General features: G+C 42.9%; 2 protein-coding genes across 2 annotated transcripts; both read left to right on the forward strand.

Annotated features, from left to right (window-relative positions):
• Nucleotides 1–3959: 3959 nt before the first annotated feature.
• LOC311071031 (uncharacterized protein) lies at nucleotides 3960–7804 on the forward strand (the record flags this gene model as incomplete). Its single annotated transcript, XM_084095243.1, has 6 exons — nucleotides 3960–4095; nucleotides 4346–4447; nucleotides 4529–4582; nucleotides 4815–4931; nucleotides 5006–5110; nucleotides 5992–7804. The coding sequence occupies 6 exons, from the start codon at nucleotides 3960–3962 to the stop codon at nucleotides 6183–6185; spliced, it is 708 nt and encodes a 235-aa protein (XP_083951369.1). The 3' UTR covers nucleotides 6186–7804.
• Nucleotides 7805–21728: 13924 nt separating this feature from the next.
• Nucleotides 21729–36663, forward strand: LOC311071121 (uncharacterized protein). The gene is made up of 4 exons (XM_084095349.1): nucleotides 21729–21833; nucleotides 21974–22035; nucleotides 33824–33869; nucleotides 35239–36663. The coding sequence occupies exons 3-4, from the start codon at nucleotides 33829–33831 to the stop codon at nucleotides 36068–36070; spliced, it is 873 nt and encodes a 290-aa protein (XP_083951475.1). The 5' UTR covers nucleotides 21729–21833; nucleotides 21974–22035; nucleotides 33824–33828; the 3' UTR covers nucleotides 36071–36663.
• Nucleotides 36664–72089: the final 35426 nt, after the last annotated feature.

Consider the following 72089-nt stretch of genomic DNA (forward strand, 5'->3'; position numbering starts at 1 on the left):
GAATGAAAGTATTCAAACATTCAAATGTATTTGATATTGAAGACTCAAATTTCATCATTTAATGTTTTTAGTATTATTATTACTTTTTATTAATATTCATAATCAGTAGTATTATGTATCTCTTTTATATTTTTTATATACATTCATAATTGTTTGTACTCAATGTATTTTGTGAATATGTGGGAGAGACTTTGGGAGACTTTGGACTGAATTGTGTGCTGAGTTGGAGACTGAAATGTATATGCAGGGTATACATTCCTATGTTAATGGAAACCATATGTTCTTCTGCTGAATGTATGTGTTCCTATGGTGATGTTTTTTTCATTGGTCAGTGGTATAAAGACCAAGCCTTTTGTCCGAAAATTAGGAAGAGATGGAAATGTAGGAAAGATGACTGAGAAGCTGAATTAGATCTTCGCTTAGTCCATTGTCTCTCCCTCCTATGTTTTATAAACCAAATAAATAAGAGATCTCTTGGCAAAATCACAGGTGTCTGTTTCCATGAAATTAAACAACAGGGGAAAGCCAGATTTTTAAATCAACAGATATGTATTTACAGAAATGATTAAATTGATGCCTTTTGGATTCAGTTGTTGAATGTGCTTATTATTCAATAGAAAAATAGCCTTTAATAGTTCTCGTAGGAACAAATTTGACACAGTTAAGGTACAAAGGGGCTTGTCACTGGGGTGGTACCTTAAAAGATCGAATTTGTACCTTTGATAAAGGTACAATATTGTACAACAAGTTTTAAAAAACAAAAGGTACATTTTGGTTTGCCCATGGTACAAATCATGTCCTTTAAGGTACAAACTGGAATGGAACAAATTTGTTCCTCTATATTAAGGTACAATTTTGTACCAGTAAAAGGTACCGCCCCAGTGACAAGGGTTTGTACCTTCTTTGGTACAAAATTGTACCTTTTTTTCTGAGAGTGTGAGAATCAACAAGATTTTGGGGGAGGATTGTCAAAACATTTGGTAACTAAATAGAATTTTATGAAGTTTATTGACAACATTTAGTGACTACAATTACTGGTAGGATACAGTTTTTATTATTGCTTGACAACCATGCTTGTGATTTGATTCCGATTTTGATTCAATATTGACTAATTTGGATACGTTTATTTTAAATTTTATTTAAAAAAATAATCTCACCTAATGCTGTAAACATAGAGGGCCCAATCTGCTGGTATTATTAAAGGTTTAAAATAAATTAAATTAAATATAATGCAGTTTTTGTTATAATAACAATTATTTAATGACATAAGTAAAAAATATAATAAATATGTAATATAGTGCTCAGCAAAATCTCCTCTTAAGCTATTTTTTTCTATTCAATTAACATGCTATGGTCATTAAATGGCTTTCCTGAGCTAAATGTAACATTATGTGACATAATTGTTCTCCTGCTGTTATATTGACCTCTTTCCATGGTTAGCTGTACCTTACCCTTTCCTTTTACAATGTGAAAATGAGATAAATAATGGACACAAATGAAAAACATGAATTCGTTTATTTGATATCATTCATTTATTTATTGTTGCCAAATGGACAGATCTTTTTATAGTTTCCTCGTTAGCTAGCCTAGCTAGCATAGTTATTGCCAAGCTATTTTCATAAATAATCTGTAAGATCGTTTGTACCTTCATCTGTGACTGGAGGCCACTATCTAACATCATCAACCCAACAAGTCATTCTGCCCGGCTGTAGCTGTCATCGAGGGTGCGTTATCACGGAGGTTTGTTTACATACCGGTAACAGCTCAGTAATGGCGTCGCCACAAGATGGCAGCCTACACAGAACGCTCATCGGATTCGTGTATAAATACAGTGCTTGTAGAACACGTCATTCTCTTCCGTGTCTGAAGGATTCGTGGGCAGGAATGCCGGAAGCATGAAGCGAGTCGCAGTGTCTCATTCCCTTTCTCAGGGAACCATGATTACAGTGTAACCCGATATGTTCCCTTTCCAATGGGAACTCGCACTGTGATTCTAGGACACTAATGGGGATCAAATGCCCACTCCGCCACTGATCCAGAGTCATAGTTCCCCGTCCTAGCGGTCGTCGTGACTCTAGTCCCTAGGGCAGAAACCCTGGCTACATCTGCAGCTTAGCTCAGGCCTGGCATTAAATATACCTTCAAGGGAATATGTCCGAGGATAAAGAATATCCAGCCATTATATGACCAGGACGCACACCTGATGTGGGGAGACCCATATGTTGTGAATTTGGGCCTTTTCTTTAATTATTTACCTTTTATCCCATATATAAACATATTTGTACTACATATCCCACAATTCCAAGCAAACTACACTACTAAATCTAGTGCACTACATTACCCATACACCCCCTGGTCAAGGTCTATAAGTAGACCTCACTTCCTTCCTTCGCTCCTCTTGCACTGGTGAGGTGTGGGTGTTTGAATGAGCTCAACCATGGTCTTTGAGTCCTTTCCTTAGGATGTGTTAAGCAAGTTTGTTTTGCCAATTGTATTGTTTGAATTTGTTTATTTGAATTGATTGGATTGGATATTTAATCATTATTTGGATTTATTATTTGATATGTTTACTGATGAACTATATGAGTTTGATTTCCTTTATTGTATTGTATTGTAGTGACTTAAGACCATCCAGTTCATCCTGTCCATCCGTTAACACCTGTCCATTTACATCATGTGAATCCATGAACTTCATGTCATGTGAGTTACTCAAGACGTAATCATCCTGAACTTAAAATAAAAGAGAGCAAAGGACTGGTATTTGCCCCGTGTTTTAATTAGACACGCCATCAAGTTTCTGCAACTACAATTATCTTTGGATATATTTAAAAAAGGGTTTGGTCTGTGAGTCCCTCCCTCAAAATGATCTTGTAGCATGTCTCACTAGGAGTGGATAGGGAGACTGTTACAACCACCACACCCCGCGCTTGCCGCTTCTCCTATTTCGTTTCCTTCTGTTATGACAGCGATCTGAGAGGCCGCACAGATACACCGATGCACAAGCAGTTAATGGGGGATCACAAGACCATTGTCCACCTGAGTAGCCTCTGTAAGCTTCCACTGCCGACTCTCGAAGACATAGTAGAAAATCACTTTCATACACTTGGAGAGAGCTGACTCGCTGTACCAATAATGCTAAAAACAGGACTAAAACATAAAAGACAAACAGAGACCGACGGCATGCCGAATGAATCACAGGCGCCATCTTGTCAACTTTAATTAAATCACACAATTTAAGCTTACAGAGGCTACTCAGGTGGACAATGGTCTTGTGATCCCCCATTAACTGCTTGTGCATCGGTGTATCTGTGCGGCCTCTCAGATTGCTGTCATAACAGAAGGAAACTTTTCCGCTCCGTGTGTGCGCCATTCTCTTTGTTCCGTGTGTGTGTGTGTGTGTGTGTGTGTGTGTGTGTGGGCGCTCTGCGCTCTCTGCTCAGTTCTGTTGTTAACGGCCCAAATGCTCGAATCATGTACCGATCGGCGATCACGCACTGGAAAAGCTAAGTCCGCTCAAATAACTTGAAATTTAGCGGTGGATAAACGCAAATTGGAGGTGGGTAAATGCTATTTCCGAATTTTGGGAGGTGCGCAAACGGCGTTTTCGTGCGTTTAGCCTCCACTACATCCTTGGTTAGGGTTAGGTGTTAGGGTTCGGGTTAGGAGAATAAGTTGACTTGTAGTTGCCAAGTTCCTTATAGTCAGTAGAATATCTGTTGAGGAGCATCTGATGTCAAAACTCTGATGTCTGTGTGTGCAAGAATAAAGCTCTTCAAAGACAAGAGGGTTTGGACACTCTCACACTCTCTCACACACACACACACACACACACACACAAACACACACACACACACACCGGCGAGTTTAAACGGAGGAAGTGAAACTATCATCACTGTGAGCATCAGTGCAGTTACTACTAGATCCTGAGGGAATATAGTTAAAGTTCGAGCACATTCAACATGAGTTTCCAGATCTACTTTACACATTTGGTCAAAGGACACGTGGGAACAAGAGTTTCTGTGGCGAATTCAGAAGAGGAGTTCAGGAACACCACAGTGCAGGAGTTAAAGAGAAAACTCATTCCTGAAGACCAACGTAAGTCCAACACTTCAGTCTTCTGTGTGCATTAGCGAACATATGTGAAGGAGATTGTGATGTTAACAAAGAAAGATCTGCATTCAGATGTAGACTCCTATAAATTGGGAAGCCTGAGATTGAGACGTTAGCAAATAAATAACATAATTCAGAAAGCACAAATAAATAAGGAAAACATCGCTCTCTGATATTGTGTGTGTGTATGTGTGTGTGTGTGTGTGTGTGTGTTCTCTGTTCCTCATGTTTCTAGACACTATTCTTTGCTACCGCTTCAACACACTGGAGGATGATCACACACTGGGTTTCTACGGCATTAAACATGAGGATCATATTATCGCAGTGCACCGTAGAAGTATGCATTATTTACACTAGTATTTGACATTATTAAAAGCATTTATTTATAATCTTAAACTGACTGAACTTTTCACTTCAGTCTCCGTTAGAGGGAAACGCCCGAGAGACTCTTCTCCTGTTCACGAGTCGACAGGTCAGCTTCACAATCCCACAAACGCTTGTTTTCTCTATCAGTGGATTTGCATTTCTAACATTTATATAATAACATGTTTACAGCGTTTACACACATCAGGCCTTTTGTTTGTTGACATTTATTTTTCTTTTTTATGAGTTTTGTGCTTCATTTTGTGGCAATATAACTTGAAACTTTATTATGATTAATGTGTAAAATACTTTTGATTATTGTGTTCGCTGTTTCTTCACAGTTAAAAACTCTAAACTTGACAACTCTGATCTCAAGACACTGGAGGATGATCACACACTGGGTTTCGGCATTAAACATGAGGATGAAGTTACAGCAGCAGAGACAGCATCCAGTGGACGTATGCATTACATATATATGAAATTATTAAAGCATTTATTCATAATCTTAAACTAACTGAGCTTTTCATTTCAGCCTTCTCACAGTCATCCTCGAGTAGCTCTGAATGGGAAGAGTCACGTTCACTTCTTGTTCCTCTTATGAGACCCACAGTGGATTTTCTGATTAGTTTTGATGCAGGTCAGTTTCTCTTCTGAGTGTAAAGTCCACAAATGCTTGTTTTCTCCATCAGTGGTTTTGCATTACACACATTTATAAAGGCACTGATAGACAGATCTGAGGCAAACAATCATAATCTCCACATCGTCTCACAGTTTGTAATATTTTCTGTCATTATTTAAATCACATTACACATTTGTTCAGAGTTATCTGGTGTTTAATAATGTCCTCAGAACATCAGCACTAAATATTATTTATACATCATTAATGGAGCTTTTATTCTGAAACGTTTCAGGTGGATGTTCATCTAACGTTTTTTTATTTTATTTTTGCTACTTGTTTCAGAATATTCAATATTCATAAGTAACGTTCCCATAATGTTTGAAGAACGATAATATTGAACGTTCTCTTAATGTTTTTAATGTTTCATATCTTAATGGGAACGCAAGTAAAACATTCTTAGTGCATTTCTTTGATGAACTGAGTTTTTATGGTGACTTCTCAAAATCATATTGCACTTTTTGTTTTATTCTTCATAATTGTGTTATTGTTGAGTTTCTCTGACTGATGAACACATATAGTGTAATAACATGCTCTCTATGATGCTGTATGATTGACATTTCTCTTCTTATGAACATTAACAGTGGAAAAGTGCACAAGTTTTGTTTGTGATGAAAACTTCACAGTTTGTGTCTATACAACAATGGACAGAAATGAACAATTATCCCACATATCCTCTACATAATATACATGTAAACTTTATTATGATGAGTGTAAAACATGTTGAATTATTGATACTTCATACAATTAAAGTTAAAGGTACAGACTGACAGATTCACGACACGATATTATTCAGTTTCTGACGGATGTTTTGTTGTTCTGCTCCACATCATCTCACACAGGTCCACTAGATGGGTCACATAAAGATGAAGATGTTTTGTTCTGCTCCACGCCTCACACAGGAGATGATTATTCACGGCTTGTCAGACGAATAAGATCCAAAACAAGACATCCTCCTCCTGAAGATGAAGATAAAGTAATTCCCAGGTCCCAGTCTATGGATAATTTATTACTTGACATGAATCAGCCTCAGTGAACTCAGTGAATAATGCTGAATAATGCTGAATAATGTTGTGTATTGTAGTTCAGCCTCACATAATCATCAGATCAATCATATGTGTGTTTATATCAGGTCAGTGTGTGTGTTTACTGTTGATCACATGTGTGTTTATATCAGGTCAGTGTGAGTGTTTACTGTTGATCATATGAGCTCCATCATACACTCACTGACATATTTCACTGTCAGAGGCCGACATCAGAAGAGAATATGATAGTGAATGTTATGGTAGTAAATTGGGAGAAATGGTCGGTGCTCCCGGCGCTGGCCTAAAAGGGTCGTCCCTATTCTCATGAGTAATGGGTGTGTTTTGAGATTTACATGCATTAAACCAATAAGAGTGTCGTCTCCCATTCCCTTTAAATGCCAGTTGCGCTCGAACCAGCACGACCATGGACGAACAAATGGGCGCAAATGCATTTGCTATTTTCGTCTCAGTGAATGCATTGTCTTAGTCTGGCAGCGCCGCCGCTAGCTTAGCTTAGCATAATGAATGGAATCCTTTGTTGCCGGATAGCATGTCGTGAGTAAAAGTGATCCAAAAAAAACAACCTAATTACTTCTTGTGGCCTGCGTATTCACAACGACTACAAATAGCAATGCAGATTAAGACTAGGCGATTTCCTAGGCAGATATTGACTTGAGATATTGGGGTGAAGCACAGGCGAAGCACTGCTACTGGGGCGCAGAGATATCACGCAACACCTGAAATCCCACAACTTCCATCAACATACCGGCGTGAATATTAGCTGGTATTAGTATTAAGGTGTTGCGTGATATCTCTGCACCCAGACTAAGACAATGCACTGAGACAAAAATGCATTGCCCACCTACAGTATCTAAATGTGGGGAGACTCTGAATAAGCCCTATTTAAACGGTGGCGTGTTCCTTTAAACAGCGTGGCGCAGGACGAGAGAATGAAAACTGCGTCGGACTGAAACTAGCAGAAAACACTTGGTCGCGCGAGGCGCTGCATTGTGCCGGGTGTAAGATAGGGCCATAGTCTTAAAAGTGACAGAATTCTTGTTTTCTCTATAGAACTGCTTTTATATTAGGAAGACGTGCTTCAACTAAACTATATTAGTCTATATAGTCTATATTACTTGACTATATTATTTTATAAATAATATATTGTTATCCATTTTGTATATCTGTTACACGATTAAACCCCACAGGAGCACCAGACAAGTGTCAGTTATATGATCAAAGTTTTAACCAGTGTTTTATACCCAGCAAACACGTTTCTCTCAAAGTTATGAACAAACGTTCTTTCAGTAACATTAACAGACCGTTCGTTCAATGTTATCTGTTTTTTATGATGTTCTCAAAACATTAGAAATAGTCTCAAAATCAGGCCATTATCATCATATGCTTTACTGCACATGTGATTTACTGAATGCTGGTTTGTTTGCATTTGTACTGTTGTTTTATTCTTCATAATTGTGTTATTGTTGAACTTTCTTGTTGTGTTCTCTCTCCAGTGCATTGCTATAATATTCATGTCCACTAGGTGGCGCTGATGTGTTCACATGTTCAACTGATGTAAGAGCTGTGTGGAAGAAGACGGTATAGTTGAGTAAAGTGAATGCTGAGCTTCTGCTTGTGTCTGTCAGCTTTCATTCCTCCTTCAACATGACATTTCTCTGATGAACACATATAGTGTAATAACATGCTCTCTATGATGCTGTATGATTGACATTTCTCTTCTTATGAGCATTAACAGTGGAAAAGTGCATAGGTTCTGTTTGTGATGAAAGGTTTGAAGCCACAGTTTGTTGACAAAAAGTGACATAAATGAGCTTTATTATTATTAACCTTAATACTGAATCCTCACAGAATTGCACTGGTTGCCAGTTGCCGCTCGCATCAAATTCAAGTCTCTGGCGTTTGCCTACAGAACAACCCCTGGCTCTGCTGCCTCTTACCTAAACTCATTACTTCAAATATACATTAAAGGGATAGTTCACTTTGAAATTAAATTTTGGTATGTTTTAGCTTACCTCAAGGGCATCCAAGATGTAGGTGTCTTTTTTTCCGCAGTAGTTTCAATTTTGATATTTTTAGGTCAAACTGTTCTTGTCTGTCAGTCATTTAATGCAGGTCTATGGTCACGAAAGAGCAAGCACAGAGTCCAAATTAAAACAATTCCCCATCGTCCAAATTAAAACAATTCCCCATCGTCCAAATTAAAACAATTCCCCATCGTCCAAATTAAAACAATTCCCCATCGTCCAAATTAAACAATTCCCCATCGTAAGTACACATTGATGGCCTAAGACACGAAACGAGCGGTTTGTGTGAGAAAACGAAATACTGTTATAAATACTGTTCGTTTTCTCACACAAACCGCTCGTTTCGTGTCTTAGGCCATCAATGTGTACTTACGATGGGGAATTGTTTTAATTTGGACTCTGTGCATGCTCTTTGAGACAGTAACCATAGACCTGCATAGGGGTGGGCGATATAGCCTCAAAATTATATCACGATATTTCAAGAATATTTGCGATAATGATATTTATGACGATATAAAAAAAATGTAGATTTTTTTTTTTATTATTATATTTATCTCACCAAAATGTTTGCTCACTCATTGTGTTTTTACAATTGGGTAATTTTGTTTTTAAGAGTTTACACAACACAAGGAAGCTTGATTTCAATCTTTGAATTAAATTGAAAAAAGTAGCAAAAAATATATACAAAATAATAAAGATACAAATAAAGATAAAAGTTTTTGAGTAGGTCCGTCTAACACTATTCAGAAATACTACAGAAACTGAATAAGGTAATCAAATGTAAAATAACACTAGTCCTGAGTCCTGACTAAATTAAATACATAGGCTATTAATTCTGATTCCTTACAATGAAAGCTATCTTTTGTTGTTTTGACGACAACATTAATGACAGACACATACTGTATGGCTGCTGTCACTTTTAGAGCTAGTGCCCGGATCCATTACTGTTATACTGTCTGTCACACTGTCACGCGCGTTTTATGGTTATTTCAGACATAACCGACTGTTTACGAATACACTAACCATGACCGGGATTTTTACACAATTTTGCGTGTTTTTTCCCCTGTTAAAGCGATTTAATCCGCGAAAAATAACTTTTGTTACTCGCGAGCTGTTTGTGAGGCGGCTTTACTGTATGCACGCAGAGTAAACATCTCTCAGAGAGCGCGCGAGAGTAGTTTAAAATCGCAAATGTTTAAACTGATGAGACTTAAAAAGAAGTGAAAATGCTAAACTTTAGTTACGATGCAAGTGACAAAAGATTCCGTCATGTCCTGACTGCTAAACACAAGAGTGTGGTATTGACGCTTGACTTGTGCAACCCATTTTGAGAGCGAGAGAGAGAAGACGCGGCACCGCTTAACACTCACGCGGTTGGTAAAATCAGTGTTTGCGGGGGAATTTCCCGCATTATAAGTGGTAGACCAGTGGGAATTATTAAAATACTTTTGAAGTAGCTCCTTTTTAGGTACTAAATCGTCATTGGAGGCTGACTTGCTGCTCTCGCGCTCAGACAGGTGTTGTTGTTGTGCGTGCTAGGGAACGTAATGCGCCATATCAGTGATATCGCAATATGACACTTTTTTATCATGTAAAAATTTATACCGGTATTATCGTGGACGGTATGATATGGCACACCCCTAGACCTGCATTATACGACTGACAGACAAGAACGGTTTGACCTAAAAATATCAAAATTGAAACTACTGCGGAAACAAAGACACCTACATCTTGGATGCCCTTGAGGTAAGCTAAAACATACCAAAATTTAATTTCAAAGTGAACTATCCCTTTAAGCATATAGCTCACCAATGATTGATGTGTGTAAAAATGTTACACATTTTGTGACAGATTTATATAATAAAAAGAAAGAGTTGTATTTAAAAGTCTCTTATTGTTCTGTTTAATCAAGCTGTCTATAAAACGAACGAAACAAACCCTACAATTTAATACAATAACAAATATTATAAAGCTAGAAAAAGTTAAATGCATTAAATTGATTAAAGCTTCAATTAAACATTAGCAGTGTGTGTGTAAAAGGTGTTTTCATGTGTGTTTCTGCTTGTAATTACACAGTTCTGACCAGCAGGAGTCGCCAGAGTGGCGCTGAGAATCACTGAATCAGTTCATGAAACAAGTGATTCAATTGATTCAAAGTATCATTAAACTTCTTTTCTCCCATTGCCTGAGTTTACAATCATCCATACCAAATGAATTTAACTATGAGAATTATATTTTGAACTTTCATTTATCATGCTAATGTAATCCAACCATTGTATCATGTCCTCTGTAATATCTGGCTCTGTGGATCAGAAGGTCAATGTGTTCAGTCGTAACAGTGGCTGCACATTTCACGCACACGCGTGATCAGACCAATCATCATAGTGTCAAAACCAGATGGATCAGTGAATGATAGTACATTGATTTGTTCCTATTCAAGCTACAGGCTTTCTGTGCGCTGGTTACAAACTAAAGTCTCTGCTTTTCTTTTAACATTTGCTGCATATTGTCATCAGTGATATAAGTTAGTTTCTCTATATGTAATGATAGTAGTGTGTAGATATGACCATATATTGCAGAATCAGCGAGTATTTAATCATATTCATGAGAGGAGCATGCTGGGAACTTTTTATTGGTCGGCTCCTCAACCCTTTACTTAGTCTCAGCCTCAGACGTCACGCCCACGGAACGTTGGCTAAACGTCTGATGCATATGGTACACTTAATTGGAAACACTTCAGGAATGTTGAAGTCGTCATTTGATTGGTTGAATTTTATCGGATTTCCGGGGGGCGCGAGTGTCGCGTTTATTTTCGGTCCGCCGGGAAACAAAGCGCAGACGTGTGATTGCGGAAGAAAAACTGTTGTGTTTACATGAGTGACAATGAGCATTTATCAAGATCAGCTAAAAGATGTGGTAATGCAGACGCCATTGTTATACGTGCACGAACAGATCAATGACTTACTGCTTGTTTTCTTCTCCTTCTTTGATTTTCTATGCTGACTGACTTGTTGCACGCCGGTCTGTTGTTGTGGGGACATTTCCACGCCCCGAAACGTGACGCTGAACGAAACGAACTGTAATTGGTTGTTTGACATGTCGGTCAAACGGCCTTATGGGCGGGCCTTGGCCAAAGAAAGCTGCTATGAATTCCAGACCTTCAGCCGTCAGTCTGAAGGTCTGGCTACGCGAGACTACCCTTTACTGGACAAAACGTGGTCACGTGACTGAAGGCTCCAGGAAGTTTTCGAAGCACCTCATTAATATTCATGAGCACGCCTGATTTACACAATAGAATCTGTCTGCACCCCGCAAGACTTCAAGTTACGCCCACTTCAAGTTACGCCCCTTCGAGTTACGTCACTTCAAGTTACGCCCCTTCAAGTTACGTTACGCCCCTTCAAGTTACGTCACGCCACAAGTCACGCCCCTTCAAGTTACGTCACGTCACTTCAAGTTACGCCCACTTCCGCGATATGACGAGATGACATCAAATGACCGCGAGATTGATTAAAGTATGCGATTAGTTCCGTATGCTTTTTAATCGATCTCGCACAAGTTTAACTGAACATATTCAAATAAACTAAACTGACTCTTACCTGTTCATGAACATAAACCTTTGAGATGACATCTTCAAAATGCCTGTTTTTGTCTGTATTCAGTAAAGCAAGTTTCAATATGCATTAATGCCAAGGTATTGATAATGTATTGCTAGAAAACATATTGCAATGTATTGTTTTTTTCTAATTGTCCCACCTCAACTACTGTGGAGTAAGTACTAATATAGCAATTCTTTTGAAATTGTGCTTTGTCTAAAACATTTTTTTATAATAAATATTGTTAAACATCTTTTCATGTTTTAAATAAATAAATTTAAACATCTGTTCATGTCATATTGCCTGATGTGCTGACAAATGAATTTTTGACAACACTAATAAACCGCTAAATGCACTACTGTCAAATATCTTATGATACTTTGAGACAAATTAACTACAAGCAAACTTATCACAAATTTATTTTTTTATTGAAAGGCAACACAATTGTGGCAATCCACAATTTCTGGCACTAATATTGTCATAGAAAATCATATTGTGCCTCCAGCCACATAAAAACAGTCCATGCAGCAGTATCCAGCAAAATCATTTTCAGAGTAGAACCCTTGAAGTTTTCCTCTTTGTCCACTTGCCCAGTATCCTTCACAGTCTTTGTACAAATCATCGCATTGAATGCAACGGGAGATCAGGGGCCTGTTTCAGAAAGGAGGTTCAACCAACTCTGAGTCAAAACTTAAACTCTGAGTTGACTTACCCTGAGATGAGAAACTCTGAGTTTTCGGTTACAGAACAGCTGAAATTAGTTAGTTCAATCAACTCTGAGTTGAACTACTCTTGAGTTAGGCGCGTGCACCACAACTATAAAAAGCCATTATCAATGGAGCGCAGATATTATGAGTCACCATGGCAACAGCGCCAGACAAAAAGAGGTCTTCATATTTCTCACCAGTACAAACATTATTACTGTAATTTTACAGTATTAGAACATTAATACTGTAATTTAATGAAAGGGATTACTCTTAATTCTTCTGTAATTTAAAGTAAAATCTGATGTAATTGCATTAGACTATATAACAATACTGTATATTTAACACACATTTTTAAAAGGTATATTTTTAATGTAAAATACAAAGATGGTGTGCACATCCCAAACACCCAAATTGGGCGCAGGTGCAGGACAACTAAATGATATAAACAAAATAAAGAAGTGTGAAGTCCGCACACTGAAAATTACTGCTCCAAAAGAGTTTATTCAAGCTATTCAAGCTCAAGCAACGTTTCGACCCTCAGGTCTTCATCAGGCTCAATGTTAATGTAATAGTGAAGTCAACTTTAAATAGATACAGGTGATCACCTTAATCAGGCACACCCAAGAAATCATGTGACAAATACAAGTCTATATTAATATATAATATTATGTGTCTACACATCAAACAATCTACACATTCTGATTATTTCACATTTTTATGTGGAGTAGCCGATATAATCAAAGTTTAAACAGATATTCTTAATTGTTTAGAATGTAAATAATCTACTACTGTATTTTCAGTTGCCAGTTAAGGAGTTATATAGACTTCATCTTATTTATTTTTTAAAACTGCAGTAAAAATAGCAACATTTTATTTATTAATAAAAGATTAATTGTATTAATAAAAATGTACTGAAAGAATGAATGAGGTGTTTAAACACCACTTCCTCTTTAAAAAAGGGGAGGAGACCAAAAGAAACTCTGGGTTTACAGAAGAAAACCTGCTCCCGACCAGGTTAGGTTCACAGAGTAAGTTGCCATGGTAACTGACTCTGAGTATAAGTTACCTCTCTTTCAGAAACGGGCTTGACTTACTCTGCTTTCTCAGGTTTAACATACCTCCCATTCTGAAACAGAAAACTCAGAGTTTCCCTCATTTCAGGGTTAACATACTCAGAGTTTTCACTTAACCTCCTTTCTGAAACAGGCCCCAGATAGGGAATGCGGTAGGTCCTTTTATACTCCTCTGAAAAGGAGTTCCAGTTTACCACACCTGTTGACAAAAGAAAAGAAAGGTTTAAGTGTAAAACATGTTTGCATTTCTTTCTTTTTTTTAATATGAACTTTTTCCTCAATATTAATTTTAGTAGTGGTGTGCCACCCCACAACAAGACAATTCAGAAATGAAAAGAAACACTTATTGCCTAAAACAAAAAGCATTAGTCTAATGTAGAAGTGAATGTTATATTATGATGATTAAAATAATTTTAGCACTAGAACCTTGACTTGAATCATAACTGTGGCCCACACAAATGTAGAATCGTCACTCAAAAGCACAACAGCTGCACACAAATCGCAGAGGAAACAATCATAAACTTATACAGAAAATAATAAATTAGGAAACATCTATGTACAACATGCATTTACATTTTAATAATGGCAAGTGACCACTCCAGGGTCCATCTTATGTGTTGTGTTGCTGGCATCTTCAGGACACAGATTGACAAGTGGCACTCAAGTAATCACCACTAAGAAACGTGCATTATTCTGAATGCAGCGATGTGTGAGGGGAAATAAATAACATTACACGTTGCATGTTACAGAGTGAGCTCCCAAATTACCCTAATGTTTACCCTGACTAGCTAGCTTATTCTTATTGCCCGCCAATAGTTATGTTGCTTTCACATGCTATCAGAAATGTGATATTTACAACTTTTGAAATCGTGATCTCGAGCTCATTGCATTCAAGTTCGAAATTGGAGGGTGTTCATGTACATTTTATACCAAGGAAAGTCGTTTTACGCCAATTCCGAGAGCATTTATTATTACCACGCCAGCCAGTAAAATACTTAACAACGCCAAGCGATGACGGATTAGTTTTAAATAAATAAAAACTTTTAATAGATTATCAACTCCAGAAACAGTAGAAAAATGTGTTACTGTATGAACATTTCTTATACAGTTCAATTTAAACAGTTATCTGTGGAAAATATTCTTACCGTGGTCTCTGACATGGTCTCTGAACGAGCTGCCATCTTGCCAACAAAATCTCGTTCTACTGACATCTCGTGTGATTCGGTTGTGATTTGGACAACTTCAAGTTACGCCTCCTTCAAGTTACGCCCCTTTCAAGTTACGCCCCCAGTCTTGCAGTCCGCAGACAGACCCATCTCGATTTACATCTCCATGGCTGCTCTTTTAGTTATAAAACACAGAGGTATCTTCATATGTTGTTCGTCTGCGCGCTATTAGTCTTCTTCTCAGTGCTCTACATATTTAATCAGCTGGTGTCGTCACTGGAGAGCGCGAATCAACACATGAAGACAGGTATGTAAGAGAAACGTCTCGGGTTACGAATGTAATCACGGTTCCCTGAGAAGGGGAACGAGACACTAGGGGAACGCCTCCGGCATGAACGGTGTCAGAACACACATTTTTCTATTATAAATATGCCTTTTTGTGTATGAAGCAATTATGTATTGGAGTCAACTATAATGGTTGTTGTTGTAAAATCATTTATTGAGAAAATGGTTTATAAAGAAAAACACCACACTGAATGTTGTAAGCATTTATTAAGCAAATGGCAGAGTAGAGAGAAATTGAAAATGTATTAGAAAGAGCTTTGCCAAAGAAAGAAGAAGAATGCAATCATTACCGTCGACGTGTTGCGGACGAGACACAGAAGATACAGCGCTGAAGAAAAGGTCCAGAAGAAGGAGGACGAAGAGGCGAAGGCTTTAATGAACCAGTTATAGAGAGTTTCCAGGAGGAGATTACTGAAGATGGCAGAAAGTTGATGGACTTTAAAAGAGCTGGAGAGATTGTGTCCATCAGACGCGGATTCACCAGGACGTCTCCGGTGTGAAATGCCATTGCGTCTCATAAAGAGAAAAGCTGGTAAATTATTTGGTTTTGATTTACTTTTATTTGTATCTTTTATGTAAACTAGTTCACCTGTATTTAACAAAAAAAAAAATATATAATTAAAATTAAGAAGCTCTTCTGCCATAAGTCTCTGTATAACACAAGATTGAGCTGAACTGAGCACGGAGAAGTCTTCTGTGATCTAAATATATGGAAATTAAAATGCTTATTATTTAGGACAGATTTGACTTACTTTACCTAACCTGAGAATAATTAAAATAAGGTAAAAAAATTTGTGTTTAAAATTACGCACCATAAAACACCACAAAAATATGATGCAGCAGAACGGTTTTCAATATCTGAGAAAACAACAAGATCAGATCTGATCAGACATGCTGAAGTGAATGAATTCAATGAGACGAACTACCACACTCCACACTCATAATTAATAACACATTTTTTGTGTTATGGCTATTTTAACACATTTTGTGTCATTTTAAGTTGATCATGTGTAAAAAGAAAAAGAGAGAGAGAAACAACAGTGTGTCCAACACAATATGTGTTAACTATCATCACATTGATGTAACGTCACTCCGCGCCTCAAGAAGCAACTTTCGCACCTCTTTTTCCATCGATGGATGACTAGGATGCACACGGTATTTCGATTCATTTTTTATTAGAAATTGTCAAATATAAATTGTCAAATGTATTTTATTATTGTTATTTTTTTAGACGGTCAAATGTGCCTTCAGTCAGCGACCTCTACTGTGTACGTGTGTTTTCCGCAGACGCGAGAGGCAGTGTTGGACAACCGCATCTGATAGTTACCGTTAGTGCTTCACAAATGATTATTTCTCCTCATAGACTTTGGTAGGTTTGTCCCTCACTTTCTAGAGAGAACTCATTTTTAATGAGTTTTGTTTTTCTTTGTTTGATTTGTTGCAAATGGCATGATGTCTGATAAAACGCTGTGGTAACGTTACCACTTTCACTGCTATCTGTCGCCTCTCTTTCATTAAACAACAGAATGCATTGATGTTTTGTTAAATGCCCTTAAATAATAACATGATTTATCAAGGTAACGGTAACAATTTGATTGACTTCGACAATCGAGTACGTCTCCATCTCAAAAAGGATGTGTTAATTGAAAAATGAACAGAGTGAAAAATCCTCTGGTCGTGTCAGCTGATAATGAGAGTGAAGGTAGAGGCTACTTTACTCGTTCTGTCAAAATGTTGTTTTTCTTTCAGTGGACACCATTAGTTTTAATAGTTCAGAGAGTTTAAAGTCAGCCATTACACCAGCCATGAAAAATGTCATTATATTTTGTGTTTTTCTTATATTATACTGCAGATTCATGTTACAGAGCTCTTCAAACAATTATTATGACAATTACAGGAAGGAGCACAGGCTGGGCCGAATGCAGTACAAAGTCAGCCCTGGCTTATCTCTTGGACATTAAGCCGGTAAACAACTTAATTGTCCTTTTATGTTAGCTTTATTTTTGTTTGTCAGTTTTCTGTACAAGCCCTTTGTGATGTTATTAAATTATATGACTCTGATTTGCATAAAACTGTACTGTTTTAATTTTGTTTTGTTGTTTAGGTATGCATGATATTAGATTTTTGCAGATATTTTTAAACTAATTTTGGCCAAGTGTCTTAAGGTTATTTGTGTATTTTCATTTTATTTATTAGAGAATGGGCATTAGGACCCAGGGGAGGCTGTTTTTGCTGCTCACAGTAGTGACTGTTTACTCGATCATGCTGGATGTTTCATTCTGAATGTACATTCTCAAATTAAATGCAGTGATCCAAAACTATGGAGGTAAATCAGTAGCTTAACTCGAGAGGTTGAAAATCTGAGTGTGAGAACTTGTCATTTTAACATTTGTATTTGTAAGTTGAAATTTACACTCACAGTTCTGATGTGAAAAGCTGAATCTTTCCAAAAAGTCCAACTCACATCCGTCTTCAATTTCTTTGAAAATGTGTATGACATTCCTTTCTCTGGTGGGAAGAGATCTAAAGTTGTGGAGCTTATTTCAAAGCTTCAAGCACTTTCCTAAATTGTACCGCCATGTACATACACTCACCTAAAGGATTATTAGGAACACCATACTAATACTGTGTTTGACCCCCTTTCGCCTTCAGAACTGCCTTAATTCTACGTGGCATTGATTCAACAAGGTGCTGAAAGCATTCTTTAGAAATGTTGGCCCATATTGATAGGATAGCATCTTGCAGTTGATGGAGATTTGTGGGATGCACATCCAGGGCACGAAGCTCCCGTTCCACCACATCCCAAAGATGCTCTGGGTTGAGATCTGGTGACTGTGGGGGCCATTTTAGTACAGTAAACTCATTGTCATGTTCAAGAAACCAATTTGAAATGATTCGAGCTTTGTGACATGGTGCATTATCCTGCTGGAAGTAGCCATCAGAGGATGGGTACATGGTGGTCATAAAGGGATGGACATGGTCAGAAACAATGCTCAGGTAGGCCGTGGCATTTAAACGATGCCCAATTGGCACTAAGGGGCCTAAAGTGTGCCAAGAAAACATCCCCCACACCATTACACCACCACCACCCGCCTGCACAGTGGTAACAAGGCATGATGGATCCATGTTCTCATTCTGTTTACGCCAAATTCTGACTCTACCATCTGAATGTCTCAACAGAAATCGAGACTCATCAGACCAGGCAACATTTTCCCAGTCTTCAACTGTCCAATTTTGGTGAGCTCGTGCAAATTGTAGCCTCTTTTTCCTATTTGTAGTGGAGATGAGTGGTACCCGGTGGGGTCTTCTGCTGTTGTAGCCCATCCGCCTCAAGGTTGTGCGTGTTGTAGCTTCACAAATGCTTTGCTGCATACCTCGGTTGTAACGAGTGGTTATTTCAGTCAAAGTTGCTCTTCTATCAGCTTGAATCAGTCGGCCCATTCTCCTCTGACTTCTAGCATCAACAAGGCATTTTCGCCCACAGGACTGCCGCATACTGGATGTTTTTCCCTTTTCACACCATTCTTTGTAAACCCTAGAAATGGTTGTGCGTGAAAATCCCAGTAACTGAGCAGATTGTGAAATACTCAGACCGGCCCGTCTGGCACCAACAACCATGCCACGCTCAAAATTGCTTAAATCACCTTTCTTTCCCATTCTGACATTCAGTTTGGAGTTCAGGAGATTGTCTTGACCAGGACCACACCCCTAAATGCATTGAAGCAACTGCCATGTGATTGGTTGATTAGATAACTGCATTAATGAGAAACTGAACAGGTGTTCCTAATAATCCTTTAGGTGAGTGTATGTCTGAAGTGAAGTGAAAAAATCAACTTCGAAAGACATCCGGAAACTTTTAAGTCATCTTAGGCATGTCCATGCACTTTCTGATGGACAGGCTTATACAATTGTTTGTAGTCAAAACAACTGTCAACGAACATCTCATAACTTAAGTTCTTATGCTAAACATCTAAATAGAGAGCATGCTCAAGCTGCAAACCCAGTACATGTAGAACAAGACTCTGACACTAGCATGAGCGAGAACTTCTCTGCTGCTGTTGATATTCCAGAGACTAATTTTGATGGCTCCAGTAACTGCAGCACTTCTGACTACCAAAGCTGTGCATTTGTTGCAAAACTGTTCTCCTCTTCAAATTGTACCCTGACCGATGTGCAAAGAAGCATCACATGCACAGAAGAACGGCTCTGTGAAACCCTGGACTGTGTGCAAGAGAGAATCTCTGCTTAATCGTTACTCTATACCCAATGATGAATTGCAGACTTTGATGAAAGATGTTTGAGGAAGTTGATACCCCCTACAAAACGACCAAGTATTTTGCTGAAAACTCTTTTATCAAGCCAGCAGAAATCTTCCTTGGAGACAGAGCTGACACTGCAAAGCAAGGTAAACTAACTCAAGTGTTAATAGCAGATACATGTCAGTACATCTCTATTAATGATACCCTGAAGTTTCTTTTTGACAATGAACAAATGCAAAAGCTCTTTGTGGATTCAACCGAAAGTGATGGTAAAGTGTGTGACTACTGTGATGGCTCACATTTTAAAAATCACAAATTGTACAGTAGATTTCCTCAAGCTTTACAAATTCAACTTTATTTTGATGATTTTGAAACAACAAATCCTTTAGGCTCTAAAACCAAAGTTCACAAAATGGGAGCAGTTTAGTCTTGTTTGAGGGATTTACCCGCTAGATTTAACTCGTCTCTTGAAGACATCCTCCTGTGTTTGCTTTTTAATTCCATTGACAAAGAAGTTTATGGTTTCAACTAAATATTTGAGCCATTGTTGAATGATATTACATTTCTTGAAACCAGGGGGGTAGAAGTTCAGATAAATGGCCAAGGTTCAGTGTTATTTGGCACAATATGCTTATTTACTTCTGATAATCTGGCCTGCCATTCACTTGGAGGATATTTGGGGAGTTTCGCAGCCAATAATTCCAGTCATTTCTGTCTGATTGACACACATGAGATGCAGGGTATATTTGATGACGATTGTTTGGAGTTGCACAATGAAGTTAATTACAATGAACATGTCATGCTTAAAAATCCTAGTTTAACAGGCATAAAAGCAGACTCTTGCCTAAACTTTCATATTACCGATAATGTCTGCGTTGACATTATGCATGATATTTTAGAGGGTGTGGCTCCACTCGAGATCAAACTAATGTTACAACATTTCATCTATGAGTAAAAACTTTTCACTTTAGATCAGCTGAAAGACCGAATGATTAGCTTTGACTATGATGTGACAAACCAGAAAAACAAGCCTAGTGCCGTTCATAATTTAAGAACATCAGAGAACCCCATTAAGCAAAATGCCAGTCGAATGTGGCGTCTCATCCTTTATTTGCCTTTCCTGATTGGAAATTTTATAAGTGAAGGTGATAGTCACTGGAAATTGTTCCTTCTCCTTAAAGAAATTTGTAGTATAATTTTTATACCAGTTGTTAAGGATTAGCTGTATTTTTAAAGCAGCCAGTTATTGATCACCATAATTTAAGACTCTATATCCAAACAAATCGCTAATACTAAAGCATCATTTTATGACTCATTACTGGCGAATGATGATCAAATTTGGCCCACTGTCTAAATTCTGGTGCATGAGATTTGAGGGAAAGCATGGTCCTCTATAATGACAAGCTCAAGTTGTATGTAATTTTGTAAATATAAGTAAGACATTAGCCTACAAGGGTCGGTTCAGACTGTGTTTCATTGGAAACTGGGAAGTCCATTCACAGAAAAAATTACTGTCCCAAATGTTTTTCCAGTCATGGTTGGATCTTTGGAAAAAAGTGTTGTGTTTGTTGAAAACATGAGAGACTTTGGCTATGAACACATGAAGCACTGTTCATGTTTCTCACTCTGCTGGTGTGTTCGGTCAGACTCTTCAGACTGGTTGTGTACTTGTTTTAAACTTTAAGAGAAGAGCGTCTCTTTGGTGAAGTTTTACACACAGTTCCACAATGTGGAAAATAAATTGTTTTAGTTTTTCTTAGAGTTTTATCACAGATGTACTTTCACCCACACTCGTATGCTTATGCAGTCCAAAGAACAAATGAGTACAAAGTGATTAATGTGAGCAATGCTGCTGATGTAAAACCTCTTCACATGATTTCCTACAAAGAAAACCTTTTTGTAAATCCAAGATATAAAATTGTTTAAAAATGTCTTTATGAAATGTGAATGTTGACTTTGTGAAAATGTAGCAGTTAATTTTTTGTTTGTTTTGCATTCATTTGAACTGGTCAAAAATAGCACACCTATGACACAAATTGTGTGCTTTATGACACATTAGTGTGTTAAATATTTTAACACACTCTCTGTGTTAAGAACAAATAACACACTGGTTGAGTTAAAAGTAACACAAAATGTGTTGTCCTCAACTAGACACACAGGTGTGTTGAGATATAACACAGGTTGTTGTTTTTAACACATCCGTTTTAAGAGTTTCGGGACACTCCGAATGTGCGGGAAAAGCTACGATTCCAGGAAAACATCACACAGAGCGAAAGAGGAAGTAAACAATGTCCAAGCAACTTCCCAAACCCTAAAGATGAAAATGATGATGTTATAATAGCATTTAAGAGATGTGAGAGTGCCAAGTTCCTTATATACTCATATGGAAACTAAGCTGGCAGTGTCCAGAGCACATAAATAGAGCACTAGTGTTTCAGTCACAGCGGATCTCTCTTCACTCGCTCCAGGTAGGAATATTCATACTTCTCTATTTCCAGTCAGTTTGAGTCTCCAATTGATGGATGATAATATGGATGATTATTTAAATACTACATTGTTTCACTTTTGTTGTTTATTTTATTGAATTAAATGATTTTGTTGCATGCAGGAAACTGTTGAACTCTTCTGTGAGATTCATACATTCTGCCCAGCAGATTTGAAAGATTTCAGGTGAGTTTGATTTAAATTATTTACAAAACGCATATGGAGGACTCCAAATACAATATTTGTTGAAGCTGAAATATGAGACTTAAAACCCTCATTTTTGGGATCCTGGAGATGTTTTGACAGCATGCCCTGTTGTGCTTAGGGCTGGGAATCGATTCCAAAAAGAATCGATTCCTCGATTCCGAGGCGTTGGGAATTGAGAGTCGATTCCAAAGGTTGGAATCGATTCCATTAGGGGAATCGACTCCTCTTTAAGATTTTTTTTTTTTTAACACAAACCGCGGCCTGTTGCCGAATTCATCTGTCAACACAATCACGTCACCTGTAAAGAAATAAAGTTCAGACTACTAATATACTATAGTGGGCGCGCGACCTACAGTAGGCTACATTTATTGCATTTGCAGCGTGAGCTGGAGGAATGGTTACTGTGGGAACAGTGCTTGTGTGTAGGGGTGCGTGCGAACATTATAGTGTGCACGTGACCTACGTATGACACAGACAGAAAAGAGCTCTTTTCGTGCTTTATTTGTGTCGCCGACTCGCCGCAGGTGTGCGTGTAAAAATAGTTTATGGGTGATTCTTAGACTATGGGCACTTTTATGTACTTTGGTCATATTTTTAAAAATACATACAATTTTGGACAAAATCCTCTTTCTTTTTCAAACTAACAATAAAACCTCCTTAAAAACTTTTTACTACCTTTCTATTATGATTTCTTCATACTTTTCAACCTCCTTATAGGTGTCAAAATCACTGTTTTATCCTTGTTGCACACCCAGACTTTTTAACTTCAACAATGAAAATACAGTTTAAAAGTATGACTTATCTGGTAACTATTAATATACTTAAATTAAGCACTAGTAAAATAATTAAAATACATTATAGTATTTAATGTGAGACCACCATCAATATTACTTTTTATACAAAATATAGCTGTCGCACAGTATTGGTGTCATTTCCACCACAACACTGTAATGTCCCTTTAAAAAGTTTGTGTGAAAGATTGTTTAGGTGGTTTCAATGGAAATGTTCAGAGACATCAGAGCACATGTTGGACATGGAGGCAATTTTAAATTTTCATCAAGAACAAATAAGAAAAATCAAGGTAAATATTGCTTGATCAGTTAATATATTTATTCTACATCATTTCCAAACATGCTGTACCTTCAAGGGTGTTTTTAAAAAGTTAAAATTTTTAAGTTAAATAAGAGTATTTTACATACATGAAATGCTAAGTATTAATTCAAAGCTAATCAGTGAAGCTATCTTCCATTTTTTCACAAAAAACTACAGAAATGTCATTTCCACCACAGTCATTTCCACCACACTGCCCTCTGTGGTGGAAATGACAGCATGTGGTGGAAACATGCTGTACCTTCAAGGGTGTTTTTAAAAAGTAAATTTTTTTTAAGTTAAATAAGAGTATTTTGCATGCATGAAATGCTGAGTATTAATTCAAAGCTGATCAGTGAAGCTATCTTCCCTTTTTTCACAAAAAAATACAGAAATGTCATTTCCACCACACTGCCCTCTGTGGTGGAAATGACAGGATGTGGTGGAAACATGCTGTACCTTCAAGAGTGTTTTTAAAAAGTAATTTTTTTTAAAGTTAAATAAGAGTATTTTGCATGCATGAAATGTTGAGTATTAATTCAAAGCTATCAGTGAAGCTATCTTCCCTTTTTTCACAAAAAAACTACAGAAATGTCATTTCCACCACACTGCCCTCTGTGGTGGAAATGACAGCATGTGGTGGAAATGACATTTATGATTACAAAGTACAATTGATATGGATTGCAAGAGTAGATTGACGTTGTGAATTGAGTTTACTGAGTGTGATGAGTTTAAGAGTTTTCAAAATATATTTTTCAAATAAATATTTCTCTAAATATTACTGTTTCTCTACATTCACGTTAATTCATTGTCATTTCCACCACCACACACATTTTTTAAAAACATTTAAAAAGTTCTCATCACACATTAAAAATGTATCCACAATTTACGAGATCATGCTCTACTTAAAGGGGTCATGAACTGGATTGTTTTATTATTTTATAATGTTCCCTGGGGTGCCCTTATAATGTTAGTATGATTTTTACATAAAAAATTGTCATAATTTATAAATAAAAGCCATTTTTCCAAGCCTGATTTCTGCCTCAGATTTGAACGCTCCGTTTTAAGGGGCGTGTCTGCTGTGAGACTGCAGTGTAAACGCCCACTGCTGTGATTGGCTGACATGCTTGCAATGAAATAGCTAGTATTACAGGAACTCTCTCGAAAACTTTTACTACGTTTTTACTATTACAGCTATCGAGATTAACAAATCGTGAAAAGTATCGTTTAAAGCATTATATTTAAATCTATTCCATCACATGAAAGGTTGCAGCATGATGAGCACTGAGCAGATGACAGACAGTCTGTTGATCGCGTGAATAAAGATCTTATCATTGCAACGCAATTTTTGCACTCTCACAAATGCTTACACCAAATCACAATGCAAACACGATGTGAATACACAGTAAGAGCTTCGTTGTGTAGTGTAACAGTGTCATTATGTCATCACGAGTTTGGTAAGTGTCCAGATAAGCTCTCGCGGCTCGCGCTGTGCTGTTTGATTGACAGCTTGGGCGAAAGGGATCGTTCTTTGATCGCTTTCTGTAGGCTAGGCTATATAATTTAATAACAGTTTAAAAAAAGATTATTTTCATAATACTACGAGAAATTATGTGAAGTTGATCGTTTAGTCACTGATGCATAAACAGTATTGAACGATTTTAAGAGAAATATCTGAACTTGAATAATTACACCGAAATCACAGATCGCAGATCAGGCATTAGAATACGCATGGTTACTTACATGTTGCTGGCAGATCCGTGTCGGGAAATTGTGATTGACTGATTTAATAAAGTTTAACCATGCTGGAATCCGAAGGAAGCTTATGACTGTCTTCTTCCACAAACTGGCGCTGCACAATATTTAGTAAACAGCATGTTTATTGCTTGGAAGTAGCTCGATCCGGTAAGCAATCATCATGTCGTCCTATGTTATTTAGCATGTTTGGGCGAATCGGTGGGCGGGGCTAAACAGGCCGTGTTGAAGTAGGCGTTGATCTTCTTTTGTGGAGGCGGTGTTTTATCCTCTTTGACGTCATAGTTCCCCACTTTGAAAAACCAGTCGTTTGCTGAGCCTGATGTCTATAAAAGCTTTTATTGGACTAACAAGGTAGTTTTCAGTTCTGAAACTTACAGGATATTATTATAGTATGATGATCTCTTATATGTCAAAAGCTCAAGGAAACTTTGATTTCTCAGTTCATCACCCCTTTAATATAAAAATTCAAGTTATTTATTTTCTTATAAGCTCTTGCCCTAACCAAAATTAAATTTCAGAGTGTGACAGGTGTACAGTTCACCATTTGGTCCTTAGGGCAGTTAATTTATCTCATTGACAAATGTATAATTTTTGTACATTGTGGAAAAACTGATAAAACGAGTTACAAAAATGATCTTAGACAATTCTTGAGTGGCATAAGTTGTTCTGTTTTTAAATAACAGCTGTATATAGAGATGTGGTGGAAATGACATTTGTTCATTGCAGGTCGGAAAAAATGTAAAATATTAACAATTTCTCTTGTAATCTAAGTTTGTCCTCTTACAGACCTTAAAACTAGACAAATTATTTAAACTTATGAGACTGTGTTACGTGACTTTTGAACAAGTTCCCTTTCAGTCGCTCACGTTCGACGTAACGTCGACGTGACGACGTAATTGGGATCACTTCAGGGAGCCCTATCAACTTCGAGTGTCTACAGAACGAGCCAATGAACGTTGGCGTGCGTGAATCGCGTCACGCGCCCCCGCCCCGCAGCGCGGGTATAAACAGGAAGCGGGAGCACGCACACATTGTCTTTCACTTCGGAGCCGAGCTTCTATGAGACTTTTTGTCTATCAGAGTCAGCTGTTTGAAGACTTCAAAGAGGATTATCTCTCTGTTGCTGTGTTGGTGTGACGGCGCGATCAGTGGTGGCCGCGAGCATTGCAGCTCTCAACTGCTGTTTTCACAGCACTGTGTTTGTGTCTGTGTGTGTGTGTGTCGGTTCGGTGGGCGTTTCCCCTGTGTGTGCATTCACACTGCGGCTACCCCTGGGTGCCTCAACACAAAGAGAGTTTTTCAAATCCTTTTTTATTTTCAACTAAAAGAGCAACACAAGCGTGACCCTGCGTCTTTTTCAAGATGTCATTCCGCTTGTGCGTTTCTGGGTGTGGTCGTTCCCTGGGGCCAGCAGATGGCCACAAGAGTTGCCTCTCGTGTTTGGGCATTCAGCACGCTGAGGCAGCTTTTGTGGATAGTTCATGTTCCCATTGCGGGAATATGACTATCACAGCGTTAAGATCGAGACTCGCTTACCTCAAGGGAGGTGCAGTCCCCTCGCCTATGCCCCGATCTAGAGTCTATTCTGCCCCGCAGAATAGACCTACTTTGGCGCATGACCAGGGTGATCTGAGGATTACCGTGAGGGCTTCCCCGTCGAGTCATTCTCCGCGGGCCCCTCATGCCTCACATACGCTGCTGCCATTGGAGCCCCTTAGTGAACGTCTTGGTCCTTCCCCGGAACGACCAACCGTTTCCTTTGGGGCCCCAGCTGACGATCAGATGTCGATCGCAGCATCGGAGGGGGAGCTGTCCTCTGGAAATGACGACTCGGCTGCGTTGCCCCCCTCGGGGTGTGTAGCGTTGTCCGAGCCAGATCCAGAATGGACTGCTATGCTTTCCCGGGCCGCCGAGAAGGTCGGGCTTGCGTGGAATCCTCCACCACGTCCCGAACCTTCTCGGTTGGACGATTGGTTTCTCGGGGCGGGCCGTGCTGGTTCTCAGTGCGCCACCCCGGTACCTTTCTTTCCGGAAGTGCATGAGGAGCTTTCTAGGACGTGGAAGGCACCGTATAGTGCCCGAAGCCGTTCTAGTGGCTCCTCACCCCTCGCCACCCTCGACGGCGGGGCAGCTAAGGGGTATGTGGATATCCCCCCAGTGGAGCGGGCCGTCGCGATGCAACTGTGTCCGGCGTCCGCTTCCTCTTGGCGGGGTAATCCACGCCTCCCGTCCAAGGCCTGTAAGTTTTCGTCCGGTCTTACGGCGAAGGCTTACAAGGCCTGTGGACAGGCTGCTTCCGCCCTCCATGCCATGGCGCTCTTGCAGGTCCACCAGGCCCAGGCGCTCATGGACATGAACGAGGGTGGTTCTGACCCAGAGCTCCTCCGGGAGCTCCGTGTGGCAACCGACCTTGCCCTCCGGGCGACGAAGGAAACCGCACGTTCAGTCGGTCAGGCGATGTCCACCTTGGTGGTCCAGGAGTGCCACCTCTGGCTCAACCTGGCGGATATGAGGGACACCGATAAATATCGGTTCCTGGATGCCCCTCTTTCCCAGGTTGGGTTGTTCGGCGACGCGGTCGAGAGCTTTGCCCAACAGTTCTCGGCCGCACAGAAGCAGACGGAGGCCATCCGACACATCCTGCCCCGGCGGACCGCTGCCGCTCCCACCCGTCCGCCGGCCGCAGACCCTCCGTCTACTCGTCGCCGAGGTCGGCCTTCTGCGGCGTCCTCCGCTCCCGCCAGGCCCCAGCAGCAGCAGCCATCATCCAGGCCTCAGCGCGGAGCAAGCCGCAGGAAGTCGACCCCGCCCGTCCAGGCCGCTGCCAAACCAGGAGGCAAGCGACGGTGCAAACGACCCTGAGACGGGCGGCCCAGAGGTGGATCAAGTTGCTCTTCAGGAGATGGCGAAGGCGCCACTCCTTCCCCCGGTGGAGGGCCGGGCGGAGAATCTTTTGTTTCCTTTTCTTTTTGTTCCGCCACTGACCCACGGGTCAGTGGTTCCCACATTTTCAAAAAAAGAGCAATTTCTGAAACCTCTGGGCCCCAAGAGGGTGCGCTTGGCAGTCGACGACGCCGCCATGCCTTGTCACTCCCGAGCCCCTCTTTCATCGCCAGCGAGCAGCAGTGGCTGTGTTCCGGACGTGCTGTCGCCTCCACACACTCACTCTGCCCTTCGACGGAAGCAGGTATGTGCTGCACCACACACTCAGACCCCACTTCGGGCCGCTGTGCCGTCCGAGTCGGGTCCCTGCATTCCGCCACGCTGCCCCACCTTGGGTACGTCTGTGGTGCCGTTAGTCCCGCTTGCTCGGTCTCTGGGAGCCTGGTTAACGCTTCCCAGCCCGTCTCGCTGGCTCATCCGTACCATCAGACTCGGCTATGCGATTCAGTTCGCCCGGCGCCCCCCTGCTTTCAAGGGCATCCTGTTCACCCGTGTTCTGGCGGACAATGCCCCTGTGCTCAGGGCGGAGATCGCAGTCCTACTGGCGAAGGACGCGATCGAGCCGGTCCCTCCAGCCGATATGAAGACCGGCTTCTACAGCCCGTACTTCATTGTACCCAAGAAAGGTGGTGGGTTACGACCAATCTTGGACCTGCGCGTCCTGAACCGGTCCCTTCACAGGCTACCGTTCAAGATGCTTACGCAGAAACGCATTTTCAAATGCATCCGTCCCCAAGATTGGTTTGCAGCGATCGACCTGAAGGACGCGTACTTTCATGTCTCGATTCTCCCTCGACACAGACCGTTTCTCCGTTTTGCGTTCGAGGGACGGGCATATCAGTACAAGGTCTTACCCTTCGGGCTGGCCCTGTCGCCCCGCGTCTTCACGAAAGTCGCGGAGGCGGCCATTGCTCCCATGTGCGAGCGTGGTGTTCGCATCCTCAACTACCTCGACGACTGGCTTATTCTGGCCCAGTCGAGAGAGCAGTTGTGCGAACACAGGGATATGGTGCTCAGTCACCTCAGCCACCTAGGGCTTCGGGTCAACTGGGAAAAGAGCAAACTCACCCCCGGGCAGAGGATCTCTTTTCTCGGTATGGAGTTGGACTCGATCAGTATGACAGCGCGCCTCACCGAGGCCCGTGTCCAGTCAGTGTTGAACTGCGTGAGTTCACTCAGACGCAGAACAGCGGCACCACTGAAACTTTTTCAGAGGCTCCTGGGGCATATGGCATCTGCAGCCGCGGTTACGCCGCTCGGATTGCTTCATATGAGGCCGCTCCAACACTGGCTCCACGATCGAGTCCCGAGATGGGCGTGGCAGAGCGGCTCGTGCCGGGTCCAAGTGACTCCGCACTGTCGCCAAACTCTCAGCTTGTGGTCGGACCCTTCGTTCCTGCGGGCAGGTGTTCCCCTGGAACAAGTGTCCAGGCACTCTGTGGTCTCCACGGATGCCTCTACCACCGGCTGGGGGGCCACGTACAACGGGCATGCAGCTTCAGGTCTGTGGACGGGGCCTCAACTGCATTGGCACATCAACTGCCTCGAGTTGTTAGCAGTACGTCTTGCATTGAGCCGTTTCAAAACGCTGCTACTAGGCAAGCACGTACTGGTCCGTACGGACAGCACTGCGACCGTTGCGTACATCAACCACCAAGGTGGTCTACGCTCCCGCCGCATGTCACAACTCGCCTGCCATCTCCTCCTCTGGAGTCAGAAGCATCTGAGGTCGCTCCGTGCCGTTTACATTCCGGGCCTCCTCAACCGTGCAGCCGACGAGCTCTCACGGCAGCAGGTGCTACCGGGAGAATGGCGACTCCATCCCCAGGTGGTCCAGCTGATTTTCAGGCGCTTCGGGACCGCTCAGGTAGATCTGTTTGCCGCCCCGGACACGTCTCATTGCCAGTTGTTCTATTCTCTGACCGAGGGGACCCTCGGCACGGATGCTCTGGCACACAGCTGGCCCCGGGGCCTTCGCAAGTATGCGTTTCCCCCAGTGAGCCTTCTTGCACAGACCTTGTGCAAAGTCAGGGAGGACGAGGAGCAGGTCTTGTTAGTTGCGCCGTATTGGCCCAACCGGACCTGGTTCCCGGAACTAGTGCTCCTCGCGACAGCCCCTCCCTGGCCCATCCCTCTGAGAGAGGACCTGCTCTCTCAGAGACGGGGCACCCTATGGCACCCGCGTCCAGACCTCTGGAAACTCCATGTCTGGTCCCTGGACGGGACGCGGAGGTTCTAAGTGACCTACCCCCTGCGGTAGTTGACACCATCACTTCCGCTAGAGCCCCCTCTACGAGGCGCCTCTATGCTTTGAAGTGGAACCTGTTCGTTGACTGGTGCTCCTCTCATGAGGAGAACCCCCGATCTTGCGCGATCAGAGCCGTGCTTTCCTTCCTGCAAGAAGGGCTGGAGCGAAGGCTGTCTCCCTCCACCCTTAAAGTGTATGTTGCCGCTATTGCCGCACATCACGATGCTGTTGATGGTAAGTCTTTGGGAAAGCATGACCTGATCGTCAGGTTCCTGAGGGGAGCGAGGAGACTGAATCCTCCTCGCCCACTCTCTATACCCTCTTGGGACTTGTCTCTGGTCCTTTCGGCACTTCAGAGACCACCCTTTGAGCCTCTGTAATCAGCTGAGTTAAAAATTCTGTCCTGTAAGACAGTACTCCTGGTTGCATTGGCCTCTATCAAGAGGGTAGGGGACCTGCATGCATTTTCGGTCGACGAATCGTGCCTAGAATTCGGCCCGGATAACTCTCACGTCATCCTGAGACCCCGGCCCGGATACGTGCCCAAGGTTCCTACCACTCCCTTCCGGGACCAGGTAGTGAACCTGCAAGCGCTGCCTTCGGAGGAGGCAGACCCAGCCCTGGCTTTTCTCTGTCCCGTTCCCGTTCCCGCTCTGCATCTGTACGTGGACAGAACGCAAAGCCTCAGGACCTCAGATCAGCTCTTTGTCTGTTACGGAGGCCAGCAGAAAGGGAAGGCTGTCTCCAAGCAGAGGATGGCCCACTGGATAGTGGATGCCATCGCCTTGGCTTACGAAGCCCAAGGCGTGCCCTGCCCGCCTGGGTTGAAAGCCCACTCCACTAGGAGTGTCGCTTCTTCCTGGGCGCTGGCTCACGGCGCCTCGCTGACAGACATCTGTAGAGCTGCGGGCTGGGCGACACCTAACACGTTCGCTAGGTTTTATAGCTTACGTGTTGAGCCGGTTTCTTCCTGTGTGCTCGCTTCTACTAGCCGGTAACACCGAAGTTCCCGCTCTAGTGTCGGCTTGCTGCGCCACTCCCTTCCTAGGAACGGATACGTGCGCTTTTTACTCCAGTCGAGTTCCCCATTGGCGAACCCTGTGAGTTCCTCCGCACCCCTTCGGCAGTTGGACGTTGCGGAGCGTCCGACGCCAGGCCTAGTGCTCGTATGCTTGTGTAACTTGTGCTAGGCTGGGTTCCATATGTGGTGATCCCTGCGGCGATCCCATATGTGTATTCTTCCACGACCAGCTCCCTGCGGTGAGCCCGTGTCTTCCCTTGGCAGAGTCTGCTCTGCCGTCACTGTCCGGTGTGTCTCCCCCTTCGGGTGGAGCCACCCCAGTGACATTCCATATGTCGCACTGCCCCGTCGGCCAGTCCATATGTGTATTCTCCACATGTTACCTCCCTTCGGGCAGGATGTGACTCCGCAGCGTTCTTTCCCCTGGAGAGGTACGCTTTCCCAGTGTTATCCAAGAGTTCCGCTGTGTGGGGTATAATGGAACAGCATTTGAACTCCCTCTACGCAGGTCTTCCGCCCCAGTAGTTGGGGGTCTGAGAGTCTTGCGTAGGGCGCTGGATGTGGCAGCAACCTTGGCGTTTTCCATGGGATCCCAATTACGTCGTCACGTCGACGTTACGTCGAACGTGAGCGACTGAAAGGGAACGTCTCGGTTACTGATGTAACCCTCGTTCCCTGAAGGAGGGAACGGGAGACGTAACGTCCCGTCGCCACCGTTGCTGACCATCGCTGCATGGCCGTCACAAATCTCGGCTCCTCAGCGAAAAACAATGTGTGCGTGCTCCCGCTTCCTGTTTATACCCGCGCTGCGGGGCGGGGGCGCGTGACGCGATTCACGCACGCCAACGTTCATTGGCTCGTTCTGTAGACACTCGAAGTTGATAGGGCTCCCTGAAGTGATCCCAATTACGTCGTCACGTCGACGTTACGTCTCCCGTTCCCTCCTTCAGGGAACGAGGGTTACATCAGTAACCGAGACACGTTTTTTTTATTCAACTTCACAAGCCTAAAAGTGCCCGTAGTTGAAGAAACGCCCTTATATGTGTAAAGGCCTAAAAAAAAGTGAATGTGTAAAGGCCCTAAAAAAAGTTTATAGCCTATGTGTAAAGGCCTTAAAAAAAAAAAGTTGTGTAAACTAAAGGCCTAAAAAGTTTGTATGTGAAAAGTGTGCATGAGTCTGTTCCTGAACAAAATACTTTTAGAATTTAACAGGAATTTTAGCTATAGTTTTATGATACTGGATGAAATTATGTACCACAAATAAATAAAAATCGATCTATCCACATATACACTTAGTATGTGGATAGATCGATTGTGTGTGTGTGTGTGTGTGTGTGTGTGTGTGTTTAGTTAGGTATGTAAGTTAGCCTATGTAAAATAGAATCTACCGCATATGTATATGGTGAACATATTCCTAGTCTTTACACTGTACCTGATGCAGGAAGCACGACGTGACAAATCCCCGAAGTAAATGCCTTGTTCTATTTATGACCAAACACTCGCAAGTCGCGGACAAATGGATTTGCAACGGTCGCTTTGTCACGCCCGGTGTAGAGAGTTTCTTGCTGTGTGGCACGGTAAGACGCGACAATGTTAGACATGCTGTTGGTATTAAAAAAGAAAAGAATCGAAAATAACAGTGAGGAATCGATTCCAAGAATCGATTCTTTTCGATTCCAGAAACAGTAATTGGAATCGGAATCGATTCCAAAAAATCCGGAATCGAACAGCCCTAGTTGTGCTTCAATAAAAAATATTTTTAAGACACCGAGATAGGGCCAAAAACACATGCTAAACATTTCACAATACTTTTTTTGTGAAAAAAAAGAAGAAAAAAGGTTTTTTTTTGTCTTTTTCTTTCTTTTGTCCAATCAACGGCTGATGGCTGGTGTATTTGAAAATAAGTTTTAACAATATTAATTTGTTCATTGACACACAATTGACATACTTCAGCTTTGAACAATTACATTTAAATTCCTTTTCTAACATTGATGACATTTCCTTGTTCACTAAGATATTTAATTATTGAAGACATTTTCTGTAAAGCAGCTTTAAATCAAGGTGTTTTATTTTGAAAAGCGCTATACAAATGACTTGCGTGAAATGCCTGTCTGGATATAAAATCTCTGTTTTATGGTAAAAAAATAAAGCACTGTATATTGTTAGTTTTTCATTATGATTAAAGTAATTTTTGACTTTAATCATAGACAGGCGGTGAGTAAAACCAGAGAATGTCTAAAAAGGAGACGGGCTCTGGTAAAACTGTTTCAAATGCCTGTGTGTTGTTAGCTATCGGCGCTCCGCCCGCACGGCCCGCCTCCAGCCGCTCGTTTTTTTCCGGAAAGACTCGGTACAGCCTATCTTTCTTTTATAAATATAATAAAACTAAATACTTTTTGGAGATATGAAGGATGCAATACTACTCTATAGGTACTCAAGATTAACATGAGATTGACTGAAACTGAGTGTTTCACCCCCCCTTTAAGCATTTTTAAAAATCACTTTAATCATAATGAAAAACTAACAATATACAGTGCTTTATTTTTTCACCATAAAACAGAGATTTTATATCCAGACAGGCATCCGTTATTCGTCCAAAATATTTTTTTTAAACTTTGGCCATGTTAAGCATGAGAATCCATCTCTTTAACACTGTAAACAACTCTGAATACATGAAACACCATTGTACCCCCCTCTAATGTTCACAGGGGAAATGAATCAGCGGGACGAGATGTCGATGTTGATGTCATCGCAGTGAGTATTTCTGTTTAAAGCTTTGACTTGATCTTACTTTATAATTAATGGATTATTATCAATTATACATTTACATTAGGGTGTATTTACACCAGTAAAGTCCGATAGTTCACTTGCTTTGGTCCGGACCAAATAGAATGTTGATTTTTTTTGTTTGGTACGGTTCGCTTTCACACTGCTCTTTTTGCAAGTGAACCAAAATGTGTAAACAAAGCCACAAGTGTGCTAAGGTCGTCCATTCATTGGACAGGAATTCTCAAGCAGGGAAAAGCAGGAAGTGCACAAACAGGCTCAGCATGGAGATATTTTGTTTTGTAATATTTGTTATTTTACTGATTTGGTGTTATTCTCTACAAACACAATATGAAGAAACTAATGAGCATCATATGATACAATGTCATCTATACGATGTTGTAATTAGGATTTAGATTTAACCAACGGAACTTCCTGTAAATAGTCTGAAAGTCCGAACCATACAGAAAATGCTTTCACACTAGAAACGAACCAAACCTTTGCTCAGTTTGATCCGGACCGAGACTACCTCTTTTCGTCGGACCAAATTTCGTCTGTTTGGTCCGGACCGTGGTCCGGGGGAGGTTTCACACCTGTAATTTTGATTCGGACCAAACTGAAAAGTCCGAAAGTCCGGACCAAACAAGGTAGGTGTGAAAGGGCCCTTAACTACATTAGCTATAAATTATAACATGAACTATAAATTATAGTTATTACAGGATTTGATTAAACTTCAAAATTTCAATATTTCTAATATTATTCAAATCAAATGTTGTACCTATTAACTTTAGTTGAAAGAAAATACATTTATTAAATGATAAACTAAACAATGAATATTTGTTTAAATAAATAAAGGTTGATTAAAATATGTATTATCATGTTGTTTGCAATTTTTTTTTTTTTTTTTTTTATATTTGCTTTTTATCCACCATCCCAAGCATGCATGTAGACCTCTATATAATTGTGCATGAAACAAATATATTACAGTCCAGCCAATTGCGCGGGTTCGGCGGATGGCGGATTATGAGTGGTCTTGATCACCTGTCAGTCAAACTCCCTGATAAGGGTGAATTGCACGGGTTCCACCAGTAGAGGGCGCTCGTGCAACACAAGCAATGATTCAATGAGAAATACTGGAGAACAGTCTCTAACTAATGAATTAACGACTGATAACAAAGGAGCCCTTATACTTAACATTTTTAGCTTAGTGTTGTTAGTTTGCTATGTTGCAAAAGTAAAACATGACCATTATAAATTGCCATATTTGTTCTTTGTGGTGATACATGGTAAAATCATAAAACAGATTAAGCAAATATCCAGTGCTGTCTACTTCTAAACAAAAGTTTTGATGTTTCAGGAAACTCGAAGCTCTTAATGATGAACTGCAAGGACACATTAAGAAACTGAACTCCGAATATGACAAAAACCATTCAACGCTCAATAGCAAAATAAAGGAACTGAAAGACATCACTGTCAAGCTTGAAGCCATGCACAAAGACACTACAGAGGGCAGTTTAGTGGGATCATCATTAGGAGTGGCTGGAGGAGTCACGGCACTAGTGGGTCTGGGTTTATCATTTTTCACATTTGGTCTTCCTTTATTTGTTTCTGCTATTGGTGTTACAGCCGGAATAGCTGGAGGAGTAACAGGTGCAGCAGCGAACATCACTAACATGTGGCAGCAGTCAACACTACGTGCAACTATTGAGGAGATCATTAAGGATTTCCAGAACACAATCAAGCCAATGACTGATAATCTGAATAAAATTTCTAAAACCGTAGAAGAGCTTCAGAAGGCAGAGCAAGAGTTTTCTGTGGTAAATAAGGTAATAATGACAAGTGTGAGATCCGTGAAAACCGTTTCGAGCATTACTAAACTTTTAACTATACTGCGAACTGCTAAAATTGGGAAAACAGCTGCAAAAGCTGCTAAAACTCTTAAGACGGTTGGGAAAGTAACTGGCGTAATCTCAACTCTATTTCTTGCTCTTGACGTGTACAGTATTTATTGTGATAAAAAAGAGCTCTCTGAAATGAATAACAAAGAAAATAAAAAAGCAGAAGAATTTAAATCAGAAACTTTGAAATTTATTCATCAGATGAGAGAAACAGCTGCTCAACTTCAGGAGACTCTGGATGAAATTAAAAGTGCCAAAGACGAAATTAACAGAGAGTTACAGATCAGTTGAAATGATGCTTGAACTTGGTATTATCAATTTATTGACACTCTTTAAACTGAAGGTGTATAAAATCACACAGAAAGTGTGTGGTCATTGCAAGCAGTGTGTGCTGACTTATAGAAAGCGTATGCTTAGATTTTCCACTGTGGATCTGCTCATGCTTTTAGGACTCGTGTTTCATACAAAGATTTTCATTTGCAGAAGAAGGGGAGGAAAATTAAGTCATATATGTGATTAAATACTGTAGTTTCCATAGTATTTCAAATATTTTATTTTTAATGTATTTACTTTTTTTAAGCTCTGAATGTTAAATCAAACTTGTTTCCCTGTTTTCTGGTTCTGAATGACCTTGGATGAACAGTCTTTGTAAATGAACCACTTTCACTGGAGTTTGGATTCTCTTTGTGTTTTGTGAAATTCTACGGGCGTTCATTTTCATTTCCCTTTTTATTGTGAATGTTACTGTATTATACTGTAAAGTAAAAATAAAGCAAGAATCAATGTTTTCCAGCTGATGTGGATGTCAAGACCAAAATATCTCTTACAAAATTGCAGAATTAAGCATGTGCACCCTAAATAAATATACATCTGATCTCAACGACATATTCGCCCAGATTGTGTGATCTTTAAAAAGTAAACAGTAAAGGAGGATGTTTGAAATCAACCAAGAAATATCTACAATAGATTCAGTCTTGTAACTCTTTGGTGTAAGGGTTAATTTACTGATAATGCTTTTTGTCCTTTTTAATCATTCTTTAATAATTGATTTGCATAAGACGTTTCCACTATATCAGACACAGAGTGAACCCTGGACACCCTCTCAAACTGAAACAGTTATGACTAAGTTTAGAATGCTATAATGCAACCATTCTCTTGAATTACTTTAAAACAAAATAATCTCTGCCATCGTGATAAATATCCTTCAGATTCTAATTTCTAAGAACTTTTTTCAAAGGAGTTTCCATATTAATTTTGTGTGAATTGGACCAACTACCTCAGACAAAATACAACAGCAGTGTATGTCTAATTAATGACTTTGGAAGAAGCAGTAAAACGTACTCGTTACTTTCGTAACCTCGGTTCCATAAGAGATAAGGGAACGAGTACTGCATTGCAAATGCTATGGGAAAACTCCTTTCTTGAGAATATTGAAGCATTTATTTTAAAACGCATTGAAGCTGCACAGCGAGAGAGCATGTCAGCTCGATAGAGTGAGCTGATAGGCTGTGCTGCGGCAACTGCACGAACCTATGGTGAATCAGCAAAGGTAAACGGTCCAATCGGAGCACTTGGCACCTTGCCAACCTGATGCACGCCAAAATAGGCGTGGCTGAAGAGTATAAATTCAGAGAAAATTCACCATATGACAGATTTAAATGCACACTATGCAGCTTTCCGTTTTTGTCAAACAGCGACCCCTAGAGTCGCTGTGGAGTACTTGTATTTAACGTTACTGTCGTAAATACCACTCACGCAGAGCCGTCTCTGCACTCACGACCTGATCCCTTCCGCCCTCTATACCGGTACCTGTTCAGTAGGATGGAAGCTGTAATGAGTGGAAATAAGGTGTGGCCCCTTTAAGAGCTGCGCACGCCCAGTTGAACTGACGGCAGTCTGTATTGTATGTGCACCTCGAACACCCCATGTATGCGGGTTATTTCAGTTTGATGCTCATTCTTATCCTACTTTTGTTTATCGAGTAAAGCTGTGGACGGTAGAACGGGTGACATACAGTTACATTGGGGAATAAAGTGCAAGTTGTGAGATGCCAATCGCCTCCGTGAGTCTGTCTGGCCTCTAATAACTTCATCTGTGAGCTGTCCCTATTGTGTATATGTGCAGTGCCGTAAAGCAATTCGTGACATCGCGAGACCTGATATCACGCGATACTTCCTGACGCTGAGGCCCGCCGGCCCAAAGTTGCAAGCGTGGTTTTTCGGCTCACAGGCGCTCGGGGGCTGCGCGACGACCACCATTCAACCCGAAAAAAGTCATATAACTATTCCAATGACTCCGAAGCTGTTTGGTTAAGGTAAAAAAGTTACTTGGATCACCTTTAAATCGACTGAAGCGAAGCACCTGATATAAGCGAAATAGCACGGCAGGAAACGCAGTACTCGTTCTCTTATCTCTTAGGGAACCGAGGTTACAAAAGTAACCGAGTAAGTTCCCTTACGAGAACGGTTCTCTTGTACTGCGTTGCAAACGCTATGGGAACCCCATTTAAAACACCGTGCTATTCGCCGGTGACTACTTTGAATGTGTCTAATATATAGTCTAATATATCATAGACCAGAATGACGGGCCTTAAATTATATACACTGTACATAGTGAAGCACAAGGGTCACTTAAGTCACACATAGGTCTGGGTCGGGAGAGACAGGGCCCTAAATGGAGAGAATTCGTGCCTGTAAGGCGGGGACCTCTAGGTTATAGAACCTTGCAAATGTGGATGGGGCGGACCAGCCGGCCGCCGCACAAATGTCTTCAATGGGGATCCTGCTGGACCATGCCCACGAGGAGGCGAATGAGCTCTTACACCTATGGGACACGAAAGGCCCAGAGAGGTGTAGGCCAGAGAGATGGCATCTACAATCCATCTTGACAGTGTGAGTTTCGTGACTGGCAGCCCCTTGGTGCGGCCTCCGAAACAGACAAAGAGCTGTTCAGACTGTCTGAAAGAGGCAGAACGCTCCAGATATGTTCTCAGAGCTCTGACAGGGCAGAGCCGATAGGGAAATAACCTGGGCTCTGAACAGAGTTGTGAGCACCTTTGGTACATATCCATGTCTTGGTTTAAAGACGACTTTAGAGTCATTAGGCCCGAACTCAAGACAGGAAGCGCTTGTAGAGAGTGCTTGTAAGTCCAACAGCTCTTGAAGAAAAGTCAGTACCCTTGGTAATTCACAGTTAAGTGTGTCGAGGTTCCAAGCTAGACATCAGCTGGAGAAAACTGACCACTTGAGGTGGTAGAGACATCTCGTGGACGGAGCTTTAGCCTCTGTCGTGGACAGCTCCCTCAGCTCTGGGAACCAGACCTGGGTTCGCCAGAGGGAGGCTACGAGAAGGACTGCACACTTGGTGTTCCTGATCCGTTCGATGACCTGAGGGAGCATCGAGACCGGAGGAAATGCATAAAGTGGGAGGCTGGGCCTGCCCTCATACGGGGCTCCCCAACCGAGGTTGTAAGCGTCTGTTGAGATAACCCTCCTTTCTGAAACCACACCCATGTTCACACCCTGCTGGTACCAGCTGGTGTTCCTCCAGGGGGCCAGAGCTCTGGTACAGCGCTGGTTTACCCTGATGTTCATGCTGCTCAAACGCCACGCATGGGCTGGAATTTGTGGCCTTAGCCATAGCTGAAGGGGGCGCATACGCAGTAGACCTAATTGGAGTACTGAAGATGCCGAAGCCATAAGGCCCAAACGTTGAAACGTTCAGAGGGGTACATAGGAGCCCACTTTGAACGACGCAGCAAGCCGCTGTATTGTTAGAGCCCAGCTCGGCGTGGGCCATGCTGTCATATGAACAGAGTCGAAAACTGTTCCCAGGAACGTGATTCGTTGGCTGGGGGACAGCACACTTTTGGCAAAGTTTACCCTGAGCCCGAGGCTTTCCAGATAGCCAAGAATAGCCAGGCTTTGTGAGTGTGGCACTCCGCCTCTGACAGTATGTCAGTATGAGCCAGTCGTCGAGATAGTTTGGGATTCGCATTCCCCGCTGTCTCAGGGGAGAGAGAGCTGCATCCATGCACTTTGTGAATGTACAAGGTGCTAGAGCCAGTCCAAATGGTAGGACTGTGTACTGATATATCTGCCCCTCGAAGGCAAATCTTAAGAATGGCCTGTGATGGGGGTTCACTTGGATGTGAAAGTAAGCGTCTTTTAGATCTACTGAAAATAACCAATCTCCCGGGCGGATCTGCGCCAGAATGTGTTTGGTCATGAGCATCCTGAATGGCCATACCATTAGGTCCTTGTTCAGGTGTCGGAAATCTAAAATGGGTCTTAGACCACCGTCTTTCTTCGGAACGAGAAAGTAATGGCTGTAAAAGCCAGACTCGCTTTGTGATGCGGGAACTTCCTCGATTGCCCCTTTTGCTAGCAGACTCGTCACTTCGGAGCGGAGGACATGAGATATAGTGCTCTCTACCGAAGTGTAAGTTATAGCGCGAAAGCGCGGGGGTCTGCGGGCGAACTGAAGTGAGTACCCGTTCACTATGGTATTCATCACCCAATCTGACACATCGGGGATGGCTCACCAAGCCAGAGCCTCGATAAGCCAGAGGCTGAATCATCTCTGAAGACGAAGCGCCCGGGGGCGGGGGCTCGACCTGACAGAGGTTTATGTGAGGGAAAATGCTCGATTTGTGCTCTATGTGGGTCGCTGTTAAAACAGCATTTGTGTGCAGGGGTGTGTGACAAATGACGGGCCCATGTTCTGCATTTAACATGACTCCAGCCGCCTGAACTGAAGAGGGAGCTGTGAGATGCACTCGAGCGATCTTCGGGGGTGGTCCGGCCTTGGCGGGACAAGAACCCCTCTTCGCATCGGTTAGGACAGCTTCTTAGGGTCATGGTCCGGCGTGAGCTTAGGCCGGGGACCCTGGTGCTTGGGGAGCGGGTAGCGTTTCACAGGCTTGTAGCGTGGGCCGGTCTCAGCTGCTGGCCAGGGCTGGTGGACTGGCGGCGGCGTACTTCTAGGGTGCTGTGAAGCCGAACTAGAGTGCTTAGGCAAGAAGTGCTTTATAGCACTTTTCTAATGAATTTATTCAGGCAAATTTTCCTGGATCGAAGCGCTGAGAAAGTCATGCTGTCACAGGAAAGGCAGCCGCCTTTAGTGAGCGCTGCCTCGGCGTGCTCAGGGCCGAGGCAGACAGCACACTGGGTGTGTCTATCCGACACATGAAGGGGAATCCCGCAGGATTCGCAGACGGGGAGCGGGATTTGAAACAACACACTCTGCTCTTTTAGATGGAAAAAGCTTAGAGGATATGCTTGTCGAATGCCACAGGGAAACGATCAGCTGGCGAGATGATGCCGGCGCTGAAGCTGTTCGCCATAAGTTCGTGCAGTTGCCGCAGCATAGCCTATCAGCTCGCTCTATCGAGCTGTCATGCTCTCTCGCTGTGCAGCTGCAATGCGTTTTAAAATAAAGCTGCAATATTCTCGAGAAAAGAGTTTTCCCATAGCGTTTGCAACGCAGTACGAGAGAACTGTTCTCTTAAGGGAACCTAATTTTATGTGTAACGAGCAACAACAGCTAATAATGGGGCAGTTCTGGGGCTTTCTGAGCCTCTGTGAAGCGTTCTGCAAAGCCACTGACTGAAGGGCCGAATAGACCTGTTGTGGAGACTGGTGAGTCGAGGAAGGCGGTTTTGTTAGCGTCCCTGATCTCAGTTAAATTTAGCCACAAGTGGCGCTCCAAAACAACCAGGGTGGCCATGTTACGGCCAATGGCCTGAGCAGTGGTCTTGGTGGCCCGTAGTGCCAGGTCCGTAGCACTGCGGAGATCTTAGAAGGTGTACGGATCGGGCCCTGACTCGTCCATGGCACGGAGGAGTTTGGCTTGGAACACCTGGAGGATCACCATGGTGTGCAGTTGAGAGGCGGCTTGACCGGCGTAGGCGCGACCGGCCATAGTGGAAGTAGTCCTGCACGGCTTAGATGGGTGCATCGCTTTTGTTCACCAACTGCCTGCAGTTGGAGGGCACAAATGAGCGGCGACCTCTTCCTCTAGCGGGGGGAGCTTTACATAGCCCTTCTCTTCAGCGCCATCAACGGAAGAGAGCGTGGCAGAAGTAGAAGAGTGCGTCCGCGCTGAAGAGGGTGCGCGCCATGATTTAGTAAGCTCGCTGTGGACCTCTGGGAAAAACGGAGCAGCACGCTGGGGAGAAGCCTGTTGGCGCCCCGGCAGGAACCAGTCATCAAGGCGGCTTTTTGCGGGCTCTTCTGGAGAAAGCCAGTCCAGTCCCAGCTCGTCGACAGCACAAGTGATAACGCGGAGAAGTTCGGCGTCAATGCTCGCTTGGGTGTCGATTCGCTCAGTCTGAGAAGAGGGGGCGGGGTCCGCAGAGCCCGGCCAATCCTCACATTCAGACGGCGCCACAGAAACAGCATCATCGAGGTCCTCTGCAGATCTGCCGAAAGAGACGGGTGCAGAGGCTTAGAGAGAGGTGTTGATCGCTCTTTGGGAATAACACAGGAGAAGTATCAGAAGGTGTAGGCGAGGCACACGGGGACGGACCCGGTGTGCACGCTCTCAGATCACCGCGTTCGTGGATCGTCTGCTCGCGCCTCTTCTTCCTGCGGGGCTTGACGTGCGCCGGGGACGGAAGATGGGTGGGGCCACTCTCTGATGTAACAAGAGCGAGCCTGGATCGAAGCGCTGAGACAGTCATGCTGTCACAGGAAAGGCAGCCGCCTTTAGTGAGCGCTGTCTCTGCGTGCTCAGGGCCGAGGCAGACAGCACACTGGGTGTGTCTATCCGACACATGAAGGGGAATCCCGCAGGATTCGCAGACGGGGAGCGGGATTTGAAACAACACACTCTGCTCTTTTAGATGGAAAAAGCTTAGAGGATATGCTCGTCGAATGCCACAGGGAAACGATCAGCTGGTGAGATGATGCCGGCGCTGAAGCTGTTCCGCTGACGGGCTGTTCCACGACGAGAGGCTTCTTCTCCGGAGAGGTCAGCGAAAACGAGGTGAGAAACAGAGCTCGAGCTGAAGGAGATAAATCTGTCATATGGCAAATTTTCTCTAAATTTATACTCTTCAGCCACACCTATTTTGGCGCGCATCAGGTTGGCAAGTTTACCTTTGCTGATTCGCCATAAGTTCGTGCAGTTGCCGCAGCATAGCCTATCAGCTCGCTCTATCGAGCTGTCATGCTCTCTCGCTGTGCAACTGCAATGCGTTTTAAAATAAAACTGCAATATTCTCAAAAAAGGAGTTTTCCCATAGCGTTTGCAACGCAGTACGAGAGAACCGTTCTCGTAAGGGAACCTAATTTTATGTGTAACGAGCAACAACTGCTAATAATGGGGCAGTTGTGGCCTAATGGTTAGAAAGTGGCACTTTTAACCGGAAGGTCGCAGATTCGAGTCTCAGTCTGGCAGGAATTGGAAGTGGTTGAAGTGAATGATTGAATGACCAGCGCTCTCTTTCACCTTCAATAACCACAGCTGAGACACCAAACCCCTGGGCGCCGCAGCAAAATTTGACTGCCCACTGCCCCGGGTGTGTGCTCAGAGTGTTTGTGTTCAATACTCACTGCTGTGTGTGTGCACTTCGATGGTTAAGTGCACACACACAGAGCACAAATGCAGAGCACAAATTCCGAGTATGGGACAGTGTACTTGGCGTCACTTCACTTTCAGTTAAAGGGGTCATGAACTGAAAATAAAAATTTTCCTTGATCTTTTGACAGTTAAGAGTTCGTAATACTATAAAAAAATACCCTGTAAGTTTCAAAACTAAAAACTTCCATGTTATTCCAAAAACTGCTTTTATTGAAACCAAGGCCAGAAAACGACAGGATCCGAAAAGTGTGGAATAATGACGTAATAGTGCAGTGAAAGATCCGCCTTTGCAGAAAAATATCAACACCTTTTTTTGAGCCCCGTCCACTGGAGCGTTAGCAAATAGTGACATGAGAATGCGGAAAGATCGACACAGGATCAATACCATTACTTTCTAAACTATCCTAATGCTAGGAAAGTGGGGTTTTTTTTTCAACAATGTGAATTTCTCAGCAGTGCATTCGGTACATTTCACTGTGGATTATTTGATAATCAGTTGCAATTTCGGCACAGGCTTTGCAAACATACTTTCACGATATGGATCTGCCAACAGACAGAAACAAGAGTGCAGAAGAGAGTCTGATGGAGAGTCTGGGAGATCAGAAAGAGACTTTCCCAGCCATGATAACACCAGACAAGAGTTGAAGCAGGATCCTTGTCTTCTTTTGAGCGGACAATCGTTAAGTCAAGACACATTTATTTATACAGCGCTTTTTACCATACAGAGTGTTTCAAAGCAGCTTTACAGAGATAACAGGATAATAATGCAACAAAATTTGTTTTCAGAAGAAAATAGCGTCACAGTCCAGCTTAAGTAAGCTCAGTGATGGTTCATTTTTGTTGTAAAAATAAATAAATATAAATATATATTCTAAATAATATTTTTTTATTAAAAAAAAAAATATATAGCTGTGTTCTTTCTGTTGTTATGGTATTATTGTTTGGGTTTGTTGATTGTTGTGTGTTAATTGTGTGTTAATTGTGAGCTGACTGCAGTACGGATGATGGCCCGAGACACATCTCCCCATGTGGGATAATACAGTTTGTTTTTCCGTACATGAAGAGACTTGAGCCTATAGATGCAGGGAACTCAACCAGCTGGAACACACACACACACACACACACACACACACACACTCTCTCTCTCTCTCTCTCTCTCTCTCTCTCTCTCTCTCTCTGTCTCACACACACACACACACACAGAAGCCTGAGATTGAGAAGTTAGCAAATAAATAACGTAATATTAATGAGGAAAACGTGATTTGATGTGTGTGTGTGTGTGTGTGTATGTGTGTTCGCTGTTCCTCATGTTTCTTCCACAGTTGAAGACACTATACCTATCTACTGCCTCAACACTGAAGAAGAATCGCACAATGGGTTTCTACGGCATTAAACATGAGGATCATATTTACGCATTGCCCCGTGGATGTATGCATTATTTACACTAGTATTTGACATTATTAAAAGCATTTATTTATAGTCTTAAACTAACTGACCTTTTAATTTCAGCCACCTATACAGTGACAGCCAGGAGATGCTCTTCTGGTGGCCGTGAGTACACAGGTCAGTTTCTCTTCTGAGTCTAAAGTCCACAAATGCTTGTTTTCTCTATCAGTGGTTTTGCATTACACGCATTTTTATAAAACATGTTTACAGCTTTTATAAACATCAAGGTTTTTTAATGAGTTTTGTGCTTCATTTTGTGGCGATATAAATATAAATTTTATCATGATGAGTGTAAAATACCTTTATTATTGATCCTTCACATTATTAAAGGCACTGAAAGACAGGCAAAAATTCAGTAATCTTCTGGGGTTTTTTCACATTATCTCTCACAGTAACACGTACCTTTGAAGATGACGATGATGAAGATAAAGGCAAAGAATTGCCCAGGACTCGATCTATGGACATTATGATTCTGATGCAACAGACTGACCCGTCAAAGTTTTGATTATTATAGTTCAGTACAGCCTCACATAATCCACAGATATATATTAATACTGTGATCAGTTAAAGTGGCATATCTTTAACATTCACAATTAACATTCACTCTCATATATTCTCTTCTGAAGTCAGCCTCTTAATGTAAAATGGTCCTAAAAAGAATGAATCTATAATAGTTTATGAACTTTAAACATGGTTTTGACATGCTGTGCATTTCCTGTATTTTTCTATGTATTCATATGCAACAATTCTACATAGCCCTTTCTTTTATAGTTATTACAGTTTTTCTCAGTTGCTAAAACACTAAAACCCATTGGCTGAACAAAGTTCTCAGTTGCCTGAACTCACTGAGCTAATTGTGCAGTCTGCCGTCAATACCTTAAACCATTTCACATGGTCAAACACAATGTGCAGATCTCACTTAGACTTTTCAGCAAAACTCTAAACACATTCTCATTGTCAAAACACATTCTGCACTGTAATGCACATGTCATCCACACTGGTAAACACAAGAGGCAACGATCTAATGCACATGTCATCCACACTGGTAAACACAAGAGGCAACGATCTAATGCACATGTCATCCACACTGGTAAACACAAGAGGCAACGATCTAATGCACATGTCATCCACACTGGTAAACACAAGAGGCAACGATCTAATGCACATGTCATCCACACTGGTAAACACAAGAGGCAACGATCTAATGCACGTCATCCACACTGATAAACACAAGAGGCAACGATCTAATGCACATGTCATCCACACTGGTAAACACAAGAGGCAACGATCTAATGCACATGTCATCCACACTGATAAACACAAGAGGCAACGATCTAATGCACATGTCATCCACACTGGTAAACACAAGAGGCAACGATCTAATGCACATGTCATCCACACTGGTAAACACAAGAGGCAACGATCTAATGCACATGTCATCCACACTGGTAAACACAAGAGGCAACGATCTAATGCACATGTCATCCACACTGGTAAACACAAGAGGCAACGATCTAATGCACATGTCATCCACACTGGTAAACACAAGAGGCAACGATCTAATGCACATGTCATCCACACTGATAAACACAAGAGGCAACGATCTAATGCACATGTCATCCACACTGGTAAACACAAGAGGCAACGATCTAATGCACATGTCATCCACACTGGTAAACACAAGAGGCAACGATCTAATGCACATGTCATCCACACTGGTAAACACAAGAGGCAACGATCTAATGCACATGTCATCCACACTGGTAAACACAAGAGGCAACGATCTAATGCACATGTCATCCACACTGGTAAACACAAGAGGCAACGATCTAATGCACATGTCATCCACACTGGTAAACACAAGAGGCAACGATCTAATGCACATGTCATCCATACTGGTAAACACAAGAGGCAACGATCTAATGCACATGTCATCCACACTGGTAAACACAAGAGGCAACGATCTAATGCACATGTCATCCACACTGGTAAACACAAGAGGCAACGATCTAATGCACATGTCATCCACACTGGTAAACACAAGAGGCAACGATCTAATGCACATGTCATCCACACTGGTAAACACAAGAGGCAACGATCTAATGCACATGTCATCCACACTGGTAAACACAAGAGGCAACGATCTAATGCACATGTCATCCACACTGGTAAACACAAGAGGCAACGATCTAATGCACATGTCATCCATACTGGTAAACACAAGAGGCAACGATCTAATGCACATGTCATCCACACTGGTAAACACAAGAGGCAATAATCAAATACAAATAGAGAACACACGTCATTGATCGAACACAACCACTCAAAACTGATTTAACCTGTTTCAAATGATGCCCAAAGACAAGAAGCAGCACACTGATCACACATTTGATGTTTGTCCCTGTTAGTATTGTACACTGTAGTGCATTGTAGGCTGTATACTGTACAATAAACACATTGTATGGCCTGAACATTGTGCTTTGCATTTGTTAACAGCACTGACTGCTCAATAGATTTTGACTGGTTGCAGGTTCATATCAACAAAGAACAAGAATTACAGTATCACAGAGACAAAGGACAAGTGTGTGAGGTGCAGGGTACAGTACTGTAAAAACAGGGTACAAGGAGGAGGAAGAACACAAAAAATTGCAAAGAGCAAAGCAGAGTAGTAATTTCTGATCAATTTTGAGCTACTATGATAGAACATGTTTTCGTTCATCAAAAGACAATGACAGAAACATATCAAATTTGTTTTGAGATTAAACATGTACTTCTCCCTGAACTGTTTGATGGTACAGTAAGGTGTCACGGGTAAGTCTACACAGAATAGCAGTCCATAGATATCTTTCGAGAACTATGTTTTGAACAATGTGTTTTCTATTTTTTGGTCTATTGTTTACTGACTGCTTGATAGTGTATATCATTATGATCACTTTGTTTATGATTTGAGAGCAGTGTTTGATTTTGAACACATGTAAAACTGTTTTGAGGCGAAAGTTTCATTTTACGAGAGGAGTCAGAGGTTTTGTAAAGTGCTTGAAGATGAGGTTTTGTGTTTAATGTTTTCAGAAAATGGAGCAAGGTTTTAGCAACTGAGAAAAACTGTAATCACAACATCTGATAAGTTAATACACTACCAAACCAGTCCAGCATTTGTGTTACAGCCCATATTCTTCTTTCCATCCATGCAAGTGCCTAAAAACAAAGGCTTTGAATTGCTCAGGATATATTTCATTATGAGGTGTTGAAATATGAATTCCTGTGATTGACATCTTCCTATGGCACTAGTTTCAGGATTCTTCGCAGTGGTTTATGTTTTAAAAAAGCAAGTCATTTCTCAGAGGATACAGTCACATGACCGCTTCATGAATGAGGGATTGGTAAGTTTGATTGGGTTTGTTTATTTAAATCCACTCACATATTTCTCTAGAATGTTCTGGCTTGTGAACAGTGATTCATCTGAGATATTCCTCTCCTGATTCAGGGGCTATAAGTCCTCTTCGCCATGGCCGTCCGAAGGGTCCTCACCGCCATGGCCACCCAAAGGGTCGTCACCACCTTGGTCACCTGAAGGGTCTTCACCGCCATGGCCGCCCAAAGGGTCTTCTCTGCCATGGCCACCCAAAGGGTCGTCACCGCCTTGGTCACCTGAAGGGTCTTCACCGCCATGGCCGCCCGAAGGGTCTTCTCTGCCATGGCCACCCAAAGGGTCGTCACCGCCTTGGTCACCTGAAGGGTCTTCACCGCCATGGTCGCCCGAAGGGTCTTCTCTGCCATGGACGCTCGAGGGTCCGACAGCTCTGTTGTGGCCACGCCCACAGCCTGTTCTGCCCTGGTTCCCCGAGCAGCCAGCTCCGCCCTGGAGGCTCCCTGTCCTGTGCAACCACGCCTTCATCTGCCTCCAGATCTGCCTTCTTGGTTGTTTTGAGTTACCTCCCGTTAAATAAACCTTTGTTATTTTTGGTACTTCGCTTGGCTTGTCTCCTTCCCAACCCGGACCCTGACGGTATGGTTCAGAGTATTTATTTTTTTCCCACATTAATTTCCCACATGTCTAGTACAATTATGTGTTTTTGTTTTATTAATACAGTATAAACTTTTTTCTTGAAATACCCCGAAAGAATGGAAGTGAAATGTGACAACATGCCTCATAGGTGGGGTTCATTATAACATGACCATATGACAGCTTAAAATGTTATCTGATCTAATAAAAAAATATACAAGACAAACTAAAATATTTTCTCAATAAAATACAATTAAAAAACTTATTCATATAAAATAATGGCAATTTTTAATAATTAAATATAAACTCATTTTTGAGTTTTGACTACAAACACATGAAAACGTACTCGGTTACTAACGTAACCTCTGTTCTCTCTAGAGAGGGAACGAGTATTGCGTAAGCTAGCTTACGCTGCGGGAAAGTCTCCTTTCTCGAGATACTGAAGCCAAAAATTATCCTTAATTTTTTAAATCTTGTCAACGCAGTGCGGCAGCCTGCAGACCTAGGGCAGGCGAATCGCGTGCCCATTGGCTGCTCTGCGGCAACTGCAGCAGCCTATGGCTGAGCCTTGCGCGTGACGTCACGTCCAATGAGCGCGCTTGGCGCGCTTAATGCGTCACAGCCCGTCATTAGGGGTGTGGCTTAGCTTATATAAGCAAGGTACAGAGGCTGCTTCGCTGGTTTCTGTCGCATGAAGCGAAATGAGCTCGTGGCGAGAGCACGGCGGGCTACGCAATACTCGTTCCCTCTCTAGAGAGAACAGAGGTTACGTTAGTAACCGAGTACGTTCTCTTACGAGAGGTTCTCTCGTATTGCGTAAGCTAGCTTACGCTGCGGGAACACCCTTGTCAACGCCGTGCGCACGCCCAGCATCCTGAATGAATCCCATGGGGAGCCCAGGGAACGCGAAGCGGAGCTGGGCGGCCAAGATACCACAGTACACAAGCACATAATATGGGGCAGGGAGCGGCACAGCCGGTCCAACTGACACTTTCCACATAGTGCAGCTCAACCAGTAGAGCTAAATCAGCAACATAGCCCGCGCACAGACAGTGGGCTGGCTACGCGAGACTTAGACTGATAATACTTTGGCCTGCAAAGCGGGAACTTCCAGGTTGTAAAACCTAACAAATGTGGAAGGGGAGGCCCAGCCTGCCGCTGCACAAATGTCATGAATGGGAATCCCACTGGACCACGCCCACGATGAGGCCATGCCTCTGGTGAGTGCGCCCGAATGCCCAAAGGGCACTGCAGGTTTTTAGATGCGTAAGCAGCTGCGATAGCGTCAACTATCCATCTGGATAGGGTGTGTTTCGAGGCGGCGAGACCCTTGGTGCGCCCACCAAACGAAACAAAGAGCTGCTCTGAACGCCTGAAGGCGGCGGAGCGTGAAATATAGCTTCTCAGCACCCTGACTGGGCAGAGGAGATTACTATCTGCCTCGCAGCCAGCATTCGGCAGGGCTGAAAGGGAAATGACCTGCGCTCTGAAGGGAGTGCCCAAAATTTTGGGGACATACCCATGCCTCGGTCTGAGAATAACTTTAGAGTCATTGGGTCCGAACTCGAGGCACGCAGCGTTAGTGGATAACGCGTGAAGGTCTCCCACACGTTTTACTGAAGACAGTGCTATCAGAAAAACGGTTTTGAGCGTGAGGTATTTCATATCCACAGTTTCCAGGGGTTCAAAGGGATGTGCTTTCAGGGCGTCTAAGACCAGTGAAAGATCCCACATAGGAACCGAAGGGGGTCGCGGGGGGTTCATCCTTCTCGCTCCTCTAAGGAAGCGGATGACAAACTCGTTCCTTCCTAATGCGCGGCCCGGCTCTGAGACAGAGAGCGCTGAAATGGCCGCGACATAGACTTTGAGCGTGGAGGGGGACCTGCCCGCGTCCAGTAGCTCTTGAAGGAAGCACAATACTTGCGAGACCCCACATGTCTGTGGATCGAGCCCTCTGGCAGTGCACCATTTGTTAAACACCGACCATTTAGACGTGTAGAGCCGCCTCGTGGAGGGAGCTCTAGATTGTATGATCGTGTTCATCACCCCTTCTGGTAAATCAGCATGTAATTGTTGAGGCTCCACGCATGCAGAGACCAGCGCTCTGGGTGGGGATGCCAAATCGAGCCGCGGGCTTGAGAGAGAAGGTCTCTCCGCACCGGGATCGGCCAAGGGGGTGAATCTGCCAATTGTATGAGTTCCGGGAACCAAGCTTGGTTCTCCCAGAACGGGGCTATGAGGAGCACTGTGTGGCGCGCTTTCCTGGCTCTCTCGATGACCTGAGGCAGCAGAGAGACCGGGGGAAAAGCATATAGCGGGCCGCTGGGCCACGTCTGGGCCAGCGCGTCCTCGCTCTTGAAAAGAATACTGGGCAGTGTGCGTTGTCTTTTGACGCAAAGAGGTCGACTTTCGCTCTGCCAAAGCAGCGCCACAGCGACTGGACTGTTTGGAGGTGTAGAGACCACTCCCCAGGGGAACGTTGTCCCTGGACAGTCTGTCGGGGCCCTCGTTCAGATGGCCAGGCACATGCGATGCTCTCAGAGAGCGCCGAGAGTGCTGAGCCCATACGAGGAGGCGTTCCGTCAGGGCGCAGAGCTTTTTTTTCTTTTTTTTTTTGATCTGACACCACCCTGGTGGTTCACATAGGCCACTACTGATGTGTTGTCCGTGCGGACTAGAACATGGTGACCATGGAGGAATAGGAGGAAGTGCATGAGCGCTTTCTCGACCGCGAGCATCTCTAGACAGTTTATGTGAAGGAGATTCTCCTGGTCTGACCAGCGGCCATAGACCGGTCTGCCTTCAAAGAGCGCTCCCCAACCTAGGTTGGACGCGTCTGTTGAGACAACTTTCCGGTGTGAAATCACTCCCATAGTCACTCCAGTGTGATACCATTCGGCTGCTAGCCAGGGCTGCAGGGCTGAGACACAGCCCTGAGTCACTCTGATTAGCGAGCCACCGGTCGCCCAGGCTCGATGGGATACGCGCGCTCTTAGCCAGCGTTGAAGCGGGCGCATGCGCAGTAAACCCAGCTGAAGCACTGCTGCAGCTGAGGCCATATGCCCCAGGATGCGCTGAAATGCTTTCAGAGGAACCCGATTGCCTTCTTTGAAGGATGCGGCGAGGCGCCGGATGCGGCGCGCGCGCTGCTCCGACAATCTGGCCGTCATCGCCACCGAGTCCAGTTCTATTCCGAGAAAGGAAATTGACTGACGGGGCGAGAGCGAGCTCTTGGTCCAATTGACCGCTAGACCCAGACCTTCCAGATGGCTGAGAAGCGCTGTTCTGTGAGACACAAGTTCTGTCTCTGACTGCGCTAGAACAAGCCAGTCGTCCAGATAGTTCAGAATTCGCATTCCCTGACTTTTCAGGGGCGCGAGAGCCGTGTCCATGCATTTCGTAAATGTACGGTGTGCTAAAGACAGGCCGAACGGCAGGACTGTGTATTGATAAGCTCGACCGTCGAAGGCGAATCTCAAGAATGGCCTGTGACGGGGGGTTATCTGGATCTGGAAATACGCGTCTTTCAGATCGAGAGAGATAAACCAGTCTCCTGGGCGGATCTGCGCAAGGATCTGTCTGGTTGTAATCATCTTGAACGGCCGTCTCATGAGAGCCGTGTTCAGATGTCTCAGATCTAAAATAGGTCTTAATGCTCCGTCCTTCTTGGGAACGAGGAAGTAACGGCTGTAAAAGCCTGACTCGCTCAAGGAAGGAAGAACCTGTTCTATGGCCCCTTTGCGCAGCAGCTTCGCTATTTCTGCTCGAAGCAGGTGCGCTGCTTCTAAACCCACTTTCGTCTCCGTCTGCGCTAGAAGCGCGGGGGGCGACGAGCGAATTGAGGCGAATAGCCGTGTTTTGTAGTGTTCAACACCCATTCTGACGCGCCCTGAATAGCTTCCCATGCTTTTGCACGCATAGCTAGGGGTCGAATGGTCTCTGGGTTCAGATCGCCGCGCTGCGCGGGATGGAGAACCTGTATCAGAGAGGATGGGGCGGCGCGCGCGCCGCCGGTGCTCGAACACGGGGGCTGATAAACAGTATTGGCCGGCTGTACAGCGTTCAGTAGCTCGGTCCTGAAGGATGGAGCGCGTTTTGCTGTCAAACACCCCTGGCGCGAGAGCGGCGTGGGGGATATAGTGTCTGAAAGTGAGAGCGCGTGCTCGTGAGCGGGCGCAGGGTTTACACTTATAACACGGCCAGTGTTTTGGAAGCTTTAGAGGGTCTGTAACCCGGGGTAACCGTATGGCAGAGCGAGCAGCGAGTAGGTGTGAGCACAGAGTTGTGGGCACATTTACTACACTTAATACTCGAGCGGCGTGTTTCCGCTTTATGAGAGAGCGCTCTGAGCGCATTACCATGGGAACCATGTTGTGTGAAGCAGTGAACACATGGGAGTGGGCACATTTTCTATACTTAATATCCCCTCGGCCTGAGCCGTTGCAACTCGAGCAGCGGGTAGGTGTGAGCACAGAGTTGTGGGCACATTTACTACACTTAATACTCGAGCGGCGAGTGTCCGCCTATGAGAGAGCGCTCTGAGCGCGTAACCATGGGGACCGTGTTTGTGCGAAGCAGTGAGCACATGGGAGTGGGCACATTTCTACACTTATGACACCCTCGGCCGGAGCCGGAGTGTTTCGGGGCTTTAGAGGGTCTGTAACCCGAGGTAACTGAATGGCAGAGCGAGCAGCGGGTATGTGTGAGCACAGAGTTGTGGGCACATTTACTACACTTAGTACTCGAGCGGCGCGTGTCCGCTTTAAGAGAGAGAGCGCTCTGAGCGCGTTACCATGGGGACCGTGTTTGTGTGAAGCAGTGAGCACATGAGAGTGGGCACATTTTCTACACTTATCTTCGGCTAGAGCTGGAATGTTAGTGAGCTTTAGAGGATCTGCAACCCGGGGTAACTGAGTGGCAGAGCGAGCAACGGGTAGGTGTGAGCACAGAGTTGTGGGCACATTTCCTACACTTAGTACTCAAGCGGCGTGTGACCGCTTTAAGAGAGTGCGCTCTGTGGACGTTACCGGGGAGACCGTGTTTGTGTGTAGCAGTGAGCACGTGGGAGTGGGCACATTTTCTACACGTATAACACCATCGGTGTTATAGGAAACTGATAGAGCGAGAAGCTTTGATGGCTCATAAGTTTAGACGCTCATAAATACTCAAGCACCATCCTGCGAGATACAGGTTCGCTTTCTGTATGTGAGAAAGCTGGCCGCGAGCTCGGAGAAGCCAGCAGAAAAAATATTTATCTGCCGCCAGAGCAGGATTCGAACACGGGTCTCCCGTGTGGAAGTCCAATGCTCTGCCACTGAGCCACAGGAGCACACATAAACATTTAGTTAGTGCGAGCATATGACCGAGCGATGTTTCGTTTCGGCGTTTGTTTGCAGACGCGCGCGTGTAATAAAACAGGCTCGTTACTGCAGTATAGTATTTCCATCCGCCTGAACTTGGAGGGGACTGAGAATATACGAGGACGAAAAACACTCTCTCTTCCTCTTTTCGCCGGTGCTCGTGACGTCCGCTCTGATATCCCTTGAGAACGGCGCAGTTGCGCGGCTCGAACAAGGGAGAGAGAGCGGGAAGATGTCATCATGTGCTATGACATCGTATGTTTGCAGGCGTGCGTGTATTAAAACAGGCTCGTTTACTGCAATATTGATATTTCTAGTCGCCTGAGCTTAGGAGGGGACTGAGAAATGTGTGAGAAACGGAGGTGGCCGGAGAGTGACGCGCGCGACCGAGACGCGGGGTAGCTTTCTTATAACGTAAAGGAAGCCAGCCCGTGACCGTCTACTCCTGACATCTCTTGTGAGCGGCGCCGTTTGCGCGGCTTGACAGAGGGGAGAAAGCAGCTGTCTAAGAAAACAGCGCTGTCTGCTTCATCCCCTGAGGCGACGGCAGTGCGGGCGAAGCCGGCCGCTGCGCGTCGGGAGGTGGGGGGGAGAAGGAAATAGCGAGGCTCGCGGGAGGGGCTCCGGCGAGCGCTCAGCTGTCATAGAAGCCCAGGCAGAGAGCGCACACCACGTGGCGGTCTCCGTCGCTGAGCGCGGCTCTGCACGAGCCACAGGATGAGCGAGGCATTTGCAACAACGCCTCGCGCTCTTTTAGATGCAAGTGTGTCGCGGCGGACACACAAAACACACAACACAGAGCAAGAAAAGGATATATGTGCCGGATAGCGTAGCAGGCAGGGAAGGCTGAAGGCGGCGAGCGGCCGACGTCCTCAGGCTGAAATCCTTCGGCTTGCTGGTCGCTTGATTCGACGGCGGCTTCCTCAGAGATCAGCGATGCGAAGAGCTTCGCTGAAGAGACAGAAATCAGCGAAGCAGCCTCTGTACCTTGCTTATATACGCTAAGCCACACCCCTAATGACGGGCTGTGACGCATTAAGCGCGCCAAGCGCGCTCATTGGACGTGACGTCACGCGCAAGGCTCAGCCATAGGCTGCTGCAGTTGCCGCAGAGCAGCCAATGGGCACGCGATTCGCCTGCCCTAGGTCTGCAGGCTGCCGCACTGCGTTGACAAGATTTAAAAAATTAAGGATAATTTTTGGCTTCAGTATCTCGAGAAAGGAGACTTTCCCGCAGCGTAAGCTAGCTTACGCAATACGAGAGAACCTCTCGTAAGAGAACACAGCTATACAACATAGTTCAAAACAAATAAATAATTAGTAATTTCTGAACATTGACTCTCAGTCTTTATTCACCTTTTTCTCATGTTTTCTCAATAGAATTAATAAAAGTATAGAATATAATAGCATATTTCTAATAGGGGCTCATTGTAACGCAGTGTGACAACATGCCCCCGCCTGCACAACTGGGGTTTAAACCCTGCTAGTGTCTTCTGCTAGTTAGTGAAGCATTAAAGAGCTATCTCAACTGTTAAATAACATCTTGGAGATTAAAATAATGTCAGATTTGTCTAATTTTAAATAAACACAAAGATAGAGATGAAAAATTAACTTAAGTAAGAAATGTACTTTTGCTATGGTTTAATAAATGTCTATGGATATCTTCCAAAAAAAAAAAAGATTTTTTCTCTATATAGTGTTGATATGGCAACTAGTAAATACACCAAGTTTCATCATCCTAGCATGTGTGGAAGTGTTTAAAACAAGTGTGTTACAACTAGCCCTGTGTTACGTTGTGCCCCGTGCTCCCCTACTAGATCCTGAGGGAATATAATTAAAGTCAAACACATTCAACATGAGTTTCTAGATCTACTTTACAAATACGAGACACGGAAACGTGGAAACAAGAGTTTCTGTGGCGAATTCAGAAGAGGAGTTCAGGAACACCACAGTGCAGGAGTTAAAGAGAAAACTCATTCCTGAAGACCAACGTAAGTCCAACACTTCAGTCTTCTGTGTACATTAGCTGACATATGTGAAGTAGATTGTGATGTTAACAAAGAAAATCTGTATTTGAATGTAGATTCAGCTCTTATTAACGGAGAAGCCTGAGATTGAGAAGTTAGCAAATAAATAACATAATTCAGAAAGCACATATTAATAAAACATTGTTCTCTGATATCATGTGTGTGTGTGTGTGTGTGTGTGTGTGTGTGTGTGTGCGTGTATGTGTGTTCACTGTTCCTCATGTTTCTTCACAGTTGAAGACACCATTCTTCACTGCCACTTCAACACATGATGTTTTATTAACAAAGTTCGGGAGGAGCACGTTCAAATAATCAAGCAATCAATCAACTCATCAAACAATTACCATGTCTACCCTATCAGCATGAGAGGAAGCATATATATATTCACTCTGTCAACTCACCTAACTTCCTTGACAGTTTTCAGCATCCCTCCACCACCCCGACTCCTCACTCTTGGCTTGTTCTTTCACAGCCAGGAATACGGGGGGAGTACTCTGGGTTCGGGCCAAATACCGAGCCCGGAGCCCTCTCCTCGGACAGCACGCCAAATACGCATTTATTCTACAGTATCTGACTTATTTGTAAGTGTGAACTCGTGAAACTGGAGAAGAATCGCACACTGGGTGTAACAGTCACCAGCTGGAGTGCCCTTGAGAGCCACCAGAGGGCACTCCACACCAGACTCTCATGTTCACTCACAGACTACATCTCCCATCATTCTCTGCCTGGACTCATCAGCACTCATTATCACATTCACCTGTATCTCATCTTCTTGTTTAGTTCACCCCATATAAGCCTGGTTCACCCCATCACTCACTGCGAAGTTTTGTATGTTGTTGCATTGCATCTCCGAGCGTTTTCCCTGGTTTCATGTCTCTTGGTTTTTGAATTTCTTGTCTGTTCCCTGGATTACTCTTTTGCCTCTGACCCCTGGCTGTTTTGTTTGTTTGTTTGTTTGTTTGTTTGTTTATTTATTTGTTTGTTTGGACTGCATTCCTGTGTTTGACCCCTGCTTGTGCTGACTATGATTCTGGATTACGCTTCAAATAAAGCTGCAATTGGATCTCAAACTTTGTGTCTCGGAGCAGTTTGTGACACTGGGTTTCTACGGCATTAAACATGAGGATCATGTAGTATAGGCAGTGAATGGTTCTTACCAGGACACCACCATACAATTTGTGTAGTTGGTATCACCCGCTCTGGTGCATGAAGACTAGTAAAATAAGTTCAACGATAACTCCTGTGTATGTGTCTTAATGCTAATTAGAGTTTAACAAAGACAACCACAACATGGTGTCAGAAGTCGATGTACCCACTGAATAACACCGCGCACATCAAGTTGTGACTGAAGATCACCGCGGCGCGGGTGAACAGTGACGAACAGCAGCACGGCCGGATTATCCTAGCGAGCCCTAGGTGCTAACGTGACGGTCAAGATGGAAATGCTTCATCCGCCGCCACCTTTGTCCCTGACGGGGAACTTGGCTGAAAATTGGCATAAGTGGGAACAAAGATTTAATTTGTATCTTACTGCCTCAGCTCTAGTGGATAAGTCTGAGACGAGACAAATCGCTGTACTGCTGCATTGCAGAGGAGAAGAGGCGCTAGACATTTATAATTCGCTCGAGATCGAATACGAGGATCCACAACGTAAAAAATTATCAGAAGTCCTCGCAGCACTGCGAAAATACTGTGCTCCGCGAAAGAATACCGTCTTTGAACGACATCAGTTCTGGGCCCATACATTCTCTGAGCAAGCAGGCATAGATAAATTCCTCACGGAGCTAAGAAACAAAGCACGTACATGCGAATTCGGAGAAACTGAAGCTCATGATACGAGACAAAATAGTATTCAGCATAACAGACTCTGGCCTTCGTGAACGATTGCTGTCTATATCTGAGTTGACCCTTTCTAAAGCCATTGATATGTGCAGAGCTAAAGAAGTCACGAGGGCACAAGATACAGCTATGGCAGCATCATCAGAAACACAATTTGTGCATGCCATCACAAAAAAAGGGCAGCAGCCTAAATGGAGATCAAGCAAACCAGCAGTGCACAAACAAATGACAGCACCAACTAGAGGACATTCAAAAAATTGTGGCAAATGCGGACGCATTCTCATGCCAAGGCAGTGCCCTGCCTACAATGAAGTGGGTAAAAAATGTGGCAAAAAGAACCACTTTGCACTTGTGTGCAAATCAAAAGCCAAAATGGACGCGCTCGACATAGATACTGAGATATCTGGGATAGACACACTGTTTGTCGGTACTGTACTTCACTCAAACACGTCAGAGACAGGCTGGCACACAAATCTGAGTATGGCAGGCACAGTTGTCAACTTCAAGCTCGACACGGGCGCTGAAGCAAACGTCATTCCCATGAAAATCATTGATCAGCTTCAGGTTCCTGTGAACATCCAAAAGACAAACACAGTGCTTGTGTCGTATGGAGGCACCCGCATCAAACCAGAAGGTGTTGTAAAACTCCATGTGCAGTCTAAAAATAAAACAACTGACATGATGTTCTTTGTGACTACAGCGTCAGATATAGCCCTACTGGGGAGACAGGCATGTGTGCAGCTGGACCTCATAAGAAAAGTACACGCTCTCACACCATCAGCACCCGCCACAAAAACTGACCTCCTCAAGCTGCTATGCATCAGTGTTTCAAGGTTTGGGCCAGTTTCCAGGATTGCACCATATTCACACTGACCCTTCCGTTCCTCCGGTAATACACGGCTGCAGGAAGATACCGTATGCAGTCCATGACCGACTCAGAGAGACACTGGATGAATTGGAGAAAAGGGGTGTCATAAGCAAAGTCTCTAAACCTACTGCATGGGTCAGCAGTCTCTACATCACAGAAAAGAAAAACGGCACACTGAGAGTCTGCCTGGACCCCAGAGACCTAAACAGGGCCATACTCCGCCAGCACTACAATATTCCCACCCTGGAGGACAGACGGAGTAAGTTAGCTGGCAAAAAGTTGTTCACCATCCTGGATGAGAAGGACGGCTATTGTCAGATTCAACTAGATGAGGAGTCAGCAGATCTCTGTGCTTTCAACACGCCGTGGGGCAGGTATCGTTTTCATCGCATGCCTTTTGGCATAAAGTCAGCGAGCGAGGTATTTCAACGCTTGAACTCAGAAAGCTTTAGGGACATTGAAGGTGTTTTCATGGTGGCTGATGACATGATCATAGCGGCATCCACCAAAGCAGAGCATGATGTCATCCTAGAGAAAGTGATGAACAGTGCGGTGAGTCTAAACGTGAAATTCAACATAGACAAGTTGCAGTATATGGTCAATGAGGTTACTTACCTAGGCCATGTTATCACCGCTGAGGGAGTGAAGCCTGATGAGTCCAAGGTTTCAGCAATATTGCAATTTCCTATCAAATCTATGCTGAAAGCTGCTGCTCAGTCTGGCACTGACCCTCACCTAGCTTTATTGACTCTCAAATACTCCCCAGCCCAGATCCTTATGGGCAAGGTCTTACGTTCCACTTTACCGGCCAGCAAAGCTGTTCTGCAACCTTCTTATACCTAAACACATCCAGGAAACACTGCAGCATCTTCAATCACAGCAAAAGAGATGGTACGATAGAACAGCAGCCCCACTTCCAGCCTTCAAGGGGGGAGATAGAGTATATATGAGAATCAGAAACACATGGAAACCAGCTACAGTTGTCAGTATCCGAGATGAGCCCCGCTCATACGACGTTGTCACATCATCGGGCACAGTCTACCGCAGGAACAGACGCCACCTCAGGCCTGACAGGTCAATCAAACAAGACTCACAACCTGACTGTTCCATGTACACTGACAATGACTTGTGCAACGACAGTGTTCCAAAATCTGCTCCAATTGAGCCTCCTCAAGATGAGGAAAGGAGTGTGAGACGTCCGGAATGCACAAGAGCCGGACGTATCGTCAGACAACCGGCACGGTTTAAGGATTATGTGCTTGCTTAAGTATGCTAGATTAGTGTTACTATTGCTTGTTCATAGCAAACGTTTATTTTATACACTGGTGATATTTTCAGCATACTGTCCTTGCTTTATGTTTGATTAATACTTTGTTCAAAGCTTAGGAAGGGGGGTGTAGTATAGGCAGTGAATGGTTCTTACCAGGACACCCCCATACAGTTTGTGTAGTTGGTATCACCCGCTCTGGTGCATGAAGACTAGTAAAATAAGTTCAACGATAACTCCTGTGTATGTGTCTTAATGCTAATTAGAGTTTAACAAAAACAACCACAACAGATCATATTATCGCAGAGCGCTGTAGAAGTATGCATTATTTACACTAGTATTTGACATTATTAAAAGCATTTATTTATAGTCTTAAACTAACTGACCTTTTCACTTCAGTCTCCGTTAGAGAGAAACGCCCGAGAGACTCTTCTCCTGTTCACGAGTCGACAGGTCAGCTTCACAATCCCACAAACGCTTGTTTTCTCTATCAGTGGTTTTACATTACACACATTTTTATAATAACATGTTTACAGCGTTTACACACATCAGGCCTTTTTTTGTTGACATTTTTTGACACATCAGTTTTGTGCTTCATTTTATGGCAATATAACTTGAAACTTTACTATGATGAGTGTAAAATACTTTTGATTATTGTGTTCGCTGTTTCTTCACAGTTAAACATGAGGATGAAATTACTAAAAAGTGCAAAGTTTCTTTGGGCGTATGTATTACACAAGTATTTGAAATTATCAAAGCATTTATTTATAATATTAAAGTAACTATTACCGCTCTTGACACACTTCCCACATCTTTTTTCAAAAGTGTGTTAAACAGTTTAGAAGCAGATCTTCTAGAAGTGGTAAATGCCTCACTTCTCTCTGGGAGTTTTCCAAACAGTTGTCAACCCCCTCCTGAAAAAGAGCAATCTGGATAAGACCATATTAAGCAACTATAGGCCGATCTCAAGTCTTCAAACGTCTTAGAGATGCTAATTTTACCTTGAATTTAGCAAAATGCGAATTCGGTTGTGCCACAGTCACATATTTGGGTAAGGAGGTCGGTAATGGTCAGATTTGCCCTTTGAACTCAAAGATTCAAGCTGTCCTTGATTTTCAGATCCCGAATAATAGAAGAGATCTCCGTCGATTTCTCGGAATGACGGGTTATTATCGCTTAAGAACTTCTCATCTGTAGCCAGTCCTCTTTCAGAATTACTGCGTAAAGCAGTCTCTTCAAGTGGACTTCTGAGTGTCAATCCGCTTTTGAAGCGCTGAAAACTCTGCTCTGTAGTGCTCCTGTACTTGTTGCCCCCCATTTTGAAAAAACGTTCCTGCTAGAAGTTGATGCTAGTGGCACTGGTGTCGGTGCGGTTTTATTGCAGACCGGTGAAGATGATTTGAATCATCCGATCAGTTTCTTTTCGTAAAAGTTTCGCAAACATCAAATGAACTACAGTACTATAGAGAAAGAGGCACTCGCATTAATCCTCGCCTTGCAACACTTTGAAGTGTATATTGGTTTGAGTGTAAAACCTGTTACCATTTTCACTGATCATAATCCTCTTACGTTTCTCCAACAAATGTCTAATAGCAATCATGAGTTTATGCGATGGTCTCTGATTTGTCAAAGCTACAATATGAAAACCTGTCATAAAAAATGCTATTGCTGACTCACTGTCCCGTGTCAACCAGTAAAACATTGTTTTATTTTATGGGTCGGGGTGTTAGGACCCTGAGATATTTTGTGTGTTTGTATCAATTGTCCGTGTGTGTGTGTGTGTGTGTCTCGTGTCTCATAAATATTCTTGTATATACATTTTTACCAGATTAAGGGATGTAGGGGGTTTGACGCCAATTTATTTGTATCTCTTTTTCACTTTGTTTATGGGTAAGGGAGTTGGGTAATTTTGGCCTTGTCTGCCCCTGACCATAGTGCGACCACTCCGCTCCCCTTAATAAGACATGGGCTCCCCTGAAAATGAGATATGTGAAATTTTGGGGGGTCTCAAAAAATATTGACAAAGTTATAAGTGTATATTTTGACATGCAATTTCAGTTGTGTAATGTGATCATGATGGATTATTATGTGTAAAATAGCACAAATATAATTCATTCATGCATGACGGCGATTAAAACCTAATTTACTTCAATAAAGATTACTATACATGCTATTCTTGTCATGAGCATCAATGTGTGGGGGCGCTGCGGTGCAAATTCCACATATGTTAGTACATCATAGATTCGTAGAAAAAAAATAAACGTTAGAGGCCATTTATCTGCGCGCGAAGTCCTTAATTCATTCTGCAGTTATACCATCATAGCCATGGCAAAAAGAAAACAAGGCAATTGTGAAATTAAGAAATTGTGTAGTGATGACGTTAATAGCAGCACAACCGATTCACCTGCTGCGAGCACTGTTAGACCTCCCGCCGCGCCCGCGCTGACACCGCCAGAAGCTGAAGAAATAAAGTCCTCTCTGGCTGAAGATGGTAACAGCTCGTCAGAGGCCGGTCACGATCCTAACCCCTCTTGCTCCGAGTCCTCTCTCCCATTAAACTGGAACAGCCAGCAGTGAAGAGACTGGAAGAGCCGATGTACATGGCTGTTTGTTAAGGATGAAAGTTTGGGGTGCATCACTTGTAGGGACGCAAAAGGGTCTGAAAAGGTACCTGGCACGCACTTGTCTGAGGAGTGGATTAATGGGGAAATAAACAGCGCTGCTCAGAACAAGTTGCGAAAAAAGATATACAGGTGCTGGTCATAAAATTAGAATATCATCAAAAAGTTGATTTATTTCAAGAATTCAACTTAACAGGTGAAACTAATATATTATTTAGACTCATTACATGCAAAGTGAGATATTTCAAGCCTTTATTTGTTATAATTTTAGAAAATTAGAATATTACATGAAATCACACAGTAATTACACAGTGATACCATGGTCATTGAACCAGGTTTTGGTTATTTTGGCAGTGTGGGCAGGTGCAAATCCTGCTGGAAAATGAAGGAAGCATCTCCATAAAGCTTGTCTGCTGAAGGAAGCATGAAGTGCTCTGAAAATGTCCTGGTAGACGGCTGCGTTGAGTGGACAGCACAGTGGACCAACACCAGCCGATGACCAACACAGACTGTGGAAACTTCACACTGGACTTCAAGCATCTTGGATTGTGTGCCTCTCCATTCTTCCTCCAGACTCTGGGACCTTGGTTTCCAAATGAGATGCTCATCAGAAAAGAGGACTTTGGTCCACTGTGCTTTATTAAATCCAGAGTCAACGCAGCCGTCTACCAGGACATGTCCAGAGCACTTCATGCTTCCTTCATTTCCCAGCAGGATTTGCACCTGCCCACACTGCCGAAATAACCAAAACCTGGTTCAATGACCATGGTATCACTGTGTAATTACTGTGTGATTTCATATAATATTCTAATTTTCTGGGATTTTGATTTCGTGGGTTTCATAAGCTGTAAGCCATAATCATCAAAATAATAACAAATAAAGGCTTGAAATATCTCACTTTGCATGTAATGAGTCTATATAATATATTAGTTTCACCTGTTAAGTTGAATTCTTGAAATAAATCAACTTTTTGATTATATTCTAATTTTATGACCAGCACCTGTATAAACACAGGGACAGCATTGCACACAAGAGGGCCATTGAAGTGGCACTGACTAAGCAAAAGGCGATTTTGCCAAATAAAGTAATTGAGGTGAATTCCAAATTAATGGAGGAGACCGCAACGGCATTCAGGTCCGCCTATATGGTGGCTAAGGAAAGGCTGTCTTACAGAAAGCTTACCCCTTTAATGAAGCTTCAGGAGCTTAATGGTGCAAAGGTGGGAACTGCGCATAAATCAGATCACTCCTGCACTGAGATTATAGGTCATATTGCGGAAGAAGTTTGTTTCAAATAATCGAGAGCTCAATCCAAAGATTAGCATCCCCATTGACGAAAGCACAGTACAGTAAACTTCAGTGAGGCTTCAGTTCTCACTGGCAAAAAAACTAATAAAATATTCAAAAAAAAAAAAACACTTAGTTCTTTCAAAAATATATGTGCTCATTAATGTATATTTACTTCTTTCAAGTAATAAAGTATTCTCGTAAGTTTATAATCTGCCATTGAAAGTACATACGGGTGAGGGGTTTGAATGCCGGTCGCCATGTTGCCCCTCCATCTTGAAACTACATTAGCCAAAGAGGGACATAGCGTCGCCTTTTGCGCTTTACACTCAGTGGTGCCGTGACGAATGCGAGGGGGAGATTACTCGCGACTGCCGGCAGATTTGAAAGATTGCTGATGGAGGATCACGCCTATTCTCGAGGACATGTAAGAGTCGCCAAGGAAGCGAAAGAGAGAATTAAAACGTCAACGCGACAGGCAAATCAGCAAGACCAAAGTCAACACTGGAGTAACTTCTCCCAGATGGAAAGAGCTCATGAGGAGCAAAGATTTTAAAACGGACGCTTCAGTTGCCTGCTTTCTTCTCGGCAGGTAATTCAGCCTATTTGTGTAAATTTTAAGTTTTATAGTTGCTTGTCTAACTATAGCATGGTTGTGCATAACGCCAGAACGACCTTTAGTATAACTTGCGTTACTTTTCCTCACGTCAATGGTGAAAAAGTATTGTTTACCTTGTAACATAAATCTGTGCTGCGACGGATCACATGTGATAGTTTTAAAGGCGCAATTGGACGCAGTCGAACTGGAAGCCATGTTAATCTTGGAATAATACGGCCACCGTAGGAGTTACAACACCCTCGGAATTGAAAGGAACAGAAACTAATATTCACTGGGTAGTCATATACAATTTCACCACTAGATGGGGGAAAATATCACACAGTGTAGCTTTAAGCGTGACTTTCCAAACATCCAGTCCATACATTGCTTGGCCCATCGCCTTGAATTGGCTGTCCATGATTCTTTGAAAGTGGTTGCTGGATGTAATCATTTTGAGTTTTTCATTGCCAAGCTGTATTCTCTGTACCACCAGTCTGCAAAGAATGTGAGATTGCTTGAGGAAGCTGCTGCCGATCTAAATATGCAGATATTGAGAATTGGACAGATATTCAACATCAGATGGGTGGCGAGTAGTTTCAATACTGTGAAGGCGGTCTGGAATAACTACCCTGCTTTAGCGCGCCACTCCCAATTGTAAGTGAGGATGCATCTCGCAACGACACAGAGAGGAAGAAATTCCTGGCGCTATACAAACACCTCACAAACCTTTTTACCTCTTATACACAGCCACGTCCAAGTGATCTGATCTGACGTGTACGCAGACTGGTGAATAGAAATATACACTAGATGTCGCCTTGTCTACAGCAGTTCATTGGAACGAATGTCTTTAAGGCGACATCTAGTGTATATATCTATAATGCACCAGTCTGCGTACACGTCAGATCAGATCACTTGGACGTGGCTGTGTATAAGAGGTAAAAACGCTATAAATACTGTTCGTTTTCTCACACAAACCGCTCGTTTCGTGTCTTAGGCCATCAATGTGTACTTATGATGGGGAATTGTTTCATTTGGACGATGGGGAATTGTTTTAATTTGGACTCTGTGCTTGTGTTTTGAGCCAGTGACCATAGACCTGCATTATATGACTGACAGACAAGAACGGTTTGACCTAAAAATATCAAAATTGAAACTACTGCGGAAACAAAGACACCTAAATCTTGGATGCCCTTGAGGTAAGCTAAAACATATCAAAAATTAATTTCAAAGTGAACTATCCCTTTAACGCTAGTATATGGGGGGCATTGAATACAAGTAAAAAGAAATCGCTAGTTAATACCAATAACAAGGCTCAAAATAGCCTCACACTAACACGGTAGTATAATGAGGGTCCCTACATACAAACCGAAGCATTGAGAACTTTGTAAGTGTACAGACAGTTTAATAAGAAGATACTTTATAAAGACAGCACACATCGAGTAGGCAGGAGCCATCTTTGGAAAACAGTCTCAACCAGTTGAACCACGAACGCCGAGCGACATGAGCTGGTCGATAGGTTTAAGTCACAGTTCAGCTCACGTAACTCGGCGTTCGTTGCTCGACTGGTCGAGATTGTTTCCCAAAGATGGCTCCTGCCTACTCGACGTACTGTCTTTATAAAGTTTATTTTCCCTAGGTTCATTTTGCTCCGGAATTGTCCTTTAACCGTTGTTTATGTGAACTCAAAGACAGCCTATTTATAGACTTTTTGTTGGTGGCTGTTTGTTTGCTGTTTGACCTATCAATTTGTGTCGATAAAGTATAATAGTCCATACACTTGTAGCTGTTGTAAGTCCTTCTTCGAGGCACGCGCAAGGACACGGTATAGTTCGAACACTGCTTCATGTAATGTATGTCCTTGCATGACAACAGACAATAGTTTACTGTGTGTCATGTGTCATGTATGAGCTGAAGACGTCACATCGACATCCTGACCTTTTCTTAGAAGCGGCCGAGGCAACGTTTCCTTTCACAGCAGAAAACTCTGATGTCTGTATAAGAATAAAGCACTTCAAAGACAAGAGGGTTTGGACACACACTCACACACACACACACACACACACACAGCGGCGAGTTTAAACAGAGAAAGTGAAACTATCATCACTGTGAGCATCAGTGCAGTTACTACTAGATCCTGAGGGAATATAGTTAAAGTTCGAGCACATTCAACATGAGTTTCCAGATCTACTTTATAGATATGAGACACGGACTGGAGAGAAGAAGAGTTTCTGTGGTGAATTCAGAAGAGGAGTTCAGGAACACCACAGTGCAGGAGTTAAAGAGAAAACTCATTCCTGAAGACCAACGTAAGTCCAACACTTCAGTCTTCTGTGTACATTAGCTGACATATGTGAAGCAGATTGTGATGTTAATAAAGAAAATCTGTATAGACTGTTATAAATTGGGAAGCCTGATATTGAAAAGTTAGCAAATAAATGTGTGTGTGTGTGTGTGTTCCTCATGTTTCTTCACAGTTGAAGACTCTATTCTTTGCTGCCGCTTAAAGCCACTGGAGGATGATCACACACTGGGTTTCTACAGCATTAAACATGAGGATCGTATTATCGCAGTGCGCTGTAGAAGTATGCATTATTTACACTAGTATCTGACATTATTAAAAGCATTTATTCATAATCTTAAACTGTCTGACCTTTTCATTTCAGTCCCTACAGTGAGACCCCAGGGTGAGAGACTCTTCTGTTCACGAGTCAAAAGTCCACAAATGCTTGTTTTCTCTATCAGTGGTTTTGTATTACACACATTTATAATTCCATGTTTACAGCGTTTACACACATCAGACCTTTTTTTGTTGACATTTTTGACACATCAGTTTTGTGCTTCATTTAATGGCAATATAACTTGAAACTTTATTATGATGAGTGTAAAATACTCTTGATTATTGTGTTCGCTGTTTCTTCACAGTTAAACATGAGGATGAAATTACTAAAAAGTGCAGTGGCTTTGGACATATGTATTACACAAGTATTTGAAATTATCAAAGCATTTATTAATAATATTAAAGTAACTGGCCTTTTCATTTCAGGCTTCTCACCGTCATCCTGGAGTGACTCTACTGAATGGCTTGTGTCAAAAGGTCAGTTTCTCTTCTGAGTGTAAAGTCCACAAATGCTTGTTTTCTCCATCAGTGGTTTTGCATTACACACATTTATAAAGGCACTGATAGACAGATCTAAGGCAAACAATCATAATCTCCACATCGTCTCACAGTGTCAGGTCTCTCTGAAGAGAAATATATAAGAATATCCAGGACTGAATCTAGAGTTAAATATGAGCTCTTAACATGTAAATGCATTAAAGTCACACTGAATTCAGAGAGGAATCTTAAATCATGTTCCAGTATTAAACACTGATAAAACACATAATCTATTATAAATATATTCATACTGAGGGTTGAAGTGTAATATTAATCTTTCTCTGTCAAAGTTTATGATGGAGTTTGTGTTTTCCTCTATACATTCATATAAAAATAATATAATCATTTCTTTTGCTTAAATTTATTAAACCAAATTTGCACTTAATATTTTTATTTTGTGAGAATTGTTTCCCTTCCTTGTGTTTCAATGGTTTAATTAAAGATTCTGTGAGTAATTTCAATATAACTTCCCCAAAAACTAGAGCGAGAACATGAATAGAGGACAGAAATAAATGTACATGTGAACTAACTCTCAGTATTAGTCATGATTCCTGTCTTGTGTTCCCCTTGTCTTGTGTGGACTTATTTCCTGTTCTGTGCCATGTTTTGTAGTCCTTTGTAGTTTTTCTTGTTGATTAGTCTCACCAGGTGTTTCTAGTTAACCAGGTGTTTCCCCCTTGTTATCTTGTTTAGCTAGTTTGTCTCTGTTTATTTATAGCCCTTGTGTTTCACTTGTTACTTGGTCAGTTGTTGTACATGTATGGGTGCTTCTAGTTCGGTCCTTCTCGTGGTTTTGTTTCTTTGTCCTTCGTGTTCTTTATTATTTGTACTACGTGTTTCTTCATTAAAACCCTGCTAATAGATCCTCGCTTCCGCCTGCTTTCTCCGGCACACTACAGAACAACTGACCTACATTATGGATCTAGCAGGTAGTAACCGGTACCCACTGAGCAGACTTAGTTCAATTTATCAACATGATCACAACATTGAGAATTACGTGGAAGAGTTCGTGTTTTACAGTCACCTCGTTCCTGGTGACGATGCGATGCTTAAGGACTGTTTCTGGAGTGGACTGGAACTGGACATTAGCCTGAATCTACCGGAGGAAGACCCCAACTGGACCCTGGCACAGTATCTTGATTTTGTCCTGCTGTTTTGTGGATCCTCCTTCACTGTAGGAGAGGTGGAGAAGGAGGTTATCACTTCTGCCGATTCAGAGACTGTTCACGTCACTTCTGCCGATTCAGAGACCAGAGACTGTTCACGTCATTTCTGCCGATCCAGAGACGGTTCACGTCACTTCTGCCGAACCGGTGTCTCCGGACAAGATGGCCGCCGCCGAGCCGGTGTCTCCGGACAAGATGGCCGCCGCCGAGCCGGTGTCTGTTCCTGTGCCTGAGCCGGTGTCTGTTCCTGTCTCCTGAAGGGTCGTCTCCTCCCTGGCCTCCTGAAGGGTCGTCTCCTCCCTGGCCTCCTGAAGGGTCGTCTTCGCCCTGGCCTCCTGAAGGGTCGTCTCCGCCCTGGCCTCCTGAAGGGTCGTCTCCGCCCTGGCCTCCTGAAGGGTCGTCTCCGCCCTGGCCTCCTGAAGGGTCGTCTCCGCCCTGGCCTCCTGAAGGGTCGTCTCCTCCCTGGCCTCCTGAAGGGTCGTCTTCGCCCTGGCCGCCTGAAGGGTCGTCTCCGCCCTGGCCTCCTGAAGGGTCGTCTCCTCCCTGGCCTCCTGAAGGGTCGTCTTCGCCCTGGCCGCCTGAAGGGTCGTCTCCGCCCTGGCCTCCTGAAGGGTCGTCTCCGCCCTGGCCTCCTGAAGGGTCGTCTCCTCCCTGGCCTCCTGAAGGGTCGTCTCCGCCCTGGCCGCCTGAAGGGTCGTCTTCGCCCTGGCCGCCTGAAGCCGCCCTGGCCGCCTGAAGGGTCGTCTCCGCCCTGGCCTCCTGAAGGGTCGTCTCCGCCCTGGCCTCCTGAAGGGTCGTCTCCGCCCTGTCATGATTCCTGTCTTGTGTTCCCCTTGTCTTGTGTGGACTTGTTATTTCCTGTTCTGTGCCATGTTTTGTAGTTTTTCTTGTTGATTAGTCTCCCCAGGTGTTTCTAGTTAGCCACACCCCCTTGTTATCTTGTTTAGCTTGTTTGTCCCTGTGTATTTATAGCCCTTGTGTTTCACTTGTTACTTGGTCAGTTGTTGTACATGTATGGGTGCTTCTAGTTCGGTCCTTCTCGTGGTTTTGTTTCTTTGTCCTTCGTGTACTTTATTATTCATCATTTATAAAGCATTAATAGACATTAATAAGCAATTTATAAATACAGCTATAAATGCTTTATACTTGATTTAAAAGCATATCTATAATGTGTTTAATAATTGTATTTTCATACTTTATTAATGATCAATTTATCATTTCTAAATGAAGTATTGCATTATTTACACACCAGTTATTTAAGAGTTGTCAGTGGTTCATAAGATCACTTAGAAATTGTAAGTAAATGATTAATAAACTATTTAAATGTACATTTATATATCTTATTATTCAGACATATAGTAATAGTTACTTAATGTGTTAATAAATGCTTTATTAACATGTATTTCTACTGTAATTCAGGGTTGATTCAGGTAGTTATAAAGCATTTAGTAGTTGTTAGTTAACTATTTCTGTGAGCTCATCTAAAGTGAGGACTAGTTATGCCTTATAAAGCATTTATAAAGGAGATTTAAAAGCTGTTAATATTTATATGTTCTGTATCACTGTGTGTGTTTGTTTCCTTTTTCTGTTTAGAATATTAATGAGCTTTTAAATCTCCTTTATAAATGCTTCACAAGGCATAACTAGTCCTCACTTTAGATGAGCTCACAGAAATAGTGAACTGACCACTACTAAATGCTTTATAACTCCTGAATCTACTACATTTACTTACAATTTGTAAGGGATCTTATGAATCAATGACAACACCTAAATAACTGGTTTGTAAAAAATACTATACTTCATTTAGAAATGATAAATTGATCATTAATAAAGTATGACAATACAATTATTAAACACATTATAGATACGCTTTTAAATCAAGAATAAAGCATTTATAGCTGTATTTATAAACTGCTTATTAATGTTTATTAATACTTTTATAAATGATGAATTAACTGTTTACTAATACTTAATTAATGATTAATAGTGTGCAGTTATTATAAAGTGTTACCTTTTATTCTTCATAATTGTGTTATTGTTGAGTTTCTCTGACTGATGAACACATATAGTGTAATAACATGCTCTCTATGATGCTGTATGATTGACATTTCTCTTCTTATGAACATTAACAGTGGAAAAGTGCACAAGTTTAGTTTGTGATGAAAACTTCACAGTTTGTGTCTATACAACAATGCACAGAAATGAACAATTATCCCACATATCCTCTACATAATATACATGTAAAGTTTATTATGATGAGTGTAAAACATGTTGAATTATTGATCCTTCATACAATTAAAGTTAAAGGTACAGATTGACAGATTCACGACACGATATTATTCAGTTTCTGACGGATGTTTTGTTGTTCTGCTCCTCATCAGCTCACACAGGTTGTTCAGGGAGCGGTATACCCACAGGATCCATAGAAATACATCCTCCACTTGAAGATAAAGTAATTCCCAGGTCCCAATCTATGGATCTTGTACTTTTGATGAATCAGCCTCAGCTGGAACCCAGTGAATAATGTTGAATAATGTTGAATAATGCTGAATAATGCTGAATAATGTTGTGTATTGTAGTTCAGCCTCTCATAATCATCACATCAATCACATGTGTGTTTATATCAGGTCAGTGTGAGTGTTTACTGTTGATCATATGAGCTCCATCATACACTCACTGAAATATTTCACTGTCAGAGGCCGACATCAGAGGAGAATATGATAGTGAATTATGTGGTGTTTGAACTAAATCACACTTTAACTGATCAGCTCACAGTATTAATATATTTATGATGATTATGTGAGACTGTATAGTTGGTGGACGTGTGTAATAACAGAAACATTTTGAGGAAATATGGTGTTAATTTCCACTGTTATGCGGATGACACCCAACTTTACTTGTTCTTTTCCACCACCATCTTCGTCCAGATGTTCAGCTGAAATTAAAGATGGTCTTTCAGCTAACTTCTTGAAGGTAAATGGCAACAAAACTGAGGCTTTGCTTGTTGGCACTAGATCTGTTTTGTCTAAATCTAATTGTCTTTCTTTGTGCATTGACAATGCTGCAATCTGTCCTTCTTCACAGGTTAAAAG

This window comes from Abramis brama, assembly GCF_963993115.1.
Source record: "Abramis brama genome assembly, chromosome: 20".
In the NCBI taxonomy this organism is placed as follows: Eukaryota; Metazoa; Chordata; class Actinopteri; order Cypriniformes; family Leuciscidae; genus Abramis; species Abramis brama.

Bases quoted from the DNA above. Each gene is read 5' to 3' on its own strand.
- LOC311071121 (XM_084095349.1), top strand. From the start codon at position 33,829: ATGAATCAGCGGGACGAGATGTCGATGTTGATGTCATCGCA. The intron at 33,870-35,238 runs GTGAGTATTTCT...TTGATGTTTCAG, and splicing joins TCGATGTTGATGTCATCGCA to GAAACTCGAAGCTCTTAATG.